Genomic DNA, 52,500 nt, shown 5'->3' with positions numbered 1-52,500 from the left:
AACACCGTCGATCTACAAGCTCACAACACCGTCGATCTACAAGCTCACAACACCGATCTACAAGCTCACAACACCGTCGATCTACAAGCTCACAACACCGTCGATCTACAAGCTCACAACACAGTCGATCTCCAAGCTCACGACACAGCGTGAAGTGATTTCTCTAGTTTGGGTCTCGGAGAGAAAACATTCTCTCTTTTGGGTCAAAGGGTTAGAATGTTTGGGAACCTGCAGTAGATAGTTGATAATAATAATAGTAGTAATAATAATAATAATAAATGTTTCCTGGTTTGAGCACGACGGGGACAGGAGGGACAGAGAGGTTGTCAAACAGGTTTCCTACCCACATACAACCATGTACACATGGAACAACATCATTAGAGAAGAATGTAGAGTGTAGCGTGCGTGCGTGCGTGCGTGCGTGCGTGCGTGCGTGCGTGCGTGAACACGGTCTATACCTACAGTCTTACTTATCTGCATATTTAGTTAAATAATTACACTGCTGTGATTATTATTATTATTATTATTATTATTACAGAGTTACAGACCTGTGAGGGTCCATTTGGTTCCATATGTACTCTCAGAGTTACAGACCTGTGAGGGTCCATTTGGTTCCATATGTACTCTCAGAGTTACAGACCTGTGAGGGTCCATTTGGTTCCATATGTACTCTCAGAGTTACAGACCTGTGAGGGTCCATTTGGTTCCATATGTACTCTCAGAGTTACAGACCTGTGAGGGTCCATTTGGTTCCATATCTACACTCTCAGAGTTACAGACCTGTGAGGGTCCATTTGGTTCCATATGTACTCTCAGAGTTACAGACCTGTGAGGGTCCATTTGGTTCCATATGTACTCTCAGAGTTACAGACCTGTGAGGGTCCATTTGGTTCCATATGTACTCTCAGAGTTACAGACCCATAAGGGTCCATTTGGTTCCATATGTACACTCTCAGAGTTACAGACCTGTAAGCGTCCATTTGGTTCCATATGTACTCTCAGAGTTACAGACCCATAAGGGTCCATATCTACACTCTCAGAGTTACAGACCTGTAAGGGTCCATTTGGTTCCATATGTACTCTCAGAGTTACAGACCCATAAGGGTCCATTTGGTTCCATATCTACACTCTCAGAGTTACAGACCTGTAAGGGTCCATTTGGTTCCATATCTACACTCTCAGAGTTACAGACCCATAAGGGTCCATTTGGTTCCATATGTACTCTCAGAGTTACAGACCTGTGAGGGTCCATTTGAACCCTCTTTGAAAACCGCTGGTCTAAATATATTATATTCATTATATTGTCCAATGTGTGATATAACAATATAACAGTAATGACAACAAACCTATAATAACAGCAGATTATTGTAACTTACTGTATGTTAATGTTTTACAGTTCAACCAACAGCTGTAGACAGGATGGCCAGTGGAACCTCAGCTTCCATCACTGGTGAGTTCTATCAACCCTTTAGAACTGGGAAAGGATCTGTGTGGTTTTACAGTTCAGCTAAACGTATATATAGGCCTATATATACTGGATAGCAATGTAGTTTTATCAGAAAACTCTTAGGATTTAGAACAGAGGTTCTAGTATAGCAGATCTATAGGATAGCAGATCTATAGCATAGCAGATCTATAGCATAGCATATCTATAGGATAGCATATCTATAGCATAGCAGATCTATAGCATAGCAGATCTATAGCATAGCAGATCTATAGCATAGCAGATCTATAGCATAGCAGATCTACAAGCTCACAGCATGTCACATTGTGCCACGCTGCGAGGTTTATTAGAACAATCCTCAGTGTTGAGTGTTGAAAAAATGCATTAATATTAAAATGTTGTATATTTTAACTCAAATCCTCTCTTCTGGGGGTCCCTGGAAACATATTTTCCGATGGAGTAGGGGGGGGGGGGGGGGGGGGTCCGCCGCAGCCAAATACACATCATTCTGGGTGTCCTTGACTTGAAAACGTTTGAGATCTACTGATTTAGAACTCATGTGTAGAATCAGCCTCAGGTCTTAATACGTTAGATCAGATGAAATCATTGTGCCAGTCACAATGTGGGACAGGGTCTCAGTTTGAACACTGATGCCTGTCAGTCACCATGTGGGACAGGGTCTCAGTTTGAACACTGATGCCTGTCAGTCACAATGTGGGACAGGGTCTCAGTTTGAACACTGATGCCTGTCAGTCACAATGTGGGACAGGGTCTCAGTTTGAACACTGATGCCTGTCAGTCACAATGTGGGACAGGGTCTCAGTTTGAACACTGATGCCTGTCAGTCACAATGTGGGACAGGGTCTCAGTTTGAACACTGATGCCTGTCAGTCACAATGTGGGACAGGGTCTCAGTTTGAACACTGATGCCTGTCAGTCACAATGTGGGACAGGGTCTCAGTTTGAACACTGATGCCTGTCAGTCACAATGTGGGACAGGGTCTCAGTTTGAACACTGATGCCTGTCAGTCACAATGTGGGACAGGGTCTCAGTTTGAACACTGATGCCTGTCAGTCACAATGTGGGACAGGGTCTCAGTTTGAACACTGATGCCTGTCAGTCACATTGTGGGACAGGGTCTCAGTTTGAACACTGATGCCTGTCAGTCACAATGTGGGACAGGGTCTCAGTTTGAACACTGATGCCTGTCAGTCACAATGTGGGACAGGGTCTCAGTTTGAACACTGATGCCTGTCAGTCACAATGTGGGACAGGGTCTCAGTTTGAACACTGATGCCTGTCAGTCACAATGTGGGACAGGGTCTCAGTTTGAACACTGATGCCTGTCAGTCACCATGTGGGACAGGGTCTCAGTTTGAACACTGATGCCTGTCAGTCACAATGTGGGACAGGGTCTCAGTTTGAACACTGATGCCTGTCAGTCACAATGTGGGACAGGGTCTCAGTTTGAACACTGATGCCTGTCAGTCACAATGTGGGACAGGGTCTCAGTTTGAACACTGATGCCTGTCAGTCACAATGTGGGACAGGGTCTCAGTTTGAACACTGATGGCTGCCAGTCACAATGTGGGACAGGGTCTCAATGTGAACACTGATGCCTGCCAGTCACAATGTGGGACAGGGTCTCAATTTGAACACTGATGCCTGTCAGTCACAATGTGGGACAGGGTCTCAGTTTGTGGGATGCCTGAGGGTCAGTCCCACGCAAAGGGACACGTTTGGTCACTCTGTAACTATAATGGAGAGGACATGTCTGGGAATGATAGTTTTCCTTTGAGATTTATGCAGTACCTCTTGTCGTCCAGTAGGTGTCCTACCTGACCATTGATTAATTGATTGAAATATGTATTAACAGTTTGCAGAATTACAGTACATTTCAAGCACAACTCAATACAAAGACTGTTAACTGTGAGTGGACGACCCAATAAAGCATTACACTTGTTTACAAGAGGGTCCACCACGTGCACTTTGACAGTGTCCTGACTTATTTGAAAGCAAGTTACTTTGTTTGCAAATATATTGCCCTGTAAAAACTCTGCTAAACCGTATGCACCTACATACATTGTTCCTGTATACTTGTTTCCCAATGTAATGTATTATATTGTTTTAGTTTTTATGTATTGTGGGACTGCAGATGAAAACTATAGCTTCCTTGCCAAATCCGTCATATTCACATTAAATTAACATTAATGTAGATAGAATACTTTATTGGCAGTTTAAGAGAATTACAGAAAATGACATTTTAAAAAACGCCAAATGGACGTAGACACAAAAAAGCCTTTGCTTGTTTCCATTGTGGTCCACTATTGGTCCACTATGGTCCACTATGGTCCACTATGGTCCACTATTGGTCCACTATTGGTCCACTATGGTCCACTATTGGTCCACTATGGTCCACTATGGTCCACTATGGTCCACTATTGTGTCCATTAATATGCACTGCCCTAAATAAAGTGATACAGTATAAGGTCCAGCAGAACACTGGACTCACGGCCTGGGCCGCGGCTGAGCGGTACAGGCACCTCGGACGGTGTCGCGGGTTCGAGTCCCGAGCCCGTCGGCCTCTGTCTAGTATCTCCTCTGAGCCCTTAAATGTTTTAAATGATGAATATCAACTGTTGCCCTCCATGAGGCGGGTTAGAGTACCTAAATATAAGATAAACAGGCTAAAGAACTCTTTTGTAGTTTTGTATACTGCTTTTAAACCAAAATGGTTAAACCAGAGGTGTTCTTGTTCCTATGTCTGTTTCTGTGATGCGTGTCCTGTAATGTATCTTTTTGTAATGTATTGTGTCTGTCTTGTCTGTATCTTGAACGGTGACGTCATGGACGCAAAACAAATGTCAGTGCAAGCTGACCTGATGTTGTATCGTATCGTATCTGTCTCCCCCTTTCCTGTCTAATTACTAGTGTACCATATCAATAAAGGCCAAAAAAATATCTTTGACTTAAGAACAGAGGTCGCACATCTCGTAGTCACGACTCACGATGCTAGAAACTTTATTAAACCAAAACCAAAAAGAATATCTTAAAAAAAAAAAGAACACTGGACTCACCATGGGGTTCTTGTAGGAGGAGGTGAAGGTGGAGCTGCAGACAGACAGACAGACAGTGATGGAGGAGGTGGAGGTGGAGCTGCAGACAGACAGACACCACCATTTGATGACATTTAGCCTCTCAGACCCATTTGAGCCACGGAACCACCATTTGATGACATTTAGCCTCTCAGACCCATTTGAGCCACGGAACCACCGTTTGATGACATTTAGCCTCTCAGACCCATCTGAGCCACGGACCACCATTTGATGACATTTAGCCTCTCAGACCCATTTGAGCCACGGACCACCATTTGATGACATTTAGCCTCTCAGACCCAAAACTTAGAAAATGTTGTTTTGTCCACAATTCCATGCTGTATTGATGTTGGTACCATTAGGAGAGATAACAGGCTGTATTGATGTTGGTACCATTAGGAGAGATAACAGGCTGTATTGATGTTGGTACCATTAGGAGAGATAACAGGCTGTATTGATGTTGGTACCATTACCAAAATAACAAAATAACAATTCTTCTACATTATCTAAATGTGACTTCTTGTAAATTAACTAATGCAGATGTTTAACAATGATTTAACTCTTGAGAGTGTACAATGAAACCAAATGGACCACTGGTTGAAAACCACTATAGCATTAGCAGCAGACAGCACAGTGGCCACAACACAATACAGATAGTCCAGGGGCTGAGTCACATTCTGGTACCACCTATGGTGACCGTAACATTTGTGTATTCCTACATGTCTCTAGTTTATTATTTTGACATTTAGCCTCTCAGACCCATTTGAGCCACGGAACCACCGTTTGATGACATTTAGCCTCTCAGACCCATTTGAGCCACGGAACCACCGTTTGATGACGTTTAGCCTCTCAGACCCATTTGAGCCACGGAACCACCGTTTGATGACATTTAGCCTCTCAGACCCATTTGAGCCACGGAACCACCGTTTGATGACATTTAGCCTCTCAGACCCATTTGAGCCACGGAACCACCGTTTGATGACATTTAGCCTCTCAGACCCATTTGAGCCACGGAACCACCGTTTGATGACATTTAGCCTCTCAGACCCATTTGAGCCACGGAACCACCGTTTGATGACATTTAGCCTCTCAGACCCATTTGAGCCACGGAACCACCGTTTGATGACGTTTAGCCTCTCAGACCCATTTGAGCCACGGAACCACCGTTTGATGACATTTAGCCTCTCAGACCCATTTGAGTCACGGACCACCATTTGATGACATTTAGCCTCTCAGACCCATTTGAGCCACGGAACCACCATTTGATGACATTTAGCCTCTCAGACCCATTTGAGCCACGGAACCACCATTTGATGACATTTAGCCTCTCAGACCCATTTGAGTCACGGAACCACCATTTGATGACATTTAGCCTCTCAGACCCATTTGAGCCACGGACCACCATTTGATGACATTTAGCCTCTCAGACCCATTTGAGCCACGGAACCACCGTTTGATGACATTTAGCCTCTCAGACCCATTTGAGCCACGGAACCACCGTTTGATGACATTTAGCCTCTCAGACCCATTTGAGCCACGGAACCACCGTTTGATGACATTTAGCCTCTCAGACCCATTTGAGCCACGGAACCACCGTTTGATGACATTTAGCCTCTCAGACCCATTTGAGCCACGGAACCACCGTTTGATGACATTTAGCCTCTCAGACCCATTTGAGCCACGGAACCACCGTTTGATGACATTTAGCCTCTCAGACACATTTGAGCCACGGAACCACCGTTTGATGGGCTAAATGGGCTGTCAATCAGATAGGACTTTTCTGTGTGGATGTATGGGCTGTCAATCAGATAGGACTTTTCTGTTTGGATGGATGGGCTGTCAATCAGATAGGACTTTTCTGTTTGGATGGATGGGCTGTCAATCAGATAGGACTTTTCTGTGTGGATGTATGGGCTGTCAATCAGATAGGACTTTTCTGTTTGGATGTATGGGCTGTCAATCAGATAGGACTTTTCTGTTTGGATGGATGGGCTGTCAATCAGATAGGACTTTTCTGTGCGGATGTATGGGCTGTCAATCAGATAGGACTTTTCTGTTTGGATGGATGGGCTGTCACTTGACAGTTTTCAAATCAGCCTCATGGTGGCGCTACAACAGGCCAAGCCACGTCACACACACACACATTTATATTGCTCCTAAACATTTTGCCAAACATCACACACACACTCCTATCCTCCTGGTGGAGACCTGTGCCCAGAAGGGCACTTTTTCTAGTTTTATTGTATCCTCATGGTTTTAGCAGCTCCTATTTGTCTGATTCTAGTGACCTTTTAAGTTTAACCTCTGTCATCATTGAGAGAGTGTTGCTTGGTGATTTAAACCTGTATCTCAATCAATGTTGCTCTGAATGTCCTCATAGTGGAGGAGCTTATAGAGAAAAGGGTGATTTTGCACTAATTTGTCTAAAAGCTCCACATTTTGTCGCCCAAGGGCTGCTCTAATGATTTAGCTAGGGTGCCCGAGGCCGGCGACCTTGGGAAACTTTGCTTGGCTATATAGAAGTGTCTATTTGTACGTCTCTAAATGTTTTGATGAATTGAACAAGGTGGACCCTCTTGTAAACAAGTGTAATGCTTTATTGGGTCGTCCACTCACAGTTAACAGTCTTTGTATTGAGTTGTGCTTGAAATGTACTGTAATTCTGCAAACTGTTAATAAATATTATATCAATCAAAAACAGCGGCTGAAAGCTGGAGTATCATTAAAAACCTATAACAAAAACATTTCTAAATGTCATTCTGCTTTCAGTAGCATGTGACGTGTCAAACTAGGGGGGGTTCATGATTCTGAATGCATTCCAACCATTAGTTTTGCACGAAAAACACTCCTTGGGCTGAATTCAGCCACTTGCCCAAATGTGATGTCCTCATCACATTTGTGATGACAGCTAATATGGCTGTTTTAGCCCAAGGAGTGTTTAACTAATGCTTGTAGTGGATTCAGAATCCTGTCAGAGTCCCAGATCTAAACTAATGCTTGTAGTGGATTCAGAATCCTGTCAGAGTCCCAGATCTAAACTAATGCTTGTAGTGGATTCAGAATCCTGTCAGAGTCCCAGATCTAAACTAATGCTTGTAGTGGATTCAGAATCCTGGCTGTCAGAGTCCCAGATCTAAACTAATGCTTGTAGTGGATTCAGAATCCCGTCAGAGTCCCAGATCTAAACTAATGCTTGTAGTGGATTCAGAATCCTGTCAGAGTCCCAGATCTAAACTAATGCTTGTAGTGGATTCAGAATCCTGTCAGAGTCCCAGATCTAAACTAATGCTTGTAGTGGATTCAGAATCCTGTCAGAGTCCCAGATGGACTTTATTGAGTAGAACTCCCTTCAGTCCAGAGAGGTTCTGTTGATGTTTAATCTGCTTTTATTCACCTGTCACTTTATACCTGTTGGACTTTATCCTGATCTGACTTGGTTTGACATGTTTATTATTTTATTTACTGGACTCTGTCTTCTGGCTGCATGCTTTTTATAATGTAATCCTTAACCCATTCTGGACGGGAACCCCTTTTGGTGTTTTTACTAAGCATTATGTTATACTTTAGCTATTTAAAAATAGCAGATCTACAAGCTCGTAGCGCGCCACCGAGTGGCGCGCTACGAGCTTGTAGGTCTGCTATTTTAGAAAAATCGTGAAAATCCGGCACAAATCTTTGAATATATATATATTCTTTCAGAAGACTTTTTTTTTATTCCGACGTCAGGCCTATAGGGCCATTCCACCGCTGAAAGAAACTGCAATCAGTCAATAATAATAGTATTTGTAGTAGATAACAGCAGCACAATTTGAGTCCAGGAAGGAAGTGAGACTGCATTTTCCACCCAGGACAGTGTTTATTGTGTCCTAAACATCATTAAAATAAGTTCTGGTTGCAAAAGAGGTGAAGTGGCCCTTTAACGAAGTAGAAGTTGCTGTTGACGTTTTGACCTGCAGTCTAGTGTCCAATCACATCGTAGTAACCATCACTGGGCCAGTCTAGTGTCCAATCACATCGTAGTAACCATCACTGGGCCAGTTTAGTGTCCAATCACATCATAGTAACATCACTGGGCCAGTCTAGTGTCCAATCACATCGTAGTAACATCACTGGGCCAGTCTAGTGTCCAATCACATCGTAGTAACATCACTGGGCCAGTCTAGTGTCCAATCACATCGTAGTAACCATCACTGGGCCAGTCTAGTGTCCAATCACATCGTAGTAACCATCACTGGGCCAGTCTAGTGTCCAATCACATCGTAGTAACATCACTGGGCCAGTCTAGTGTCCAATCACATCGTAGTAACCATCACTGGGCCAGTCTAGTGTCCAATCACATCGTAGTAACATCACTGGGCCAGTCTAGTGTCCAATCACATCGTAGTAACCATCACTGGGCCAGTCTAGTGTCCAATCACATCGTAGTAACATCACTAGGCCAGTTTAGTGTCCAATCACATCGTAGTAACATCACTGGGCCAGTCTAGTGTCCAATCACATCGTAGTAACATCACTGGGCCAGTCTAGTGTCCAATCACATCGTAGTAACATCACTGGGCCAGTCTAGTGTCCAATCACATCGTAGTAACATCACTGGGCCAGTCTAGTGTCCAATCACATCGTAGTAACATCACTGGGCCAGTCTAGTGTCCAATCACATCGTAGTAACATCACTGGGCCAGTCTAGTGTCCAATCACATCGTAGTAACATCACTGGGCCAGTCTAGTGTCCAATCACATCGTAGTATCATCACTGGGCCAGTCTCGTGTCCAATCAGGTCGTAGTAACATCACTGGGCCAGTCTAGTGTCCAATCACATCGTAGTAACATCACTAGGCCAGTCTAGTGTCGAATCACATCGTAGTAACATCACTGGGCCAGTTTAGTGTCCAATCACATCGTAGTAACATCACTGGGCCAGTCTAGTGTCCAATCACATCGTAGTATCATCACTGGGCCAGTCTAGTGTCCAATCAGGTCGTAGTAACATCACTGGGCCAGTCTAGTGTCCAATCACATCATAGTAACATCACTGGGCCAGTCTAGTGTCCAATCACATCATAGTAACATCACTGGGCCGTCATGTGTCCAATCAGGTCGTAGTAACATCACTGGGCCAGTCTAGTGTCCAATCACATCGTAGTATCATCACTGGGCCGCCATGTGTCCCTGGAAAATAGCGGAAAATAGCAGATCTACAAGCTCACAATGCATTGCGATACTACGTGTATTGAGCTTGTGGATCTGCTATTTTCACCACTTTTTTTTGTAATGAATGTGGATACGAGGTTAGAACAACAAGAAAGGCTTGTTAACATCTGCTTTCACCTGCTGGTGTGTGTGTGTGTGTGTGTGTGTGTGTGTGTGTGTGTGTGTGTGTGTGTGTGTGTGTGTGTGTGTGTGTGTGTGTGTGTGTGTGTGTGTGTGTGTGTGTGTGTGTGTGTGTGTGTGTGTGTGTGTGTGTGTGTGGTAAATGACAGACAGTGAGGAATGTGATTATCACTGTAACAGTTATATTATTAGTAATGTTTATGTGCACGCAGCCAAGCACACACACGCACGCACACATGCACACGCACGCACGCACGCACACAGAGCTCTGTGGTTAGTTCAGTCAAAATTAATGTGTGAATCCAGGCTCTAAATAATGAATCAGTAGGTCTAGTGTGGACACACTAATGTTGACATGGTGTCGGTCAGAGAACTATTACATGTGAGAGAGATGTTGTGATGGAGACACATTTAGAGTCTGTTCATCTCTAGCAGTGGTTCTGAAATCTACCATGAACTGGAACCAAATGGACCTGAGGGTCCATTTGGTGCAGGTCCCTCTTTGAAAACCGCTGGTCTAAATATATTATATTCATTATATTGTCCAATGTGTGATATAACAATATAACAGTAATGACAACAAACCTATAATAACAGCAGATTATTGTAACTTACTGTATGTTAATGTTTTACAGTTCAACCAACAGCGGTAGACAGGATGGCCAGTGGAACCTCAGCTTCCATCACTGGTGAGTTCTATCAACCCTTTAGAACTGGGAAAGGATCTGTGTGGTTTTACAGTTCAGCTAAACGTATATATAGGCCTATATATACTGGATAGCAATGTAGTTTTATCAGAAAACTCTTAGGATTTAGAACAGAGGTTCTAGTATAGCAGATCTATAGCATAGCAGATCTATAGGATAGCATATCTACATTATAGCAGATCTATAGCATAGCAGATCTATAGTATAGCATAGCAGATCTATAGCATAGCAGATCTATAGTATAGCAGATCTATAGGATAGCAGATCTATAGTATAGCATAGCAGATCTATAGCATAGCAGATCTATAGCATAGCAGATCTATAGCATAGCAGATCTACAAGCTCACAGCATGACACTTTGTGCCACGCCTCAGTGTTGAGTGTTTGAAAAATGTGGAATAATAAAAATGTGGAATATTTTAACACAAATCCTCTCTTCTGGGGGTCCCTGGAAAGATATTTTCCGATGGAGCAGGGGGGGGGGGGGGGGGGGGGGGGATCTGCAGCAAATACACATCATTCTGGGTGTCCTTGACTTGAAAACGTTTGAGAACTACTGATTTAGAAGGCATTTGTAGAATCGGCCTCAGGTCTAAATCAGATGAAACAAACAAACAAACTGATACTGGTTTAGTCACATCTGTGATTTTTATCAATATTATGTTTATTTCTCCAACCAGGGAAGAACAGCGAGCCGTCAGAACTGAGCATTGTTCTGATCGGGGGAAGACCCAGTGCAAAGAGTTCAGTAGGAAACCTCATCCTGGGCAGAGATGGTTTTAAAACAAACACAACTAAGAGTGTCATGAGACAAGAGTTAGTGTCAGGGAGACAGGTCAGTGTGGTCGACACTCCAGGATGGGTGTCTCATTTACCCCTAGATCTGACCCCAAAACTGACCCAGTTAGAAATCCAACATAGTGTGAGTCTGTGTCCTCCAGGACCACATGCCTTCGTCCTAGTGATGCCATTGGACGCCCCATATGCGGGAACAGGGATGTCAGCAGAGGAGCATGTGAGTCTTCTCCTCAGTGACCGAGTGTGGAAACGCGCTATTATGGTGTTCACTGTAGCTGATAAAACCAACATGAGACCTGATCTCATTAGATCTAATCGTCAATTAAGATATCTCACTGAGAAATGTGAAGGTCGCTTCCATGTTCTTAACATCAGTGACAGAGGAGATGGTAGTCAGGTCACACAGCTGATGGAGAAGATAGATCAGATGGTGAAGAGTAGTGGTGGTCACTATGAGACAGAAGAACACGTCTCAGAGGAACTGAAGGAGAAGGAGAGAACTATCAGCAGAAGAGCAGAACAAAGGAGGACAGACTCTCTGAAACGAACCACTGGACTTCCAAAAGATACTGGTACACACACACACACACACACACACACACACACACACACACACACACACACACACACACACACACACACACACTAGTCTAAGTAGTAATGTACGTACGTTAGTATTATTCTATGATGTCTCCTGGTGGACATTCTGAACTGTACACTGAACAAACCTAATTAGATATTATGAATTAGATATTAGGAACAACATATAATTTCCTGGACATTGTATCCTGGTTCTTAATCAATCATCATTCCTAATATGGGCATGTCATTACACTGTAGGCGAACATTTCCAAGCAGGTCTACAAGCTCAAAACATATTGTGTTAATTGTGAGCTTGTAGATCTGCTATTGTTTGCCATTTGTACTGCGATGAATGATGAAATAATTATATGTCTCCAGTTTTTAAATAAGAAGCTGTCAAAGTGAAAGTAAACAATGTTTTCTCTGACAGGACTGACTGACCTCAGGATTCTGCTGCTGGGACAGGAGAACTCTGGGAAGAGTTCAGCAGGAAACACCATTCTGGGAGGAAGGGGTTTCAAAGTTAGTCAGGCAGGTCAGAGGTCAGCACAGTGTGAGGTGAGACAGGGTAGCGTAGCAGGGAGACATGTGACAGTGGTGGACTCACCAGGCTGGTACTACAACCGTCCACTACAGGACACCTCAGAGATGGACAAACTGGAGATCCAGGACAGTGTGTCTCTCTGTCCTCCTGGACCACATGCTGTCCTTCTGGCCGTTCCTCTTCATAGAGCATTCACCAAAGCACAGAGAGTAGCAGTAGAGGAACACATGACCCTTCTGTCACAGAGCGCGTGGAGTCATGCTATAGTCCTGTTCACCCATGGAGACCGTCTGGGAGACAGAAGCATCGAGCAGCACATCGAGGCTGAAGGAGAAGACCTCCGCTGGCTTCTTGACACATGTGGGAACAGGTACCATGTCTTCAACAACCAGAAGACAGATGACACTCAGGTCACAGAGCTGCTGCAGAAGATGGAGGAGATGGTGGCAGGAAACAGAGGTGAACACTATGAAGATGGTGGAGATGTTTCAGAGACGACGTCAGAGAGGAAGAAGATCAGAGAGGAACATGTCCACACATTGATGACCAAGACACAGAGACAAAGAACTGCTCTGAAAGCTCTGTTTGAAGGTGATGTTCATCTCTGTGTGTGTGTGTGTGTGTGTGTGTGTGTGTGTGTGTGTGTGTGTGTGTGTGTGTGTGTGTTTGTGTGTGTGCGCATGGATGGATCCTTTCCTGGTTTTAATGGGTTAAATAACAGTACTTGTTCCTCCATTGAACTGATCTAATGAACATTATATTATTATATTGGTGCTTTAATTAATGCATTTCAACTCATTTACATAATTGATCACATGATACTAGTCAGTATAACTTCAAATGATACATTATGTATTGTTCTGTGGTCAGTTTAGTGCAATCATTTATGCAGTTTAATCTCACTAATGTGTGTGTGTGTGTGTGTGTGTGTGTGTGTGTGTGTGTGTGTGTGTGTGTGTGTGTGTGTGTGTGTGTGTGTGTGTGTGTGTGTGTGTGTGTGTGTGTGTGTGTGTGCGTGCGTGCGTGCGTGCGCGTGCGTGCGTCAGGAGAACATCAGAGTCTACCAGAGGTGAAGGTGATGCTGGTTGGTGGAGAACAGGATCAGAGAAGCAGAGCTGGAGATCTCATACTGCAGAAGTCTGTGTTTAAACTAACTATATTCAAGGTGAGGAATATTATATGAATGTGATGTTATAATTATAATGAATGACTTCACTCTAAGTTAATAAACAGTAAAGAGATCAAATATGTTTTCTGAAGATAATGTAACAGTATATAATATAATATTATACTATATATATATATATATATATATATATATATATATCTGCTGTCATGAATGTCTATTGATCATGTGATCAGTGAAGTGTCACTGATCAAGACACAGAAATGTGTCATTTTAGATTTGTGCGGCTATTCATAAATATCAGATGTACAGCTCATCCTACGTCACTTCTGCTATTTATAGTTTTTATTTATCTTGAAAATGTAACAACTACTAATTTAGAAGGCATTTGTAGAATCAGCATCTTAACCCATTGTGGGCGGGAACCACTTTTGGTGTTTCAAGCATTATGTTATGCTTTAGCTGTTGAAAAATAGCAGATCTACAAGCTCATAGTGCGGCACTCGGTGCCACGCTATGAGCTTGTAGGTCTGCTATTTTTGAAAAATCGCAAAAATGCGGCGCAAATCTTTGAATATATATTCTTTCAGAGCGAACGTTTTCAACTCATATCTTTGCTTCTGGGGGGGGGGGGTCCCTGGAACAACATATTTTGAGATGGGGGTTGGCGGCCAATTACATATAGTCTTTGGGGTCCTTGACAATAAATATTGAGCACCGCTGATACAGAAACATGAGGTTTTTCAGAAAATTGTCATGATTTAGAAGATATTTTTTAAATGTGGACGTCAGGTCTAAATGGATGAATGTGTTAATAAACTGCTCTGAACATCCTGTGGAGAAGATAGAATGTCAAATTAACAGCTTTCAAACACAGAGTTTAAACCTTTAGAGATTTGTTCGTTTCAGAATTCAGATTATGGCACGATATTAATCCCATATTACTGTCACTGTTAAGCCCAACACACACCGTCTGTGAACGCCGCGCGTCAAAACAGCCGCCTCCGTTATTTTCATTGAACCTATCCCACACCGGCGGCGTCAGACGCGCGCTGGCGCACGTTCACGCCTCGCCTGACGCTCCGATACGCCGCTGTTCTATTTTCCAGGCGTTGCCGCGCGGCCTCCATCGGGGAATCCGTGGGCGTGGCTGGCCAGCCGCGCGGTAGCGCGCCGCGTCCTGTGGGTGTTGCTGTGACGCGCGGCAATACTGTGCCGCGTCGCTGCGCACCCGCATCACAGACGGTGTGTGTTGGGCTTTAGACAAAGTAAATGAGAATATATACATTCAGTGAGTTAATATCTGGTAAGATTTAAGAGCAACTCCAGTGAGGACAGAATAAAGTGAATGCTTTGATTATTATGACTAACATACAGTAAACTTCATATTCCAGGAGTTTAAAACCCAGACTAAACTGACAGAATGTGTCGGACAACAGAGACGAGTTGCTGACAGAACAGTGAGTGTGGTGAACTGTCCAGACTGGTCGACTACACCTCCATCACAGAAGACCAAAGACGTCCTTCTACACGGTGCGACTCTGTGTTCTCCTGGACCCCACGCTGTCCTGGTGACTGTCAATGTCGAGTCCAGTTTCTGTGAAGCTGACAGGAGATCAGTGGAGGAACACATGGAGCTGCTGGGGGACAGAGTCTGGAGACGCGCTCTGGTTCTGTTCACGTGGGGATACTGGCTGGGAGAGAGACGTGTTGAGGAGTACATCGAGGCTGAAGGAGAACCTCTGAGGAGGATCCTGGAGAAATGTGGCTACAGGTACCATGTTCAGCATGGTGGGAAATGGGACATTTCAGAAGTCACAGAGCTGATGGAGAAAATAGAAGACATGGTGATGAGGGACAGAGGACACTTTGGACAGATGACACTCATTAAAAGACTGAGAGGAAGAACAGAAGAACAATGGAAGAAGAGAGAGCAGGAGATGATAGAGAGGATGAGGAGGTCTGTGACGACGGAGCCAGAAGAACCAACCCTGCCAGCTGTCAGGAGAAGGAACAGCATGGTGCACCTTCCTCCGAGTAGTGAGTATCAATATCCTCTCTGCAGCATATTGGCATTGTTCATGCGTGCGTGCGTGCGTGCACAAAATGCTCTGTGCTGAATGCTCTGCTGACCTTTTGGATATATCATTGTAAATGTGTTGCTGTCTGTTGTCTTGTGTTCCAGTGAGTGTGTTTATATTGTCAGTGTAAATGTGTTGCTGTCTGTTGTCTTGTGTTCCAGTGAGTGTGTTTATATTGTCAGTGTAAATGTGTTGCTGTCTGTTGTCTTGTGTTCCAGTGAGTGTGTTTATATTGTCAGTGTAAATGTGTTGCTGCCTGTTGTCTTGTGTTCCAGTGAGTGTGTTTATATTGTCAGTGTAAATGTGTTGCTGTCTGTTGTCTTGTGTTCCAGTGAGTGTGTTTATATTGTCAGTGTAAATGTGTTGCTGTCTGTTGTCTTGTGTTCCAGTGAGTGTGTTTATATTGTCAGTGTAAATGTGTTGCTGTCTGTTGTCTTGTGTTCCAGTGAGTGTGTTTATATTGTCAGTGTAAATGTGTTGCTGTCTGTTGTCTTGTGTTCCAGTGAGTGTGTTTATATTGTCAGTGTAAATGTGTTGCTGTCTGTTGTCTTGTGTTCCAGTGAGTGTGTTTATATTGTCAGTGTAAATGTGTTGCTGTCTGTTGTCTTGTGTTCCAGTGAGTGTGTTTATATTGTCAGTGTAAATGTGTTGCTGTCTGTTGTCTTGTGTTCCAGTGATTGTGTTTATATTGTCAGTGTAAATGTGTTTCTGTCTGTTGTCTTGTGTTCCAGTGAGTGTGTTTATATTGTCAGTGTAAATGTGTTGCTGTCTGTTGTCTTGTGTTCCAGTTAGTGTGTTTATATTGTCAGTGTAAATGTGTTGCTCTCTGTTGTCTTGTGTTCCAGTGAGTGTGTTTATATTGTCAGTGTAAATGTGTTGCTGTCTGTTGTCTTGTGTTCCAGTGAGTGTGTTTATATTGTCAGTGTAAATGTGTTGCTGTCTGTTGTCTTGTGTTCCAGTGAGCGTGTTTATATTGTCAGTGTAAATGTGTTGCTGTCTGTTGTCTTGTGTTCCAGTGAGTGTGTTTATATTGTCAGTGTAAATGTGTTGCTGTCTGTTGTCTTGTGTTCCAGTGAGTGTGTTTATATTGTCAGTGTAAATGTGTTGCTGTCTGTTGTCTTGTGTTCCAGTGAGTGGAGGAAGTCGCTCTTCAGGATATGACACCGCCAGTGGAGCTCCAACCTTCACTGATGCTGATGTAAGTGTGAGAGAGGAAGATGTTTCATAGATGAAACTTTAGTCTGACTTTAATCACACGCATTTAAGTTCTCATTTCGTTACTTTATGTTTCATTGTATTTCCAGTCTGTGGTGACGGGGCTAGAAGAATCAACCCTGCCAGCTGTCAGGAGAAGGAAAAGCATGGAGCACCTTCCTCCGAGTAGTGAGTATCAATATCCTGTCTGCAGCATATTGGCATTGTTCCTGCGTGTGTGCTTGCATGCGCGTTTGTGTGCGCGTGCGTGTGATGACCTTTTGTGTGTAAGAGGTCAAGAGGAACAGTGTCATGTAGGGTTTTCACATCCAGTTGTTTTTAATTTTATATTGTCAGTGTAAATGTGTTGTTGTCTGTTGTCTTGTGTTCCAGTGAGTGTGTTTATTGTCAGTGTAAATGTGTTGCTGTCTGTTGTCTTGTGTTCCAGTGAGTGTGTTTATATTGTCAGTGTAAATGTGTTGCTGTCTGTTGTCTTGTGTTCCAGTGAGTGTGTTTATATTGTCAGTGTAAATGTGTTGCTGTCTTGTGTTCCAGTGAGTGTGTTTATATTGTCAGTGTAAATGTGTTTCTGTCTGTTGTCTTGTGTTCCAGTGAGTGGAGGAACTCGCTCTTCAGGATTTGACACCATGAGTGTCGTTTCAAGCCAGGCAGAGACTGATGTAAGTGTTTCCATTGTGGTCTATGTATTACATTAATCAACATAGCATAACACTTTGTTGATAACTAAGAGCTTTGGTTACAAATTAAAATGTAACTGATCATATTTGTCCATTGTTGTTTTTATATAGGAAGATACATCAGATTGAAGTGCTGATGATTGATATATCGGGATGATATTTGTGCTTTTTCACTAATTAAAAATTTCCCTCTTTCCTGTTTATTGTGACAAGGAGACACGACAGAAGAAGACTCTGTTTGAGAGACTGACAGGAGTTAAAACTCTAACAGCAGAAGAATGGAAGAAGAGAGAGGAGGAGCTGATCGAGACGATGTTGACGTTTGTGATGACGGAGCCACAAGAACCAAGTAGTGAGTCTTACTGTTGTCCTCTTATGTGGACACACATTACTTACTAAAATGTGTGTTCATGCAGTTTCATTAAAGAATGATTAGTAGGCTGCTCTGAGATGAACATTTAGGGTGACCAGATGTCCCCCGGCCGTTGCGTGGAGTCTCTCATTTCCAAGACTTTTCAGGCGTCCCACAAATTGAGACCCTGTCCCACATTGTGACTGACAGGCATCAGTGTTCAAACTGAGACCCTGTCCCACATTGTGACTGACAGGCATCAGTGTTCAAACTGAGACCCTGTCCCACATTGTGACTGGCAGGCATCAGTGTTCAAACTGAGACCCTGTCCCACATTGTGACATGGCAGGCATCAGTGTTCAAACTGAGACCCTGTCCCACATTGTGACTGACAGGCATCAGTGTTCAAACTGAGACCCTGTCCCACATTGTGACTGACAGGCATCAGTGTTCAAACTGAGACCCTGTCTGTCCCACATTGTGACTGACAGGCATCAGTGTTCAAATTGAGACCCTGTCTGTCCCACATTGTGACTGACAGGCATTAGTGTTCAAATTGAGACCCTGTCCCACATTGTGACTGACAGGCATCAGTGTTCAAACTGAGACCCTGTCCCACATTGTGACTGACAGGCATCAGTGTTCAAACTGAGACCCTGTCCCACATTGTGACTGACAGGCATCAGTGTTCAAACTGAGACCCTGTCTGTCCCACATTGTGACTGACAGGCATCAGTGTTCAAATTGAGACCCTGTCTGTCCCACAGTGTGACATGAAAGGCATCAGTGTTCAAACTGAGACCCTGTCCCACAGTGTGACTGACAGGCATCAGTGTTCAAACTGAGACCCTGTCCCACATTGTGACTGGCAGGCATCAGTGTTCAAACTGAGACCCTGTCCCACATTGTGACTGGCAGGCATCAGTGTTCAAACTGAGACCCTGTCCCACAGTGTGACTGACAGGCATCAGTGTTCAAACTGAGACCCTGTCCCACATTGTGACTGACAGGCATCAGTGTTCAAATGCCCTAATTAATAGTCAGTCCTCTAATAGTTGGCTTTCTGTTGTTTTCCAGCAAGATGTGTTTTTAAGCCCGTTATAATAGGCTGACATGAGAAATATCCCCTAGGCTACAGTAGGCCTACCAGTAAGTCGGCCATACCACCTTTTAGAACAAAATGTGAGGGTTTGTGTTTTTATTCTAATTGTAAATGTGTGGTGGTGTGTTTGTTGTCTTGTGTTGCAGTGAGTGGTGACACACCTTCTGCCAAGGTCTCAGATTGGCTGAACAGATATCCTGGACCAATAGCGCCCTCTTCAGGACATGACACCATGAGCATAGCTGCTCCCAGCCAGGCAGACACTGGTGATGTGACGAGTGTGAGAGATGAAGATGTTTCATAGATGAAAACTTTATTAGGCTTGAGTTATACTTTGTTGCACACACCGGTGTCACGCGGATGAATAGCAGATCTACAAGCTCACACAACTAGTAGTGATGAGCATTGTTGTTCTTTTCAGTGAATCATTCAGATCAGATCACTAAAACTTAACTTTGAGTTGTACAGATCTACATTTGCATTATTGTATTAATATTATATGAACATATTTCTACATTGGTTGGTGTTTAAATCACTTTAGGTTCATGTTTATTGGTCTTGATTCCTTTGTTAAATGTATTTTATCATTATATTTCTATAAGTTGTTGAATAGTAAGTACAGGCTGATATTTGCATAATTGTCCCTTTCTGTAAATCTCTATTGGTCAATAAATGTAAACCCACACCAGTCGGACTGTGGACATTACAATGCATACATTTACAACCATGTGATCTTTCAGTCAGGGAACATTATTAGTACACTTCTGGTAAACAATTGGACACAAACAGGTCAAATTAGCTTCAGATGGACAACATTCAACCTCATCCACTTTTAAACATGTTTTACTGCTGCATTAACACCACAGTATAATGAATTAGTATTACTGTAAATGACTTTAACCCCTAGGACACTAAACCTGGGTGAAAATCACCCAGACAATTATGTTGCTGATGTGGGGCTACCAGTAGTCTGAAGAGAGTGGTGCAACAGCACCCCCTATTGGTACTTTAAACATAGTAACATAGCTGTTCATTGGAGTGGTTGCAGCACTCAACAATGTTATGTATTAGGGGCAGAATAATTTCCATAAAACCTACATTTCTAAACTTAAAAGCAAATGCCCAACGTATTAGATATTGGTCATAACTTATATTTGTGTGTAGAAACTTGCATGCATTTCGATCGAGGATCCTGGGAGTAGAGAGATTTGAACTGTTTTTAACCCATTCTGGGCGGGAACCCCTTTGTGTTAGCATTATGTTATGCTTTAGCTATTGAAAAATAGCAGATCTACAAGCTCATAGCGCGCCACTCGCTTGTAGGTCTGCTATTTTTGAAAAATCGAAGAACGACTGACATAGAAACATAGCTTTTTCAGAAAACTGTCAGGATGTAGAAGACATTTATAGAATCTGATCTCAGGTCAAAATGGTGGGACATCTAAAGGTCAGAGAACGACAGTTGTTCGACATTTTATTGCCGACGGTCAAACGGTTCATGAGCTATGCCTGTTCAAAGTTAGCATTTTCAATTGAGTGCTATAGCGCCACCCTTTGGCCAATGGTCGTGGGCTTCGCGCCCTCGCTCTACCATATTTCCAAGTTTTGGGAAAACTGACTGCACGGTTCAGCCAGAACAGAGGGTATGCGGGAACGCCTACCGAGTGGCAAAAAACTACTTTCTGGCCTTGACAGTCCGTACATCCACACAGAGAAGTCATGTTTGATTGCAGTAAATTACTTTATCCGTAGTCGGGTCGCGGGGGCAACAGCTCCACCAGAGTGCTCCAGACTTCCCTCTCCAGAGCAACATTAGTGACTTCCTCCTGGGGGGATTCCGAGACGTTCCAAGGCCAGTGAGTCGATGTGTTTCCTCCAACTGCGCCTTGGTCTGCCCCGGGGTCTCCTCCCAGTGGGACGTGCGTCGAGGACCTCCCTGGGACTGGGCCCGGCGTCGTCATGAAAGGGGGCGGGGCTGGGCCTGGCGTCGTCATGAAAGGGGGCGGGACTGGGCCTGGCGTCGTCATGACAGGGGGCGGGACTGCGACACTATATAACTATGGTTCTCTGACACATTTCTCTGTGGTAACGTGTGATACAAATCGTAATCATATTGACGGTAACGTGTGACAAATCGTAATCATATTAACGGTAACTTGTGATACAAATCGTACGACTTTGACGTTGAGTTAATGCTCTCAAGTTTATTTTTGGCAGCGTTAATAACTCCAAAACATCTATTTTGCAGATCATCATGATTTAAAAATAAAAAAGGAAGATATAAAATAAAAAACAGAGGGAAAAAAACAACCACACTCAAACACAAATCTAGATCAAGCTTATTTTTGCTATTATTAAATACTGTATAAAATTATTGGTTCACTATAAAAGTATTGGTTCTATGGCATAGAGTCATGTATAAAGGCTCATTCATAGTCTGGATTTTCGGTGGTGAGGTGACCACCGAACTACAACATGACGTCACGAGCCGCGGTGAAGAGCAAACCACCGCCACCGCCCCCAGCCCTTCTCTCTGTTTTTACTCACCGCCACCCAACGTTATTTCAGCTCCGGTGGTCACCTCACCACCGAAAATCCAGACTATGAATAGGCCTTAAGTCTGGATTTTCGGTGGTGAGGTGACCACCTCTCTCCGGTGGTGAGGTGACCACCGAAGCTGAAATAACGCTGAACGGTGGTGAGTAAAAACAGAGAGAAGGGCTGGGGGCGGTGGTTTGCTCTTCACCGCGGCTCAGTGACGTCATGTTGTAGTTCGGTGGTCACCTCACCACTATGAATGAGGCTGGACTCTATGGTGCTATGGCATCTCATCCTTTCTAAATCCAGACTATGAATGAGGCTGGACTCTATGGTGCTATGGCATCTCATCCTTTCTAAATCCAGACTATGAATGAGGCTGGACTCTATGGTGCTATGGCATCTCATCCTTTCTAAATCCAGACTATGAATGAGGCTGGACTCTATGGTGCTATGGCATCTCATCCTTTCTAAAGAGCATATTGCGGTCAGCGTTAACAGTGAACAGGTACGTGTGCACAGGAAGGGAACAGTGTTCAGGGTTCTACAGCAAAAGGTTCTCAACGGTCGGCTCCGGGGACCACCCGGGGGTCCAAATGGGACACTTAACGGGTCACACCGAGCACTAGAACTATACCTCAGTGGTCCGGGGAGCACCAGGGGTCCATGAGGGGGGTAACCAAATGGACCCTTATTAGACATTTAACTCTCAATTAAGAGAATGTAGAAGAATAGTTTTTTGATCAACGTTTGCCTGTTATCTCTCCTAATGGTACCGACATCAATACAGCCTGTTATCTCTCCTAATGGTACCAACATCAATACAGCCTGTCATCTCTCCTGATGGTACCAACATCAATACAGCCTGTTATCTCTCCTAATGGTACCAACATCAATACAGCCTGTTATCTCTCCTAATGGTACCAACATCAATACAGCCTGTTATCTCTAGCCTGTTATCTCTCCTAATGGTACCAACATCAATACAGCCTGTTATCTCTCCTAATGGTACCGACATCAATACAGCCTGTTATCTCTCCTAATGGTACCAACATCAATACAGCCTGTTATCTCTCCTGATGGTACCAACATCAATACAGCCTGTTATCTCTCCTGATGGTACCAACATCAATACAGCCTGTTATCTCTCCTGATGGTACCAACATCAATACAGCCTGTTATCTCTCCTAATGGTACCAACATCAATACAGCCTGTTATCTCTCCTAATGGTACCAACATCAATACAGCCTGTTATCTCTCCTAATGGTACCGACATCAATACAGCCTGTTATCTCTCCTAATGGTACCAACATCAATACAGCCTGTCATCTCTCCTAATGGTACCAACATCAATACAGCCTGTTATCTCTCCTAATGGTACCAACATCAATACAGCATGGAACTGTAGGACAAAATATTAATTCTTTAGTTTTTTTCAACAAATGGCGGTCGGTGGCTCAAATGCCGAATTAATGAATAATGGACCTTGATGAGAAAAGCCTGTAACTATATTGTATTTTTATTTTATAGTCGGTGTGTGAATTCTGCCGTCCACTTGACACTTGAGAAGGATTCGTAAAACTAAATGTCTATATTTCTAGTGGTCAGTGTGAATGGTCCTTTAAAAAAAAAATACATTTCACAACATGTTTGTAACTTCAAATTCCATTTTGAACCATGATAGCTTCATTGAAGACATCCATCCGTAGTTCAGGTGACTGATATTGTTCTAATACATGGTTTTCTATGACTTTTTACATTTATTTTGTGGGTTTTCTTTTATACTTTATTCCATTTGAACGTGAAACATCCCTGTTTACTCTCGAGGGTTCAAACGGACCCAATTAACCCATTCTGGGCGGGAACCCCTTTTGGTGTTTTAAACATTATGTTGTAATTTAGCTATTGAAAAATAGCAGATCTACAAGCTCGTAGCGCGCCACCGAGTGGCGCGCGACGAGCTTGTAGGTCTGCTATTTTTGAAAAATCGTGAAAATATTGATTTCAGAAAACTGGAGGATTTAGAAGAATTGTTTTAAATGTTGAGGTCAGGCCTAAATGGGACCCTTAACGAGCCTGCGGTTTAAATGAACACTGAGGATTTTACAGTGTAGACTGAAGTCTACACTGTAATCTATTACAGTGTAGACTGTAGTCTACTACAGTGTAGACTGTAGTCTACTGTAATCTATTACAGTGTAGACTGAAGTCTACTGTAATCTATTACAGTGTAGACTGCAGTCTACTGTAATCTATTACAGTGTAGACTGCAGTCTACTGTAATCTATTACAGTGTAGACTGAAGTCTACTGTAATCTATTACAGTGTAGACTGAAGTCTACTGTAATCTATTACAGTGTAGACTGCAGTAATCTATTACAGTGTAGACTGAAGTCTACTGTAATCTATTACAGTGTAGACTGAAGTAATCTATTACAGTGTAGACTGAAGTCTACTGTAATCTATTACAGTGTAGACTGTAGTCTACTGTAATCTATTACAGTGTAGACTGCAGTCTACTGTAATCTATTACAGTGTAGACTGAAGTCTACTGTAATCTATTACAGTGTAGACTGAAGTCTACTGTAATCTATTACAGTGTAGACTGAAGTCTACTGTAATCTATTACAGTGTAGACTGAAGTCTACTGTAATCTATTACAGTGTAGACTGAAGTCTACTGTAATCTATTACAGTGTAGACTGAAGTCCCAAGAAAGTCAATAAAAAATGGGGATCCGTGAATCCGTGGCTGAGAATCAACTGATCTACAAGTGGTAAGACTGTCCAGATGCTCAGGCAGTCTCTGAGCATCAGATCTACAGCAGTGCATGGTTACCAAACTGTTCCATTTCTTGACACAAATCAGCCCCGCGGAGCGGACCCCCATTTGAAGAGATAATGCCAGGGACCCCCATAAGAGAAGATTTTTTTGGTACGGCTCTAGCAGTGATTCTCAACCCGTTTAATTTCAAGGACCCCCCAGTTTGACATGCATTAGTCTATACGGACCCCCCCATTTAAATGGCATTTCTATCTCTGGGACCCCCAAATTATATTGTAAAATCAACGTTAATTTAACTCTGAGAGTGTACAAATTTGTACACTCTCAGAGTTACAGACCCATAAGGGTCCATTTGGTTCCACACTTGATAGCTGGGGAGTGGGGACTCCCAGTGAACTCCCTCAAGGACCCCTGGGGGTCCCCCCCCCCCCCACCACCAGTCTACAGTTGGTGGTAGGACTGTCGGATGTTCAGAGAGTCTCGGAGCATCAGGTCTCGGAGGCGCCACAGCGCGTCGGCCATGGTGCTGTGAGCTCCTTTACTCTTCAGCCAGTGTCCGGGGAGACGGCTCTCCTGCTCCTTGCTCAGGTACGAGTCTCGCCTCTGAGCTGCAGCGACCAGAGAGAGAGAGAGAGAGAACGCACTGGATGGTAAACGGTGCTTTTAGATGCATTTCACACACACACACCTGATGGCGGAGGAAACCATGCAAGGCACCAACCTGCCACTACAGGAGCAATTAGGGGTTCAGAATATTTGCTCAAGGACACTTCGACGCTCAGGGATCGAACTGGTTACCATCCTGTCCCATCCAGGCCACTGTACCACATTAAACCACACGTCCCATATATGGACCTTCAGAGCTTCCCTTCCTAAAATGTATTACTGTATTCATGGCCCGGCCATAAAGTCAGGAGAAATTCATACATTGAAGTTTGAAATTATAACCAGGGCTGATAGCAGAATTTCTAAGGATTCCCGATTTCATTTTTAGTTCATTAAAACCCATTTTGGGGGCGGGAACCCCTTTAGGTGTTAGCATTATGTTACGCTTTAGCTATTGAAAAATAGCTAAAGCTATTGGGTCTGCTAAAATAGCAGCTTGTAGGTCTGACACAGAAACACAGAAACATAGCTTTTTCAGAAAACTGTCAGGATGAAGAAGAACATTTTTAGAATCTGATCTCAGGTCAAAATGTGTTTTGTTCACAGCACAGGTGTTGTTTACAATGTAGGCTTTAATTTAGCTCAACTTCCAACCAAAGACTGTTGGTTTGCAGTTAGAAGGTGACTTTGTCCTGGTCCAAAAGGTAAAGTATAGCAGGAGAGACAGCCGAGGTATCTTCATTTAATTTAACAACACAATCAGTGCCGGAAGTCCTTCAAAATAGCAGCTCTGGGGTGCCGGAAAGACATGGCCGAAACCCATGACCCGGAAACAATCCACTAAAAAAAAAGTTTACTTTACATAGCTAACTTACATTGCGATCGTTTTAGTTTGTACGATATATGATCCAAAAAGCGTTCATATTTTGCGGGAGAGACGGATGAGGAGCAGAAATGAAGCGCCAGTATATCGATCCGTTCAACACCACGGAGAGCGCCCTGGATTAGGAGAGACGAGTCATTCTTTCTAAGTCAACGGTAAGCTAACATGAGCCCAGAGTGTAGCATACGGTAGCCGAAAGGCGAACTGACAAATAAAAAAAAGGAAAAAATTCAGAATATTCTTATCTCGCCCCGTATCATTGAGGATGCACTAGGACGTCCTCAGAGGTCCTATGGACGCGTCGATTGGGACCCCTAGGACGTGTGGTGACGTCCTAAGTACGGAAGCGGTTAATACTCCTCTAAACAGACATAATGAGTGAACAATCCATCCAATGGAATACGAGCAGACGGACGGTAACGGTACCTTTGAGCGTTTGGTCCCACTTGCTGACGGTGCCAGACTCGGCGTTCAGCCCTTCGATGTACTTGAGGTAGGCCTCCGAGTGCAGCACGCGCTGCGTCTTGGGCGGGGGGGCCACGAACATGGGCGAGGTGGGCTGGCCCTGGCCGGGGTAAGGGGGAGGGGCATGCTGCCCGGGGCTGAACATCCCAGGCTGGAAGACAAAAAAATAAATCACACCTGTATGAAGCGAGGGGCGCTCTTATCATCATTTGACGTCCTGTCTCGCTATAGCGCACATAGGCTATCCTACTATCACAAACAATACGCCCTGTGTAGCCTGGCTATTCCTGTGTGTGGCGTGCACGCAGAGAGAGATGCGTCCAGTGTCCCGTATGGACACATACGGACGGGAACCCCTTTTGGTGTTTTAACTAAGCATTATGTTATACTTTAGCTATTGAAAAATAGCAGATCTACAAGCTCATAGCGCGCCACCGAGTGGCGCGCTATGAGCTTGTAGGTCTGCTATTTTTGAAAAGTCGTGAAAATGTGGTGCAAACCTTTGAATATATTCTTTCAGAACGAACATTTTTAACTCAAATCTTTCCTGCTGGGGGGGGGGGTCCCTGGAACTACATTTTGAGATGAGGTCCAATAGAGATAAATCTGGGGGTCCCTGGAACTACATTTTGAGATGAGGTCCAATAGACATAAATCTGGGGGTCCCTGGAACTACATTTTGAGATGAGGTCCAATAGACATAAATCTGGGGGTCCCTGGAACTACATTTTGAGATGAGGTCCAATAGACATAAATCTGGGGGTCCCTGGAACTACATTTTGAGATGAGGTCCAATAGAGATAAATCTGGGGGTCCCTGGAACTACATTTTGAGATGAGGTCCAATAGAGATAAATCTGGGGGTCCCTGGAACTACATTTTGAGATGAGGTCCAATAGAGATAAATCTGGGGGTCCCTGGAACTACATTTTGAGATGAGGTCCAATAGACATAAATCTGGGGGTCCCTGGAACTACATTTTGAGATGAGGTCCGTGGTCCAATAAATCTGGGGGTCCTTGAAGTGAAAGAGTTTGACCACCACTGACAGAAATGTAGGTTTTTCAGAAAACTATTAGGATTTTTGAAGACTTTTTTTTATCGACATCAGTCCAAAATGGATTAAAACTCCAGTGTGTAGGGGCCATTGGAAGACTTTTTTTTTTTTTTTTTTTACATCAGGCCTAAATGGGTTAAAAAATAAAAATAATAAAACCCTGTGTCATGTGATCCAGAGTACATTACCTGTTGCATGTAGTGGTTTCCAGGGACGGGACTTCCTGCCATGCCATTCATACCAGGACCCATCATACCTGTCAATCAAAAAGGAACAATTCATTTTTTATACCAGGACCCATCATACCTGTCAATCAAACAGGACCAATTCATTTTTTATACCAGGACCCATCATACCTGTCAATCAAACAGGAACAATAATTTTTTTATACCAGGACCCATCATACCTGTCAATCAAACAGGAACAATTATTTTTTATACCAGGACCCATCATACCTGTCAATCAAACAGGAACAATTATTTCTTATACCAGGACCCATCATACATTTTTTTTTTTTTAATGTTTTTTTTTTGTGGCTTTCGCCTTTATTTTATATTTTTTATGGAGGGACAGACAGTAGGCTGACATGAAATGGGGAGAGAGATTGAGGGGGAAGACATGCAGTAAAGGCCGTCGGGATCGGGAGTCGAACCCGCGGCCACACTGCCAGACTGGATTACCAGCCAAGGTGCCTGGACCACTGAGCCATGGCCCAGGCCCCATCATACATTTTAGTCGACTAAAATCTGTAGACTGTAGATTCAGTCGACTAAAATCTTATGATATGTAGTCGACTAAAACTAGACTAAACACACAAAACAATTCATTCATTTCAGTTAGAAACCGCAGCGTCGGGCTGGGCCGTGGCTCAGCGGTCCAGGCACCTTGGCCGGTAGTCCAAGTCTGGCAGTGTGCCCGTCTGTAAAACAACTGCCCTCTCCAGACCACGAATGTAGCATTTACTACATGGTAAAAGAAATGCAAATGCCCTCCTCTCCTTTCCATGCCATGCCGGAAGGAAGGCAGCATTCAGGAGAATTGCGTTTATTTCCCCAAGTCTCCTGAACTTATAAACACATCATTTTGCATTGAACAAATTGGTTTAGAAACCCATATCGTTACACACCTGCATCTCCACTAGCTTTAGAGTGCTGGGTTGCGCCCCGGGCGGAAAACGCAGATCTACAAGCTCACAGGGCGTCGCGCTGCGACGCGTTGTGAGCTTGTAGATCTGCTATTTTCTCCCCAAAAGTGCCCCAGCCCCTGCCCCTCTTAACACTCTCTGCAAGCCCCCAAAGGGAGCAGGTCAAGTGGCCTTACCCGGGTGGGGCATGCCAGGGTGAGGGTACCCAGGCATGCCGGGCTGCAGGTGGTGGTGGTGAGGGCCAGAGCCGTAGGGTGGCATTGGGGGGGCCAGGCACAACAGGCCCTCGTGATGGGGGGGGCCCCCCTGCATGGGCATGTAAGGATAAGCACCCATCATGCCTTGTGGTGGTGGTGGTGGGGGGGGGGGGGGGTGGAGAGAGAGAGGGGGGGGGGGGGGGGGCAAGGAGAAGGACAACAACATATCCATGCATTAAGTGACATGCAAGTAGTGACTAGGAGATTACATGCCATGGTAGAAAGGTTCTTTGAAGCTGCTATAAGCAATAATGTCAACATTTTAATGACCTTTTTATTTTTTGGTATCGAGACATCCAGCAATGAGTAGAACGCTACCAAAAACAATGTAGTCTCTGTGACACATCTACGGGCCGCAATCGGCATTCAAATATTTTCCTAGACCAAAGACAAAGCTTCTAGGAACATCTTTGAATGCAGATTGCGGCCCCTAGATGTGTCACAGAGACTAACATTTTTTGGGGAGCGTTTTACCCATTACTGGCTGTCTGGAAAAAAAAAGTCATTAGAATTTTGACATATTGCTTATAGCAGCTTTAAGGGATGTTGGTTTGGTTAAAACCAAAGTGTTAAAAAGCTCTATTTGAGATGGTAATCATAGAGTTTGTTCAGTACCAGGGGGGTTCAGTACCAGGGGGGTTTCCAGCTCTTTAGCCCATAAAGACAACTACAAATAACACCTGGACCTCTTTGGTGGGGACGTAGCAACTACAAATAACACCTGGACCTCTTTGGTGGGGACGTAACAACTACAAATAACACCTGGACCTCTTTGGTGGGGTCGTAACAACTACAGATAACACCTGAACCTCTTTGGTGGGGACGTAACGACTACAAATAACACCTGGACCTCTTTGGTGGGGACGTAACAACTACAAATAACACCTGGACCTCTTTGGTGGGGACGTAACAACTACAAATAACACCTGGACCTCTTTGGTGGGGACGTAACAACTACAAATAACACCTGGACCTTTTTGGTGGGGACGTAACAACTACAAATAACACCTGGACCTCTTTGGTGGGGACGTAACAACTACAAATAACACCTGGACCTCTTTGGTGGGGACGTAACAACTACAAATAACACCTGGACCTCTTTGGTGGGGACGTAACAACTACAAATAACACCTGGACCTCTTTGGTGGGGACGTAACAACTACAAATAACACATGGACCTCTTTGGTGGGGACGTAACAACTACAAATAACACCTGGACCTCTTTGGTGGGGACGTAACGACTACAAATAACACCTGGACCTCTTTGGTGGGGACGTAACTACAAATAACACATGGACCTCTTTGGTGGGACGTAACAACTACAAATAACACATGGACCTCTTTGGTGGGGACGTAACTACAAATAACACCTGGACCTCTTTGGTGGGGACGTAGCAACTACAAATAACACCTGGACCTCTTTGGTGGGGACGTAACAACTACAAATAACACCTGGACCTCTTTGGTGGGGACGTAACGACTACAAATAACACCTGGACCTCTTTGGTGGGGACGTAACAACTACAAATAACACATGGACCTCTTTGGTGGGACGTAACAACTACAAATAACACCTGGACCTCTTTGGTGGGGACGTAACTACAAATAACACCTGGACCTCTTTGGTGGGGACGTAGCAACTACAAATAACACCTGGACCTCTTTGGTGGGGACGTAACTACAAATAACACCTGGACCTCTTTGGTGGGGACGTAGCAACTACAAATAACACCTGGACCTCTTTGGTGGGGACGTAACAACTACAAATAACACCTGGACCTCTTTGGTGGGGACGTAGCAACTACAAATAACACCTGGACCTCTTTGGTGGGGACGTAACAACTACAAATAACACCTGGACCTCTTTGGTGGGGACGTAACGACTACAAATAACACCTGGACCTCTTTGGTGGGGACGTAACAACTACAAATAACACATGGACCTCTTTGGTGGGACGTAACAACTACAAATAACACCTGGACCTCTTTGGTGGGGACGTAACTACAAATAACACCTGGACCTCTTTGGTGGGGACGTAACAACTACAAATAACACCTGGACCTCTTTGGTGGGGACGTAACAACTACAAATAACACCTGGACCTCTTTGGTGGGACGTAACAACTACAAATAACACCTGGACCTCTTTGGTGGGACGTAACAACTACAAATAACACCTGGACCTCTTTGGTGGGGACGTAGCAACTACAAATAACACCTGGACCTCTTTGGTGGGGACGTAACAACTACAAATAACACCTGGACCTCTTTGGTGGGGACGTAACAACTACAAATAACACCTGGACCTCTTTGGTGGGGACGTAACAACTACAAATAACACCTGGACCTCTTTGGTGGCGACGTAACATCTACAAATAACACCTGGACCTCTTTGGTGGGGACGTAGCAACTACAAATAACACCTGGACCTATTTGGTGGGGACGTAACAACTACAAATAACACCTGGACCTCTTTGGTGGGGACGTAACAACTACAAATAACACCTGGACCTCTTTGGTGGGGACGTAACCACTACAAATAACACCTGGACCTCTTTGGTGGGGACGTAACAACTACAAATCACACCTGGACCTCTTTGGTGGGGACGTAACAACTACAAATCACACCTGGACCTCTTTGGTGGGGACGTAACAACTACAAATAATGGCAAGAAAGCCTTCTAGCATGGAATTCTCCTTTAAAGCATAATTATTATTTTTTTATTTTTTGCCTTATATAGGTTTTCAACGTTACCCCAACGTTCAAACCCTGAATTTACCACGATCCAAAATGTATATAATAATCCATTTTTAATATTTTATTTGGATGACACTAAAAAAGAAAACCTTATACTAATTGCAATAAATACTATTGCAATTACTTTTGGGTCAAATGGGACCTGTTACTCCAACAAACTCTCTAGTCCATACAGGAACGATTACTATCTGAATATAGAGCTTTTCAACACTTATTTTAACAAAAACCAAACCTCTTACAGCACCTCAAACTGCTAACGATGCATACAGTTGGAGGCCATCGATATTGTCCTTTTATTTTTGCTGAGGTTTGCGTGATCTGCGCAAAAGGACAGTTAACCCATTTTGGGCGGGAACCCCTTTTGGTGTTTTAAACATTATGTTATAATTTAGCTATTGAAAAATAGCAGATCTACAAGCTCATAGCGCGCCAACGAGTGGCGCACTACGAGCTTGTAGGTCTGTTATTTTTGAAAAATCTTGAAAATATTTATTTCAGAAAACTGGAGGATTTAGAAGGATTTTTAAAAATTTTGAGGCCAGGCCTAAATGGGTCAAATGATAAGGGACAATATCGGTGGCACCCAACTGTACACTGACGTGGCATGAGGAGGACGTTAGTTAGTAGTTAAAACAGCCATGAAGGTCATAATATGAACAGAGAATAACAGCCATGAAGGTTATAATATGGACAGAGAATAACAGCCATGAAGGTTATAATATGAACAGAGAATAACAGCCATGAAGGTTATAATATGAACAGAGAATAACAGCCATGAAGGTTATAATATGGACAGAGAATAACATCCATGAAGGTTATAATATGAACAGAGAATAACAGCCATGAAGGTTATAATATGAACAGAGAATAACATCCATGAAGGTTATAATATGGACAGAGAATAACATCCATGAAGGTTATAATATGAACAGAGAATAACAGCCATGAAGGTTATAATATGAACAGAGAATAACAGCCATGAAGGTTATAATATGAACAGAGAATAACAGCCATGAAGGTTATAATATGAACAGAGAATAACAGCCATGAAGGTTATAATATGAACAGAGAATAACATCCATGAAGGTTATAATATGGACAGAGAATAACAGCCATGAAGGTTATAATATGGACAGAGAATAACAGCCATGAAGGTTATAATATGAACAGAGAATAACAGCCATGAAGGTTATAATATGAACAGAGAATAACAGCCATGAAGGTTATAATATGGACAGAGAATAACAGCCATGAAGGTTATAATATGAACAGAGAATAACAGCCATGAAGGTTATAATATGGACAGAGAATAACAGCCATGAAGGTTATAATATGAACAGAGAATAACAGCCATGAAGGTTATAATATGAACAGAGAATAACAGCCATGAAGGTTATAATATGGACAGAGAATAACATCCATGAAGGTTATAATATGGACAGAGAATAACAGCCATGAAGGTTATAATATGGACAGAGAATAACATCCATGAAGGTTATAATATGAACAGAGAATAACAGCCATGAAGGTTATAATATGAACAGAGAATAACAGCCATGAAGGTTATAATATGAACAGAGAATAACATCCATGAAGGTTATAATATGGACAGAGAATAACATCCATGAAGGTTATAATATGAACAGAGAATAACATCCATGAAGGTTATAATATGAACAGAGAATAACATCCATGAAGGTTATAATATGAACAGAGAATAACAGCCATGAAGGTTATAATATGAACAGAGAATAACATCCATGAAGGTTATAATATGAACAGAGAATAACAGCCATGAAGGTTATAATATGGACAGAGAATAACATCCATGAAGGTTATAATATGGACAGAGAATAACATCCATGAAGGTTATAATATGAACAGAGAATAACATCCATGAAGGTTATAATATGAACAGAGAATAACAGCCATGAAGGTTATAATATGAACAGAGAATAACATCCATGAAGGTTATAATATGAACAGAGAATAACAGCCATGAAGGTTATAATATGGACAGAGAATAACATCCATGAAGGTTATAATATGGACAGAGAATAACATCCATGAAGGTTATAATATGGACAGAGAATAACATCCATGAAGGTTATAATATGAACAGAGAATAACATCCATGAAGGTTATAATATGAACAGAGAATAACATCCATGAAGGTTATAATATGAACAGAGAATAACAGCCATGAAGGTTATAATATGGACAGAGAATAACATCCATGAAGGTTATAATATGGACAGAGAATAACAGCCATGAAGGTTATAATATGAACAGAGAATAACATCCATGAAGGTTATAATATGAACAGAGAATAACAGCCATGAAGGTTATAATATGGACAGAGAATAACATCCATGAAGGTTATAATATGAACAGAGAATAACATCCATGAAGGTTATAATATGAACAGAGAATAACATCCATGAAGGTTATAATATGAACAGAGAATAACAGCCATGAAGGTTATAATATGGACAGAGAATAACATCCATGAAGGTTATAATATGAACAGAGAATAACATCCATGAAGGTTATAATATGAACAGAGAATAACAGCCATGAAGGTTATAATATGAACAGAGAATAACATCCATGAAGGTTATAATATGAACAGAGAATAACAGCCATGAAGGTTATAATATGAACAGAGAATAACATCCATGAAGGTTATAATATGAACAGAGAATAACATCCATGAAGGTTATAATATGAACAGAGAATAACATCCATGAAGGTTATAATATGAACAGAGAATAACAGCCATGAAGGTTATAATATGGACAGAGAATAACATCCATGAAGGTTATAATATGAACAGAGAATAACATCCATGAAGGTTATAATATGGACAGAGAATAACAGCCATGAAGGTTATAATATGAACAGAGAATAACAGCCATGAAGGTTATAATATGGACAGAGAATAACAGCCATGAAGGTTATAATATGAACAGAGAATAACAGCCATGAAGGTTATAATATGAACAGAGAATAACAGCCATGAAGGTTATAATATGAACAGAGAATAACAGCCATGAAGGTTATAATATGAACAGAGAATAACATCCATGAAGGTTATAATATGAACAGAATAACAGCCATGAAGGTTATAATATGGACAGAGAATAACAGCCATGAAGGTTATAATATGAACAGAGAATAACATCCATGAAGGTTATAATATGAACAGAGAATAACATCCATGAAGGTTATAATATGAACAGAGAATAACAGCCATGAAGGTTATAATATGGACAGAGAATAACATCCATGAAGGTTATAATATGAACAGAGAATAACATCCATGAAGGTTATAATATGAACAGAGAATAACAGCCATGAAGGTTATAATATGAACAGAGAATAACATCCATGAAGGTTATAATATGAACAGAGAATAACAGCCATGAAGGTTATAATATGAACAGAGAATAACATCCATGAAGGTTATAATATGAACAGAGAATAACATCCATGAAGGTTATAATATGAACAGAGAATAACATCCATGAAGGTTATAATATGAACAGAGAATAACAGCCATGAAGGTTATAATATGGACAGAGAATAACATCCATGAAGGTTATAATATGAACAGAGAATAACATCCATGAAGGTTATAATATGGACAGAGAATAACAGCCATGAAGGTTATAATATGAACAGAGAATAACAGCCATGAAGGTTATAATATGGACAGAGAATAACAGCCATGAAGGTTATAATATGAACAGAGAATAACAGCCATGAAGGTTATAATATGAACAGAGAATAACAGCCATGAAGGTTATAATATGAACAGAGAATAACAGCCATGAAGGTTATAATATGAACAGAGAATAACATCCATGAAGGTTATAATATGAACAGAATAACAGCCATGAAGGTTATAATATGGACAGAGAATAACAGCCATGAAGGTTATAATATGAACAGAGAATAACATCCATGAAGGTTATAATATGAACAGAGAATAACATCCATGAAGGTTATAATATGAACAGAGAATAACATCCATGAAGGTTATAATATGAACAGAGAATAACATCCATGAAGGTTATAATATGAACAGAGAATAACATCCATGAAGGTTATAATATGAACAGAGAATAACAGCCATGAAGGTTATAATATGAACAGAGAATAACATCCATGAAGGTTATAATATGGACAGAGAATAACATCCATGAAGGTTATAATATGGACAGAGAATAACAGCCATGAAGGTTATAATATGAACAGAGAATAACATCCATGAAGGTTATAATATGGACAGAGAATAACAGCCATGAAGGTTATAATATGAACAGAGAATAACATCCATGAAGGTTATAATATGAACAGAGAATAACATCCATGAAGGTTATAATATGGACAGAGAATAACATCCATGAAGGTTATAATATGGACAGAGAATAACAGCCATGAAGGTTATAATATGGACAGAGAATAACATCCATGAAGGTTATAATATGAACAGAGAATAACATCCATGAAGGTTATAATATGAACAGAGAATAACAGCCATGAAGGTTATAATATGAACAGAGAATAACAGCCATGAAGGTTATAATATGAACAGAGAATAACATCCATGAAGGTTATAATATGGACAGAGAATAACATCCATGAAGGTTATAATATGAACAGAGAATAACAGCCATGAAGGTTATAATATGGACAGAGAATAACAGCCATGAAGGTTATAATATGAACAGAGAATAACATCCATGAAGGTTATAATATGAACAGAGAATAACATCCATGAAGGTTATAATATGAACAGAGAATAACAGCCATGAAGGTTATAATATGAACAGAGAATAACAGCCATGAAGGTTATAATATGAACAGAGAATAACAGCCATGAAGGTTATAATATGAACAGAGAATAACAGCCATGAAGGTTATAATATGAACAGAGAATAACAGCCATGAAGGTTATAATATGGACAGAGAATAACATCCATGAAGGTTATAATATGGACAGAGAATAACATCCATGAAGGTTATAATATGGACAGAGAATAACAGCCATGAAGGTTATAATATGAACAGAGAATAACAGCCATGAAGGTTATAATATGGACAGAGAATAACATCCATGAAGGTTATAATATGGACAGAGAATAACAGCCATGAAGGTTATAATATGGACAGAGAATAACAGCCATGAAGGTTATAATATGGACAGAGAATAACATCCATGAAGGTTATAATATGGACAGAGAATAACAGCCATGAAGGTTATAATATGAACAGAGAATAACAGCCATGAAGGTTATAATATGAACAGAGAATAACAGCCATGAAGGTTATAATATGGACAGAGAATAACATCCATGAAGGTTATAATATGAACAGAGAATAACAGCCATGAAGGTTATAATATGAACAGAGAATAACAGCCATGAAGGTTATAATATGGACAGAGAATAACATCCATGAAGGTTATAATATGGACAGAGAATAACAGCCATGAAGGTTATAATATGGACAGAGAATAACAGCCATGAAGGTTATAATATGGACAGAGAATAACATCCATGAAGGTTATAATATGGACAGAGAATAACAGCCATGAAGGTTATAATATGAACAGAGAATAACAGCCATGAAGGTTATAATATGAACAGAGAATAACAGCCATGAAGGTTATAATATGGACAGAGAATAACATCCATGAAGGTTATAATATGAACAGAGAATAACAGCCATGAAGGTTATAATATGAACAGAGAATAACAGCCATGAAGGTTATAATATGGACAGAGAATAACATCCATGAAGGTTATAATATGGACAGAGAATAACAGCCATGAAGGTTATAATATGGACAGAGAATAACAGCCATGAAGGTTATAATATGGACAGAGAATAACATCCATGAAGGTTATAATATGGACAGAGAATAACAGCCATGAAGGTTATAATATGAACAGAGAATAACAGCCATGAAGGTTATAATATGAACAGAGAATAACAGCCATGAAGGTTATAATATGAACAGAGAATAACATCCATGAAGGTTATAATATGAACAGAGAATAACAGCCATGAAGGTTATAATATGGACAGAGAATAACAGCCATGAAGGTTATAATATGAACAGAGAATAACAGCCATGAAGGTTATAATATGAACAGAGAATAACAGCCATGAAGGTTATAATATGGACAGAGAATAACATCCATGAAGGTTATAATATGAACAGAGAATAACATCCATGAAGGTTATAATATGGACAGAGAATAACATCCATGAAGGTTATAATATGGACAGAGAATAACAGCCATGAAGGTTATAATATGGACAGAGAATAACAGCCATGAAGGTTATAATATGAACAGAGAATAACATCCATGAAGGTTATAATATGGACAGAGAATAACAGCCATGAAGGTTATAATATGAACAGAGAATAACAGCCATGAAGGTTATAATATGAACAGAGAATAACAGCCATGAAGGTTATAATATGAACAGAGAATAACAGCCATGAAGGTTATAATATGGACAGAGAATAACATCCATGAAGGTTATAATATGAACAGAGAATAACATCCATGAAGGTTATAATATGAACAGAGAATAACAGCCATGAAGGTTATAATATGGACAGAGAATAACAGCCATGAAGGTTATAATATGAACAGAGAATAACATCCATGAAGGTTATAATATGAACAGAGAATAACATCCATGAAGGTTATAATATGAACAGAGAATAACAGCCATGAAGGTTATAATATGAACAGAGAATAACAGCCATGAAGGTTATAATATGAACAGAGAATAACAGCCATGAAGGTTATAATATGAACAGAGAATAACATCCATGAAGGTTATAATATGGACAGAGAATAACAGCCATGAAGGTTATAATATGGACAGAGAATAACAGCCATGAAGGTTATAATATGAACAGAGAATAACATCCATGAAGGTTATAATATGAACAGAGAATAACAGCCATGAAGGTTATAATATGAACAGAGAATAACAGCCATGAAGGTTATAATATGAACAGAGAATAACACTGAAATAAAAACACCACATTCCAGTCATGCAGATGATGTCATGCAGATGATGCAATGTCTCAGAACGTGGGGGGGGGGGGGGGGGGGGGGGGGGGGGGGGGAAAGAAAAAGGCATTTTGAAGCTGCAATCCTCAACCCATTCTGGGACGGGAACCCCTCTTGGTGTTTTAAGGGGGGGGGGGGGGGGGGGGTAACAGTACCTCTTGGGGGGGGGGGGGGGGGGGGGTGGGTAACAGTACCTCTTGGGGGGGGGGGGGGTGGAGGGGGGTAACGGTACCTCTTGGGGGGTGGGGGGGTGGAGGGGGGTAACAGTACCTCTTGGGGGGGGGGTGGAGGGGGGTAACGGTACCTCTTGGGGGGGGGGGTGGAGGTGGGTAACAGTACCTCTTGGGGGGGGGGGGGGTGGAGGGGGGTAACGGTACCTCTTGGGGGGGGGGGGGGGGGGTAACAGTACCTCTTGGGGACGCCTGCTGCTGTTGCTGTTGCTGCAGCAGCTGCTGAGCTGCTCTCTCACGCTCCTGATGCTCCACGATCTTGGCTGCCCTCTCTGAGACACACACACACACACACACACACACACACACACACACACACACACACACACACACACACACACACACACACACACACACACACACACACACACACACACACACACACACACACACACACACACACACACACACACACACACACACACACACACACACACACACAAGGTTACATTTACAAAATTATGGCCTACGTTTTCATGATACAACAAGCTTTGTAACCTTCATATTCAGCCTTCTCGGTAAATGGTGCATTTATATAGCGCCTTTATCCAAGGCGCATTACATTCACCCATTCACACACACATTCACACGCCGATGGCGGAGGAAACCAACCAGCACATCAGGAGCAATTAGGGGTTCAGACTTCAGAGTCTTGCTCAAGGACACTTCGACACTAACTCTGGGGGAGCCTACAGGGTTCAAACTGGGAACCTTGCGGTTACCATTCGGTCACTCTACCTCTGAGACCCTCCACTCCCCCACCCACCTACCTACCTTCATATTCGGCCTTCTTAGTGGCCTCCAGCCCTCTCCACCCACCCACCTACCCTCATATTCGGCCTTCTTAGTGGCCTCCAGCCCTCTCCACCCACCCACCTACCCTCATATTCTGCCTTCTTAGTGGCCTCCAGCCCTCTCCACTCCCCCACCCACCTACCCTCATATTCGGCCTTCTTAGTGGCCTCCAGCACTCTCCACTCCCCCAACCACCTACCCTCATATTCGGCCTTCTTGGTGGCCTCCAGCCCTCTCCACTCCCCCACCCACCTACCTTCATATTCAGCCTTCTTAGTGGCCTCCAGCCCTCTCCACTACCCCACCCACCTACCTTCATATTCGGCCTTCTTAGTGGCCTCCAGCCCTCTCCACTCCCCCACCCACCCACCTACCTTCATATTCGGCCTTCTTAGTGGCCTCCAGCCCTCTCCACTCCCCCACCCACCCACCTACCTACCTTCATATTCGGCCTTCTTAGTGGCCTCCAGCCCTCTCCACTCCCCCACCCACCCACCTACCTTCATATTCGGCCTTCTTAGTGGCCTCCAGCCCTCTCCACTCCCCCACCCACCCACCCACCTACCAACCTTCATATTCGGCCTTCTTAGTGGCCTCCAGCCCTCTCCACTCCCCCACCCACCCACCTACCTACCTACCTTCATATTCAGCCTTCTTAGTGGCCTCCAGCCCTCTCCACTCCCCCACCCACCCACCTACCTTCATATTCGGCCTTCTTAGTGGCCTCCAGCCCTCTCCACTCCCCCACCCACCCACCTACCTACCTTCATATTCGGCCTTCTTAGTGGCCTCCAGCCCTCTCCACTCCCCCACCCACCTACCTTCATATTCGGCCTTCTTAGTGGCCTCCAGCCCTCTCCACTCCCCCACCCACCTACCTTCATATTCGGCCTTCTTAGTGGCCTCCAGCCCTCTCCACTCCCCCACCCACCTACCTTCATATTCGGCCTTCTTAGTGGCCTCCAGCCCTCTCCACTCCCCCACCCACCCACCTACCTACCTTCATATTCGGCCTTCTTAGTGGCCTCCAGCCCTCTCCACTCCCCCACCCACCCACCTACCTACCTTCATATTCAGCCTTCTTGGTGGCCTCCAGCCCCCTCCACTCGGTGCCCACCCACCCACCTACCCTCATATTGGGCCTTCTTAGTGGCCTCCAGCCCCCTCCACTCGGTGCCCACCCACCTACCCTCATATTGGGCCTTCTTAGTGGCCTCCAGCCCTCTCCACTCGGTGCCCACCCACCCACCTACCCTCATATTGGGCCTTCTTAGTGGCCTCCAGCCCCCTCCACTCGGTGCCCACCCACCCACCTACCCTCATATTGGGCCTTCTTAGTGGCCTCCAGCCCCCTCCACTCGGTGCCCACCCACCCACCTACCCTCATATTGGGCCTTCTTAGTGGCCTCCAGCCCCCTCCACTCGGTGCCCACCCACCCACCTACCCTCATATTGGGCCTTCTTAGTGGCCTCCAGCCCCCTCCACTCGGTGCCCACCCACCCACCTACCCTCATATTGGGCCTTCTTGGTGGCCTCCAGCCCCCCTCCACTCGGTGCCCACCCACCCACCTACCCTCATATTGGGCCTTCTTGGTGGCCTCCAGCCCCCTCCACTCGGTGCCCACCCACCCACCTACCCTCATATTGGGCCTTCTTGGTGGCCTCCAGCCCCCTCCACTCGGTGCCCACCCACCCACCTACCCTCATATTGGGCCTTCTTGGTGGCCTCCAGCCCCCTCCACTCGGTGCCCACCCACCCACCTACCCTCATATTGGGCCTTCTTAGTGGCCTCCAGCCCCCTCCACTCGGTGCCCACCTACCCACCTACCCTCATATTGGGCCTTCTTAGTGGCCTCCAGCCCTCTCCACTCGGTGCCCACCCACCTACCTTCATATTGGGCCTTCTTGGTGGCCTCCAGCCCTCTCCACTCGGTGCCCACCCACCTACCTTCATATTGGGCCTTCTTAGTGGCCTCCAGCCCTCTCCACTCGGTGCCCACCCACCCACCTACCCTCATATTGGGCCTTCTTAGTGGCCTCCAGCCCCCTCCACTCGGTGCCCACCCACCCACCTACCCTCATATTGGGCCTTCTTAGTGGCCTCCAGCCCCCTCCACTCGGTGCCCACCCACCCACCTACCCTCATATTGGGCCTTCTTAGTGGCCTCCAGCCCCCTCCACTCGGTGCCCACCCACCCACCTACCCTCATATTGGGCCTTCTTGGTGGCCTCCAGCCCCCTCCACTCGGTGCCCACCCACCCACCTACCCTCATATTGGGCCTTCTTGGTGGCCTCCAGCCCCCTCCACTCGGTGCCCACCCACCCACCTACCCTCATATTGGGCCTTCTTGGTGGCCTCCAGCCCCCTCCACTCGGTGCCCACCCACCCACCTACCCTCATATTGGGCCTTCTTGGTGGCCTCCAGCCCCCTCCACTCGGTGCCCACCCACCCACCTACCCTCATATTGGGCCTTCTTAGTGGCCTCCAGCCCCCTCCACTCGGTGCCCACCTACCCACCTACCCTCATATTGGGCCTTCTTAGTGGCCTCCAGCCCTCTCCACTCGGTGCCCACCCACCTACCTTCATATTGGGCCTTCTTGGTGGCCTCCAGCCCCCTCCACTCGGTGCCCACCAGGCGGCCCACCTACCCTCATATTGGGCCTTCTTAGTGGCCTCCAGCCCTCTCCACTCGGTGCCCACCCACCTACCTTCATATTGGGCCTTCTTGGTGGCCTCCAGCCCCCTCCACTCGGTGCCCACCAGGCGGCCCACCTACCCTCATATTGGGCCTTCTTGGTGGCCTCCAGCCCTCTCCACTCGGTGCCCACCAGGCGGCTCAGCTCCCCGAAGGAGAAGTCTGGGTGTCGGGCCTTGATGACGGCGCGCATCTCGCTGCTGAACAGGATGTAGCCGCTCATGTTGATCTTCCTCTTGGCCCCTTCCTTCTTGGACAGGCCTTTTATCTTGGGAGTGGACTGCTGCGGGGGGGAGGGGGGGGGGGGGGGGGTGTGGGTTAAACAACAATTACAATCAGACAAACATCATCTGGATGTTGTGGTTCCTTAAACCGGAAGTGACATCGCCAGATTCGCTCTATTTGGTCAAAATCGGCACAATGGTGACGCTACCCGCCACCATCAGGACTGGGTATAATACTATAGGATTGCCGTGTGAGAATGAGATGTAGTGTGTATATCACAGATGTTTCTATTGGCATTAAAATGACAAATTAAACATATGAATAGTGCAGGCAGAAGGCACAATCCACTGTTTAATTAGGCTGGCCATAAGAGGGTTAAGAGTGTTATTTTAGTAAAAATAGCAATTCTGTTATTTGTGTAATGTGATTGTGTAATGTGATTTTTGAATTCCAAGTGTCTTAAGTTTATGGATCTGGTCAAGTTCAAAACTGCTCAAATAATGTACAAAGCAAACTGCAAAGAATCATTTACTTCCTAGGAACATTCAAAATGTATTTAAGGACAGAATGTGTTTATAATTTAAGAGAGTTCGAAATAAACATTCATTCATTCATATATATTTATGGGCGATTCACTTGTGACAGGAGGAGGACTGGAGGCGGGGGGGGCGGGGGCATTTTCAGACTCAGAGCAGCAGCCCTCAGTCCCACACTGCACGCTGGCAGTACAGTAGAGAGAACACACTGCACGCTGGCAGTACAGTACAGTAGAGAGAACAGTGAACGCTGGCAGTACAGTAGAGAGAACAGTGAACGCTGGCAGTACAGTAGAGAGAACAGTGAACGGTGTGAGTCTTGGTTGCTACCACTGACTTGCCTCAAGTTGCCATAATATGCTTAAATGTTTTATAAAATCAATCGGATTATCACACGATAGCTGAAGCGTCAGGTTTTCCCCTTCTTTATCTGTCAGAAACCCTGGTGCCAACCTGGGTGGGCGTGTAGGGGAGGGGGTCTGGGGGGTTACCTGGGTGGGCGTGTAGGGGAGGGGGTCTGGGGGGTTACCTGGGTGGGCGTGTAGGGGAGGGGGTCTGGGGGGTTACCTGGGTGGGCGTGTAGGGGAGGGGGTCTGGGGGGTTACCTGGGTGGGCGTGTGGGGGAGGGGGTCTGGGGGGGTTACCTGGGTGGGCGTGTGGGGGAGGGGGTCTGGGGGGTTACCTGGGTGGGCGTGTAGGGGAGGGGGTCTGGGGGGTTACCTGGGTGGGCGTGTAGGGGAGGGGGTCTGGGGGGTTACCTGGGTGGGCGTGTAGGGGAGGGGGTCTGGGGGGTTACCTGGGTGGGCGTGTAGGGGAGGGGGTCTGGGGGGTTACCTGGGTGGGCGTGTGGGGGAGGGGGTCTGGGGGGGTTACCTGGGTGGGCGTGTGGGGGAGGGGGTCTGGGGGGTTACCTGGGTGGGCGTGTAGGGGAGGGGGTCTGGGGGGTTACCTGGGTGGGCGTGTAGGGGAGGGGGTCTGGGGGGTTACCTGGGTGGGCGTGTAGGGGAGGGGGTCTGGGGGGTTACCTGGGTGGGCGTGTAGGGGAGGGGGTCTGGGGGGTTACCTGGGTGGGCGTGTAGGGGAGGGGGTCTGGGGGGGTTACCTGGGTGGGCGTGTAGGGGAGGGGGTCTGGGGGGGTTACCTGGGTGGGCGTGTAGGGGAGGGGGTCTGGGGGGTTACCTGGGTGGGCGTGTAGGGGAGGGGGTCTGGGGGGTTACCTGGGTGGGCGTGTAGGGGAGGGGGTCTGGGGGGTTACCTGGGTGGGCGTGTAGGGGAGGGGGTCTGGGGGGTTACCTGGGTGGGCGTGTAGGGGAGGGGGTCTGGGGGGTTACCTGGGTGGGCGTGTAGGGGAGGGGGTCTGGGGGGGTTACCTGGGTGGGCGTGTAGGGGAGGGGGTCTGGGGGGTTACCTGGGTGGGCGTGTAGGGGAGGGGAGGGGGTCTGGGGGGTTACCTGGGTGGGCGTGTGGGGGAGGGGGTCTGGGGGGTTACCTGGGTGGGCGTGTGGGGGAGGGGGTCTGGGGGGTTACCTGGGTGGGCGTGTAGGGGAGGGGGTCTGGGGGGTTACCTGGGTGGGCGTGTAGGGGAGGGGGTCTGGGGGGTTACCTGGGTGGGCGTGTAGGGGAGGGGGTCTGGGGGGTTACCTGGGTGGGCGTGTAGGGGAGGGGGTCTGGGGGGTTACCTGGGTGGGCGTGTAGGGGAGGGGGTCTGGGGGGGTTACCTGGGTGGGCGTGTAGGGGAGGGGGTCTGGGGGGTTACCTGGGTGGGCGTGTAGGGGAGGGGAGGGGGTCTGGGGGGTTACCTGGGTGGGCGTGTGGGGGAGGGGGTCTGGGGGGTTACCTGGGTGGGCGTGTGGGGGAGGGGGTCTGGGGGGTTACCTGGGTGGGCGTGTGGGGGAGGGGGTCTGGGGGGTTACCTGGGTGGGCGTGTAGGGGAGGGGGTCTGGGGGGGTTACCTGGGTGGGCGTGTAGGGGAGGGGGTCTGGGGGGTTACCTGGGTGGGCGTGTAGGGGAGGGGAGGGGGTCTGGGGGGTTACCTGGGTGGGCGTGTGGGGGAGGGGGTCTGGGGGGTTACCTGGGTGGGCGTGTGGGGGAGGGGGTCTGGGGGGTTACCTGGGTGGGCGTGTGGGGGAGGGGGTCTGGGGGGTTACCTGGGTGGGCGTGTAGGGGAGGGGAGGGGGTCTGGGGGGTTACCTGGGTGGGCGTGTAGGGGAGGGGAGGGGGTCTGGGGGGTTACCTGGGTGGGCGTGTAGGGGAGGGGAGGGGGTCTGGGGGGTTACCTGGGTGGGCGTGTAGGGGAGGGGGTCTGGGGGGTTACCTGGGTGGGCGTGTAGGGGAGGGGGTCTGGGGGGTTACCTGGGTGGGCGTGTAGGGGAGGGGGTCTGGGGGGTTACCTGGGTGGGCGTGTAGGGGAGGGGGTCTGGGGGGGTTACCTGGGTGGGCGTGTAGGGGAGGGGGTCTGGGGGGGTTACATGGGTGGGCGTGTAGGGGAGGGGGTCTGGGGGGTTACCTGGGTGGGCGTGTAGGGGAGGGGGTCTGGGGGGTTACCTGGGTGGGCGTGTAGGGGAGGGGGTCTGGGGGGTTACCTGGGTGGGCGTGTAGGGGAGGGGGTCTGGGGGGGTTACCTGGGTGGGCGTGTAGGGGAGGGGAGGGGGTCTGGGGGGTTACCTGGGTGGGCGTGTAGGGTAGGGGGTCTGGGGGGTTACCTGGGTGGGCGTGTAGGGGAGGGGGTCTGGGGGGTTACCTGGGTGGGCGTGTAGGGGAGGGGGTCTGGGGGGGTTACCTGGGTGGGCGTGTAGGGGAGGGGAGGGGGTCTGGGGGGTTACCTGGGTGGGCGTGTAGGGGAGGGGGTCTGGGGGGTTACCTGGGTGGGCGTGTAGGGGAGGGGAGGGGGTCTGGGGGGTTACCTGGGTGGGCGTGTAGGGGAGGGGGTCTGGGGGGTTACCTGGGTGGGCGTGTAGGGGAGGGGGTCTGGGGGGTTACCTGGGTGGGCGTGTAGGGGAGGGGGTCTGGGGGGTTACCTGGGTGGGCGTGTAGGGGAGGGGGTCTGGGGGGTTACCTGGGTGGGCGTGTAGGGGAGGGGGTCTGGGGGGTTACCTGGGTGGGCGTGTAGGGGAGGGGGTCTGGGGGGTTACCTGGGTGGGCGTATAGGGGAGGGGGTCTGGGGGGTTACCTGGGTGGGCGTGTAGGGGACCAGGTCCATCTCACTGGCCACGGGGGTCTGCAGCATCATGGGGGGCATGGAGGGGGTCTGCGGGGCCTCGTCCTCGTCGTCCGGGTCCTCCATCTCCTCCTCGTTCCCCTCCATGTCGGCCAGCTTGGCCTCCAGCTCCTCGATCTTCTTGTCCAGCAGAGGAGACTGCTGCTTCTGAGGAACCATCAGCTTCCTGGAGAGGAGACGCAAATAATATTACAGCCATGTTGGTTTGGAGTTGACAGCACTTTTTATTTATAATTTTCCCTACGTTTTTATTCCACTATTTTTGTAACCCAGTGTGAATTATCAAATGAAATCCTGGGCGCTACACTCCCTCTGCCAACCTGGGGAGAGCAACGGACTGACCTCATGCTTCCTTCAATGCGTGAGGAGTCCAAGCCGCTTGTTGTCACCTGACAGGGGGGGAGTTTCCCCGGTTGGACGTAGTGCGTGGAAGGAACACGTTATTCCAACCAGTTCCTTTCCCCTGCATCAGGTGCCCCGGGTGGCCAGGGGGAGGCAGTATAGAGACCAGGATTACTGCATGTTTTTGTGAGGGTACCTACCCTAGGGGACACGGGGAGAACATGTGAGGGTACCTACCCTAGGGGACACGGGGAGAACATGCAAACTCCACACAGAAAGGCCCTTTCACCAACACGCCCCCCCAGCGACTCCAGCGGGAATCGAACCCAGGACCTTCTAGCCGTGAGGAGACAGCACTACCGACTGCGTCTCTGTGCTCCCATTGACAGCACATTTTGATGTAGCTTCAGTCAGTCTTTTGAATACAACTTTGTTGAATGAATCTACGGTTGATTTTGTGGCAAAACATGCAATTTGGCGGCCTTTATGGCGTCGTAATGCCAGATTTTACACTTGGTCGCATGCTGATCTACAAGCTCACAACACGTTGCGTTTTGAGCTTGTAGATCTGCAAACAACTTGTCTTATTTAGTTCTACTGGATCTCTTCTCCACTAGTCCCTCCCTGACATTTAGTTCTACTGGATCTCTTCTCCACTAGTCCCTCCCTGACATTTAGTTCTACTGGATCTCTTCTCCACTAGTCCCTCCCTGACATTTAGTTCTACTGGATCTCTTCTCCACTAGTCCCTCCCTGACATTTAGTTCTACTGGATCTCTTCTCCACTAGTCCCTCCCTGACATTTAGTTCTACTGGATCTCTTCTCCACTAGTCCCTCCCTGACATTTAGTTCTACTGGATCTCTTCTCCACTAGTCCCTCCCTGACATTTAGTTCTACTGGATCTCTTCTCCACTAGTCCCTCCCTGACATTTAGTTCTACTGGATCTCTTCTCCACTAGTACCTCCCTGACATTTAGTTCTACTGGATCTCTTCTCCACTAGTCCATCCCTGACATTTAGTTCTACTGGATCTCTTCTCCACTAGTCCATCCCTGACATTTAGTTCTACTGGATCTCCTCTCCACTAGTCCCTCCCTGACATTTAGTTATACTGGATCTCTTCTCCACTAGTCCCTCCCTGACATTTAGTTCTACTGGATCTCTTCTCCACTAGTCCCTCCCTAACATCTAGTTCTACTGGATCTCTTCTCCACTAGTCCCTCCCTGACATTTAGTTCTACTGGATCTCTTCTCCACTAGTCCCTCCCTAACATTTAGTTCTACTGGATCTCTTCTCCACTAGTCCCTCCCTGACATTTAGTTCTACTGGATCTCTTCTCCACTAGTCCCTCCCTAACATTTAGTTCTACTGGATCTCTTCTCCACTAGTACCTCCCTGACATTTAGTTCTACTGGATCTCTTCTCCACTAGTCCCTCCCTGACATTTAGTTCTACTGGATCTCTTCTCCACTAGTCCCTCCCTGACATTTAGTTCTACTGGATCTCTTCTCCACTAGTCCCTCCCTAACATTTAGTTCTACTGGATCTCTTCTCCACTAGTCCCTCCCTGACATTTAGTTCTACTGGATCTCTTCTCCACTAGTCCCTCCCTAACATTTAGTTCTACTGGATCTCTTCTCCACTAGTCCCTCCCTGACATTTAGTTCTACTGGATCTCTTCTCCACTAGTCCCTCCCTGACATTTAGTTCTACTGGATCTCTTCTCCACTAGTCCCTCCCTAACATTTAGTTCTATTGGATCTCTTCTCCACTAGTCCCTCCCTGACATTTAGTTCTACTGGATCTCTTCTCCACTAGTCCCTCCCTGACATTTAGTTCTACTGGATCTCTTCTCCACTAGTCCCTCCCTGACATTTAGTTCTACTGGATCTCTTCTCCACTAGTCCCTCCCTAACATGTAGTTCTACTGGATCTCTTCTCCACAAGTCCCTCCCTGACATTTAGTTCTACTGGATCTCTTCTCCACTAGTCCCTCCCTGACATTTAGTTCTACTGGATCTCTTCTCCACTAGTCCCTCCCTGACATTTAGTTATACTGGATCTCTTCTCCACTAGTCCCTCCCTGACATTTAGTTCTACTGGATCTCTTCTCCACAAGTCCCTCCCTGACATTTAGTTCTACTGGATCTCTTCTCCACTAGTCCCTCCCTAACATTTAGTTCTACTGGATCTCTTCTCCACTAGTCCCTCCCTGACATTTAGTTCTACTGGATCTCTTCTCCACTAGTCCCTCCCTGACATTTAGTTCTACTGGATCTCTTCTCCACTAGTCCCTCCCTGACATTTAGTTCTACTGGATCTCTTCTCCACTAGTCCCTCCCTGACATTCTACTGGATCTCTTCTCCACTAGTCCCTCCCTGACATTTAGTTCTACTGTATCTCTTCTCCACTAGTCCCTCCCTGACATTTAGTTCTACTGGATCTCTTCTCCACTAGTCCCTCCCTGACATTTAGTTCTACTGGATCTCTTCTCCACTAGTCCCTCCCTAACATTTAGTTCTACTGGATCTCTTCTCCACTAGTCCCTCCCTGACATTTAGTTCTACTGGATCTCTTCTCCACTAGTCCCTCCCTGACATTTAGTTCTACTGGATCTCTTCTCCACAAGACCCTCCCTAACAATTTTAGCTTAGATTTTATTCAGTAGTTTATTTACCATTGGTCATGGTTGGAGGAAATGACCAGCCCTGACCTGAAGTAGTAGGTCTCCATGGTTGGAGGAAATGACCAGCCCTGACCTGAAGTAGTAGGTCTCCATGGTTGGAGGAAATGACCAGCCCTGACCTGAAGTAGTAGGTCTCCATGGTTGGAGGAAATGACCAGCCCTGACCTGAAGTAGTAGGTCTCCATGGTTGGAGGAAATGACCAGCCCTGACCTGAAGTAGTAGGTCTCCATGGTTGGAGGAAATGACCAGCCCTGACCTGAAGTAGTAGGTCTCCATGGTTGGAGGAAATGACCAGCCCTGACCTGAAGTAGTAGGTCTCCATGGTTGGAGGAAATGACCAGCCCTGACCTGAAGTAGTAGGTCTCCATGGTTGGAGGAAATGACCAGCCCTGACCTGAAGTAGTAGGTCTCCATGGTTGGAGGAAATGACCAGCCCTGACCTGAAGTAGTAGGTCTCCATGGTTGGAGGAAATGACCAGCCCTGACCTGAAGTAGTAGGTCTCCATGGTTGGAGGAAATGACCAGCCCTGACCTGAAGTAGTAGGTCTCCATGGTTGGAGGAAATGACCAGCCCTGACCTGAAGTAGTAGGTCTCCATGGTTGGAGGAAATGACCAGCCCTGACCTGAAGTAGTAGGTCTCCATGGTTGGAGGAAATGACCAGCCCTGACCTGAAGTAGTAGGTCTCCATGGTTGGAGGAAATGACCAGCCCTGACCTGAAGTAGTAGGTCTCCATGGTTGGAGGAAATGACCAGCCCTGACCTGAAGTAGTAGGTCATGGTTGGAGGAAATGACCAGCCCTGACCTGAAGTAGTAGGTCTCCATGGTTGGAGGAAATGACCAGCCCTGACCTGAAGTAGTAGGTCTCCATGGTTGGAGGAAATGACCAGCCCTGACCTGAAGTAGTAGGTCTCCATGGTTGGAGGAAATGACCAGCCCTGACCTGAAGTAGTAGGTCATGGTTGGAGGAAATGACCAGCCCTGACCTGAAGTAGTAGGTCTCCATGGTTGGAGGAAATGACCAGCCCTGACCTGAAGTAGTAGGTCTCCATGGTTGGAGGAAATGACCAGCCCTGACCTGAAGTAGTAGGTCTCCATGGTTGGAGGAAATGACCAGCCCTGACCTGAAGTAGTAGGTCATGGTTGGAGGAAATGACCAGCCCTGACCTGAAGTAGTAGGTCTCCATGGTTGGAGGAAATGACCAGCCCTGACCTGAAGTAGTAGGTCTCCATGGTTGGAGGAAATGACCAGCCCTGACCTGAAGTAGTAGGTCATGGTTGGAGGAAATGACCAGCCCTGACCTGAAGTAGTAGGTCTCGTCGTCCACCACCTTGGAGGACAGCGAGAAGCGCTTCAGGCCTTTGAACTTCTTCATGATCTTCTCCTGCTCGATGTAGCGACTCTCACACAGCAGCACGTCCTCCTCGGGGACCTCCGTGGGACGGCAGGACAGGTAGTCCTTGAAGGACGACACGATGCACTTACCTGGACAACACGGACACAACACATTCTTAGATTATTCTTACCTGGACAACACGGACACAATACATTCTTAGATTATTAATCCATTTCACAAATGTCAAAAAATTGATTATTCTGTTATTTAAAATAAATATTATTTGACAAAAAAGGACTTGTTTGTCTTTCTCTTCGTGAGTTTTCTGCGATTGTTGATGTTGTCAAATCTAACCTTCCAGTTGACAGTGACACATCTCTAACCTTCCAGTTGACAGTGACACATCTCTAAATCTAACCTTCCAGTTGACAGTGACACATCTCTAACCTTCCAGTTGACAGTGACACATCTCTAACCTTCCAGTTGACAGTGACACATCTCTAACCTTCCAGTTGACAGTGACACATCTCTAACCTTCCAGTTGACAGTGACACATCTCTAACCTTCCAGTTGACAGTGACACATCTCTAACCTTCCAGTTGACAGTGACACATCTCTAAATCTAACCTTCCAGTTGACAGTGACACATCTCTAACCTTCCAGTTGACAGTGACACATCTCTAACCTTCCAGTTGACAGTGACACATCTCTAACCTTCCAGTTGACAGTGACACATCTCTAACCTTCCAGTTGACAGTGACACATCTCTAACCTTCCAGTTGACAGTGACACATCTCTAACCTTCCAGTTGACAGTGACACATCTCTAAATCTAACCTTCCAGTTGACAGTGACACATCTCTAACCTTCCAGTTGACAGTGACACATCTCTAACCTTCCAGTTGACAGTGACACATCTCTAACCTTCCAGTTGACAGTGACACATCTCTAACCTTCCAGTTGACAGTGACACATCTCTAACCTTCCAGTTGACAGTGACACATCTCTAAATCTAACCTTCCAGCTGACAGTGACACATCTCTAAATCTAACCTTCCAGTTGACAGTGACACATCTCTAACCTTCCAGTTGACAGTGACACATCTCTAAATCTAACCTTCCAGTTGACAGTGACACATCTCTAACCTTCCAGTTGACAGTGACACATCTCTAAATCTAACCTTCCAGTTGACAGTGACACATCTCTAAATCTAACCTTCCAGTTGACAGTGACACATCTCTAAATCTAACCTTCCAGTTGACAGTGACACATCTCTAAATCTAACCTTCCAGTTGACAGTGACACATCTCTAAATCTAACCTTCCAGTTGACAGTGACACATCTCTAAATCTAACCTTCCAGTTGACAGTGTTTTTTGTGCATAACTAATGCTTGGAATGAATTCAGAATCATGCAAACACCCTAGTTTCATATGTCACATGTTACTTAAAGAATGATGAAATTTGGACTTTTTTGCCTTATATAGGATGTTAAGGGTATGGTCACATATTATGCTAATAACTCAACTTTCCCACGGGAGTTGAATTTCAAACTTTTAGTACATGTTATTAGACACCTTTAGAAACACATTGGTGAAGAAATTTCTTGGTAACGATTTAGTTCCCAGATTTTCATAGATTTCTCTTACTAATTATTTATTCAGCATTGTAGCCACAGGACTGTTGACATTTGTTGACTGTTGACCCCCATCTGAAATATATTTTGTGTGAGTTTGCTTGCACCCTGAGGGTGCGTGTATGTAAACACAAACATTGTCC

At 45.5% G+C, this 52,500-nt stretch overlaps 3 protein-coding genes across 3 annotated transcripts; 2 read left to right on the top strand and 1 right to left on the bottom strand.

The window, feature by feature from the left end:
- Positions 1-10,460: 10,460 nt before the first annotated feature.
- LOC306918427 (GTPase IMAP family member 8-like) lies at positions 10,461-17,547 on the top strand (the record flags this gene model as incomplete). The annotated part of the gene is made up of 7 exons (XM_079531332.1): positions 10,461-10,561; positions 11,260-11,949; positions 12,390-13,094; positions 13,550-13,668; positions 15,024-15,669; positions 17,015-17,093; positions 17,517-17,547. Exons 1-7 carry the CDS (start codon positions 10,531-10,533, stop codon positions 17,545-17,547), a joined length of 2,301 nt encoding a protein of 766 aa, XP_079387458.1. The 5' UTR covers positions 10,461-10,530.
- LOC306918426 (uncharacterized protein) lies at positions 17,531-19,609 on the top strand. The gene is made up of 3 exons (XM_079531331.1): positions 17,531-17,584; positions 17,816-17,954; positions 19,203-19,609. Exons 1-3 carry the CDS (start codon positions 17,552-17,554, stop codon positions 19,358-19,360), a joined length of 330 nt encoding a protein of 109 aa, XP_079387457.1. The 5' UTR covers positions 17,531-17,551; the 3' UTR covers positions 19,361-19,609.
- A 4,398-nt stretch (positions 19,610-24,007) lies between these two features.
- On the bottom strand, positions 24,008-51,761 carry LOC306918425 (protein polybromo-1-like; the record flags this gene model as incomplete). Its single annotated transcript, XM_079531330.1, has 9 exons — positions 24,008-24,986; positions 26,294-26,483; positions 27,576-27,643; positions 28,708-28,872; positions 39,059-39,151; positions 42,457-42,658; positions 46,306-46,519; positions 50,689-50,872; positions 51,740-51,761. 9 exons carry the CDS (start codon positions 51,759-51,761, stop codon positions 24,820-24,822), a joined length of 1,305 nt encoding a protein of 434 aa, XP_079387456.1. The 3' UTR covers positions 24,008-24,819.
- Between the last annotated feature and the right edge of the window lie 739 nt (positions 51,762-52,500).

The sequence above is a fragment of the Electrona antarctica genome, assembly GCF_951216825.1.
Source record: "Electrona antarctica genome assembly, contig: scaffold_677, whole genome shotgun sequence".
Lineage (NCBI taxonomy): Eukaryota > Metazoa > Chordata > Actinopteri > Myctophiformes > Myctophidae > Electrona > Electrona antarctica.
This window is presented reverse-complemented; position numbering and strand designations above follow the sequence as displayed.

Excerpts from the sequence above, each read along its gene's own strand:
- LOC306918426 (XM_079531331.1), top strand. The coding sequence starts at position 17,552 with ATGAGTGTCGTTTCAAGCCAGGCAGAGACTGAT. Across the intron at positions 17,585-17,815 it reads CAAGCCAGGCAGAGACTGAT|GAGACACGACAGAAGAAGAC; the intron begins GTAAGTGTTTCC and ends TATTGTGACAAG. Across the intron at positions 17,955-19,202 it reads GGAGCCACAAGAACCAAGTA|TGAGTGGTGACACACCTTCT; the intron begins GTGAGTCTTACT and ends CTTGTGTTGCAG.